This window comes from Mixophyes fleayi (genome assembly GCF_038048845.1).
Source record: "Mixophyes fleayi isolate aMixFle1 chromosome 12 unlocalized genomic scaffold, aMixFle1.hap1 SUPER_12_unloc_2, whole genome shotgun sequence".
In the NCBI taxonomy this organism is placed as follows: domain Eukaryota; kingdom Metazoa; phylum Chordata; class Amphibia; order Anura; family Limnodynastidae; genus Mixophyes; species Mixophyes fleayi.
Window position 1 is genome coordinate 325,471 of NW_027445896.1, and position 72,089 is coordinate 397,559.

Here is a 72,089-nt window from a genome sequence, read left to right on the forward strand (position 1 = left end):
CCTATTTAAGATTCAACATAACGGTGGGTGGGAGGGCCCAAGGACAATTCTATTTTGCCCCACTTATCTTTTCTGCCACTGCTGTGTGCCAATGTGTCCTAGATGTGCTAGGAACTGCCGTGTGTTTGTGTCATTGCTCTGTCGCTTACCATCCAGCCAGGTCGCTGCAGTCTTTGGCCTAAAGTGTATGAAAATAATATTGTGATCTGTGAGGTGGTCAAAATTGACTGCAAATGACTTGAAATTAGTGTTATAGAAATTAATAATAATAATGTAGGAACAAAAAAGAGCAAAATGATGTGATTTTAGCATATTTTAGGATTTTTTCTAAAAAATCCAAGATCAAAACACACGAGGGCGGTTTTGCCAAAACCAAAATCAAAACACGAAGGTAATTCAGATTCAAAATCAAAACCAGTTCACGGGGCTCAGTGAGCATCTCTAATTATAACATTTCTTCTAAGCGTTTAGAAGGGATTCTAAGGGAACATAGGGCTAGTCTACTTAGGATATATCGTGAAGAGAACTTTTCAGTCCAAAACCAAAGGAGATGGAGACTAAAGCTCCTAGCTTTAAGCCAGAAATGGTATCCTACTTTGTTTCCCCCCCAAACAAAATCGAAATAAACTTGGTTTGGGCCTCAAAACAATCCAGGTTTCTATTACTGTTATGGGTGCTCAGCTTGTAGGACTATAACCATGTTAACACTTAGCCTACAAACAAAGTTATTTCTTTTAGGAATATAGGCATAGGAAGAAATCCAATTGCCAGTCATGTGGCGCATGGACATTGCCCAGGCACATTGACGGCAATAACCTCTAAAATCTCAGGATAGGAAGCCACAAGGTTCCTTTTTGCAGAGATAATGAATAACTCCCTAAGATGCTGGCTCACTGGTTAGCACTTCTGCCTCACAGCACTGGGGTCATGAGTTCGATTCCCGACCATGGCCTTATCTGTGTGGAGTTTGTATGTTCTCCCTGTGTTTGCGTGGGTTTCCTCCGGGTGCTCCGGTTTCCTCCCACACTGCAAAAACATACTGGTAGGTTAATTGGCTGCTATTAAATTGGCCTTAGTCTCTCTCAGTCTGTGTGTGTATGTTAGGGGATTAGGATTGTAAGCTCCAATGGGGCAGGGACTGATGTGAGTGAGTTCTCTATACAGCGCTATGGAATTAGTGGTGTTATAGTTGATGATGATAATATATTCAATGTTTCTAGTCTAGTATAAAGATTAGTCATTTTTAAAATAATAAGAACAAAACATCTTGTGGTTTTACAGTGCAAAAAGCTTAAATTGTAGTTACGTACACTGTCAGGCCTGATTTATATTTTACGTCTTTACCAATTCATTTTTTAAACTAAAACTATAATAAAACTTACTATTGTTCTTCTATACACATATACTCTTTATTTTTAGAGATTTTTATGACCACACACATTTTCATGCTTCCGAACTCCTCAAAAGGCAGGGAAAGTTTTACATGCCCCCCCACCACTTTAATTTTCCATTGTTTCTACCACCACTGTATTTCACATGTTTAAGATAAATACATTTAAGTTTTTGGTCCCACGGACAAATCCTGCAGTGTGTAAGCACTCAGGACCGGCAGTGACCATAGATCTCTATGGAGTGTGCAGAGTCACCATCTTTTCGGCTAATGGTTATGGCAGATGAAGAGCACAGATCTGAAGGTAAATCTTGTAAAACGTGTACAGTGTGTACACAGGAATCGGCTGCTGATCGGGAGTTTCAGTCGTTGGTAAAATCATTAAACATATCGCATCGGGAGAAATTTTCTGTAGTGTGTACCCAGCTTAAATGTTGGGGCTAGATTTACTAAGCTGCAGGTTTGAAAAAGTGGGGATGTTGCCTATAGCAACCAATCAGATTCTAGCTTTCATTTATTCAGTACCTTCTACAAAATGACAGCTAGAATCTGATTGGTTGCTATAGGCAACATCCCCACTTTTTCAAACCCGCAGCTTAGTAAATCTAGCCCTTGGTCTTTTCATAAATCCAGGCTGAGTTTTCCCAGATCAGGCATGGCTGCAATGCAATTGGCCAGATTAACATTATTATAATTCATTTGTATAGGGCCTACATATTCCACATCACTGTGCAATTAAACTGTTTTATACCTGCACATCGGGCCCTGGCCCAATGCAGCTAACACTCTTATCTCCCCACTACAAACACACTAAAGCTAATTTAGTCAGGAGCCATTTAACCTACCAGAAACACCTGGTGGAAGCCCACGCAAACACTGGGAGGACTTACATGCACCCTGGTCAGAAACAAACCCATGTTGCCAGGGCTGAGGCAACAATGTACCAAGGCATCACCTGTGCCATGTGCTGCCATGGCCAGAATGTATTGTAATTTTGTTTTTTAGACTAACATCTCCTTTCCCAGCCTTCCCATCCTTCTTCCACATTGTCCATTGTAAAAGTCCTGTGTGGAATTCTACTTAACATTTTGTTATGCCCGGACTTCTCCAGCTCACGCTGGGATTTATTTTTAACCCGTTGCGTGGCGGCGGCTGTATTGCCGCCGCTTCCGCTGGCTACCAGCAAAAGGTTTTAGGCTGTTTTGGGAGTGGAGCAGTTGTGGCATAGTTTTAAGCTTTATTGCTGTTTGGAATTTGTTTTAATAAGTGTTTTGTGCCGGGGGGTCCGGCAGCTAAACAGCCACCGGGCCCGCCAGCATTGCTTGTTTAATACCGGCATTGTGACTGTTGACATTACTACCGTCGACAAGCACAATGCTATCCAATCACATTGAGAAATAAATCATTTCATTAAACCCACATGTGGATACATATATTACATTACACAGTTAAGATAAATTAAGAACTATTTTATATCTATTAGGCTAATCCTTTTAAAACAAACAATTGATTAAACAATCGATGGCAGGGTTAAGCTTAAACCCAACAATGTAGTTAAACAGGTTTTTAGAGATGAAAAACAGATGTCAAGAATCGAAGTTAAGAAAACTACTTATGGTATAAACCATTTACATGGGACATATCATATCCAAGATCAATGCCTTAGGGCTAGATTTACTAAGCTGCGGGTTTGAAAAAGTGGGGATGTTGCCTATAGCAACCAATCAGATTTTAGCTTTCATTTATTTAGTACCTTCTAAAAAATGACAACTAGAATCTGATTGATTGCTATAGGCAACATCCCCACTTTTTCAAACCCGCAGCTTAGTAAATCTAGCCCTTAGTGTCCCAATTAGATGTAATAACAATAACTTGCCATAAGGTGGTGCTGTCACTTTGGTTAAAAAAAGTATACATTAATGTACAGAATAGTAGATTACTGTGTTAGCCACTAATAAAAGCAGGGAAAGGTCTATATAAAAAATAATTTTAATGTCTAACTGAAGAGATTTTTGTGACTCCGTAGGTTAATGAGTCAGTGTGCTAACTGGACACACCAATGTAATCTAGAAAGCCTATCCAAAGTCATTACTTTCCAAGTTTTCGGGACGTGATGGCCTGGTGCTTGTGTTCTACCTTCCCCTATTGTGTAATTCTGCTGACGTCATCCAGAATATGTCCCAATATTTGATTCTGTTTACATTGCGAGTTTCAAATCTTGCAGTTAATCATGTGCGAAGTTACTGTGAAATTTTGTGCTGATCGATTTTCGGAAGCATTAGAATCATCGATTTTCGTCATTCTACAGAATGTTTTTTGGAAACTCCAAATACAGCTGAGACAATAATGGTGTCAACTCATTCTGCTCTTGAACCACCTCTGGGAGCTCTCTTCTTTGGCGCTGTTTGGGCAGAGGGTCTGATTTTCAGGTAGACCCCACCTGAGCCTGGGTTAGCCCCATCTCTTGTTGCATCATCACCTATGCTCTACCAAGGGCCAGTCATGGCTGCTAGTTATATGTAAACCAGCTCACAGTTTTCTCCAGATATGTCCTTTTCCACTTAAAATTATAGATTGATTCCCAGTTGAGTGATCCCTCCACCTAATCGCTACATGACGGAGAACTAATTACTTGACATGTCTGAAAGTGGCCAAAACCTTTAGCAGGAGATATAGGATTGAAGATCTTTATCACGGAGGGGATGTCAACTAATCCTTGTCAAAGTACAAATAACTTCAAAATCCCATTCCGAGTGAAATGTTTTCATCCAGCAAAGAATACACATAATCTTGCAAAAAAATTAAATAAAAACATTCTATAGTATATGTAACAAAAAAAGAACAGACCGAAGTTTTCACATATTTAATTAGTTAGTATGTAAGAATGTTTTGTGGTTGATCAATATGACACACACAGCATCATGTCCAGTAATAAAGCACTTCTTACCACTAAGCAGAGTGTTCCGTGGTTTCATGTAGCTTAGTAGTCGAAAACAGGAAAACAGTATCACTTTGAGCCATGGCAGGACCTTATACTATAATTATCTACCACGCCCAATCAGACTTTCTCACAACCTTCAAATTTTTAGACACTTTTGAAAACCCATCTCTTTTTTAGAGCTTATCATATCCCCAATAACACTATTCACACTAATGTACCCTCACAACTGTCCGAATCGCCACATTTACTCCTCTTGTTTCAGCTGTGCACTCTTCCACTTAGAATGTAAGCTCTCTAATGAGTAGGGTCCTCCATACCCTTTGTATTTATGTCTGCATTTATTTTGTCTACCTTTTATGTCCCTGTTTTATGTATGTCCTGTTTTCTCTACTGTACGGCGCTGCGGCGCCTTACAAATCTACAATAATAATAAATAATAATACTATCATTACAAGATCTCTCCTGAGCCTGGAATCGTTATTCTACGCTTCTAAGTTTTTTTTTTTTACATCTCTTTTACTGCCAAATGATGACATTACATTTCAGCAAGATGTAAGTGGAAAAAGCTAAATAATTACCTATTCCTCATTGTGGACTTGATTTTATTTTGTAGAGCAATATTATTAAAATGAGATAAAGGGGTGGATTGTGCTCATTTTTGGGGGTAAGTCTTATTTTGCAGGAAGAAACACAGCAATTTCTGAAACTGCGATTTGTGAAATTTGACTCATTGTGATCAAACTGGTGTTAAAATGCCATAGCCTCCCTTACTGGACCTCCTCATGGGGTCAATATGACATGTATGCCCCATAGTATTGAGTATACCATTGTATTGAGCCTTGAAGGTGGAACGCAGCCCCCTTCTTGCACAAGAAAATTACATAACTAATGCCTGGTGGATGGCAGTGGAAAATGCTCTTGCATGAATTTTTCCAGAATGTTCCATAAATGCTTCATTTGGTTCAGAGCTGGTGACTGAAGATAATATATGGACATATGGATATCATAAGAGTCAAGCCCAGCAATCCATTTGGTGAGCGTACATTATCTGTTGAAGGGGCATTGTCATCTTGAAAAACACCCCTTCTGTCAGTCAAGAAATGCTGCAACATGGGGTGAAGATGATCACTTTATCATTAAATAGCTATCAGCATTGGCTTTGTACCCCACATCATTATGAAATGTCCACATCGTACCTTCACTGTTATTAACGGAGTGGCTATCGACTCTCCGATCCGTTCGAACGTTCTGCTCCAGGTGCATTCAGCTAGCAGTTTGCATTGTGCATAACAGGTTTTATATTATTTCTAATGTGTGAAAATAGAAGAGATACGTTGGATTGCTACTAGAATATTTTCCATTGAATTACAAAAATGTAAGATTTGGGATTGCAAATATAAAACATTTCCTTTGGAGTTTAAAACTTGAAGACATTCCCTTGGATTACATATTTAGGGACCATTGACCATTATATTGAGGTGCACTGAGGTGCAAATTTGCAGCTACAGAGGTTCTGATCTTTTCTTAACCCTGGTCCCCGTAAGCCAAAAGGGCCAGGCTGTTAGCCTCTGGACCCTATTACCACCCAAGCTGTTTGGATGGAACTGGAGAAATAGTAGTCTTGGAAAAGTAAATGTTAAATCGAAGAAGTGCAAGGATAGATACAGGATGTGGTAAAATATTTAAGCAATTGCTAAGAAAAATAAATGTTTTCACGTTTTTCGGGAGAGACATTAGCAAATAGTTTTATTTTGTAGATCAGAAGCACAAAGATAGTTATAATGAATGAGGCAAAGCTTGTGAGATATGTAAATCCACATATAGTTTAGTAGGTCTAATGCCACTTGTTATTTTTTTTATCTTAGGTTTGTAGGCATGTGGTTAGAGCTTCTTTAATCATTAAGTTTTGTAGACTGATTGCGCTCAAAACATTTTCAGTCCCATAATTCCTTGTTCCAGTGCCAACTTTCTTTGCTCTGACTCTAATCAGACATAAGTGATGCTAAGGAGGTGTCATGCACAACAAATCCTGTCAATCTGAATACTTTCATGGGTTGCCTGTATTCAAGTGGCTGGAACTGTTAATAACCCAATTCATGCCAGGAAACCACTGTGAATTGTAGGAAGACTGCAGTCAGGAACAAAATATGGGCTATAGGAAACACTTATTTGGCTTTCGCATACAAGAAATAATATTTTGGTTCAGAGATCAGTTAAATCAGTTTTACCTTACACAAAAAATGCAACTAATCAGTAATATTTAGATTTAATATTAAAATGATTTTAAGTTAAGTTAGTTATACAGAAACCTTCTGCTTGACCAGTAAAAGCAGATATTGTACAGGAAACCTAGTATATGAAGTGTCTTCAATTTGATGGAAACAAGTATTAATATTTTAATTTTATGACTGTATTTGCTGTTTGCAGGTTAACACATTTGCTGAACACACATCTCTATCAACACACAGGATGCCGTGTTAATGTCTCACATTTCAATGGTTACCACCTATTTTTAAAATAGCTTTGAAGTATTGTCTTGTACAGTTAACACACCTAATAAAAGTGTTATCACTATCAAAAGTAGCACTTCTTAGAAAAACAATAAAGGACGGCTATGCTCGCTGATTAAAACAGGATGTTGTCAAGTGCTATGGAATTTGCTGGCGCTATATAAATAAATGATGATGATGATGCTAATGTTGATGTTCTTCGGCTGCCCTCAAAACTTCCATAGAGTAATTGTGACATGGAGATCATCATATTTTAAAAACTTTTTTAAAACTCTTCTTCAGCCTGGTCTGACAAATGAACTTTTATTTTCTGGAAACGGCATAGATTGTGTTATTTTGTAGGCACAATGTTAGCTTATTTTTTTTTCAGTTTTTAAGTTATTGTAACAAGTTCGCCTTCAGCGCCTATGAGATCTGATAGGCGATAAAAATGCTCTCAGCTTAGTTCATAGAGTATATCAACTTATGCACTGATTGAAACCCTATGGTGTTGATTTACTAAAGCTTCTAAGAACGAAAAGTGGAGGTGTTGCCCATAGCAACCAATCAGATTGCAGGTCTCATTAACCAAGTACATTCTAGAATATGATAGATAGAATCTGATTGGTTGCTATGGGCAACACCTCCACTTGTCCTCTTTAGAAACTTTAGTAAGTCTACCCCTATATATCTGTTATGTGACAAAACACAGAGTGAAAGTACAGACATTACCTGCCTAAAAGATGTGGTTTCAGTGAGCACCCATGTGACACACCCCTTGAGTATGAAATGAATACTGACACAGACACATTGTTAGGGGTCATTATTTTTTTCCTATTTTGGGGTAAACAGCGTTATAAAATGAATCATACTTCTGCCCACTTAGCACCAAGATAAATAGTCCCCACTTTTGTGAAATGGAAACTACACTTGTCGATCTCCAATCAACTGGAAAAATACCTGATAGCAGCAATTGGTTAAAACGTTTGGTTGATGGTAAATCAAGCACTAATCTTAGTTATTGTAAAACTTTTGGATGTGTAACACCATTGACTTATCTTTTTTTATTCTCTAGTAAGCAACAATAGTTGTTTAGACATCCTGCAATTTCTTTGTCTCCTTCAACACATCCACTTCAAGGGGTATATTTACTAAACTGCGGGTTTGAAAAAGTGGAGATGTTGCCTATAGCAACCAATCAGATTCTAGTTATTATTTATTTAGTACATTCTACAAAATGACAGCTAGAATCTGATTGGTTGCTATAAGCAACATCTCCACTTTTTCAAACCTGCAGTTTAGCCAATATACCCCTAAGTGTTAGTCTTACTTTCACTCCCTTTGTTTTTTTACTCTCACTAACATATCTAAAGGATATTGTATAACCCTTTTTACTAACTGTACAATCATTTTTTTCTGTCTGTGCTGTATTTTATATTGTGTGTTTGTTCTCTGTTAGCTTGCTTTATATGTTTTTATCCTCCTCTATTTGGGTATTTCTATATTTATTATATGCAATCTTCTTAGCACTGATAACAACTGACACTTCCTTGGAGAATCATATTGACATGTTATTCCTTTTACTAACTTATCTTGTACAACGTTCTGTTTCATTTAATAGTGCATCTCTGCATTTATTCCACAGTTCCTGCACTCCACCTATCAATTCCCACCCAGTCAAAGATTAAGATTAAGTTCTCACTTAACAAAAGTCAACCTTTCTGAAGTGTAAAGCCTTTGTTTATTGCTGCCTGTACCCTAAACCACACTGACCGATGGTTACTAGACCACAAGTTCTCTCCTACAGACCCGAGAAGAAAAGTAGACATAGAGCACAGAAAGAGTGAACTTGACAGTAATTACTTTCATAGCGTGAACAAAATATATTTGTCTGTTGTGCTGTGAGACTGTAAAGTATGTAAGGTTTACAACATAAGGTAGTACTATGACACTATGTATTCAAAAACATTATTAAGCTTAATGTCTCTGAGAGACATTAAGCAAGACAAAATTAAGCAGATAACACTGGAGGAATTGAAAAGAAAGTTGTTTTCGCAATCTTTCAGAAAAAAAAGTATTGCATGCCTGATTGTATGTTATTTACTGACTGTGTTGTTGTGTGCCTCCCCCTTTTTGAACCCCCCTCTCCCCCCTTGATGACTCTCCTCCCTTCTATGTTCCCTATTTTACTTTTTTGTTCTCTCTACCCATTTAACTGAAAAACCATAATAAAAACCATTGTAGGAAAAAAAGTATTACTGTTATTTAGACCTTAGCAAACAAAATTCTACATGTTCTCAGGAAGTAGTAAATGCTGGTCATCCTATCACAGAAGGTGACTTGATATAAAAATGCACATTTAATAGTTTAGGAGGAGTTATGGCCACAAAAAAAGTCTTATAAGATGTCACGTATGACAATACAAATTACTTGCATATCAGAAAATTAATCAGAACAGCTCAAAGCAAAGAGTTCTCAACTCAGTTATTATTCGATGATGACAGCTCTGATGCAAATGACACTGCTAAGTTTTATATATATATATATATCAGATACCTCTTGTCTTTCATAAAATATGAAGCAAAATAGAAGTTTTAGAAGTTACCCACTTATCCAACTGAGCTGACAATATGACAAGTAGTCATCACTTAATAACTGTATAATTGTGGAAAGACACTTATGTTATTAGCCATTAATATTATTATTATGTATAAGGACCACAAAAGGTATGTAGCACCGTACATGAAATTTAGGGTAGTATGCAATACACAGATAGTAGTGATCTATAGTATATTATTAGAAATAAACATAATTATACAAAGATCAGACATCTACTAGTTGACAGATTACACAGATAACTTGGTAATGCATATCAAGTTATTTATGTGATAGGGGGTAAGCGTGATGGTAATGCCAACGTGAAGTGGGTCTGGGCTCCAGGAAACTGGACTTGGGAAGCACTGAACCATTAAATATTTTTATCGACAGGAGTAGATTAATTATTAGATATTATTATTAGATATTTTTTTTATTAGGTCAATTATTATCATATCAAAGGTCACATGACCAGGGGATTTCTCAAACCATGGACTTGGTAGATTAGATTAACATAACGGAGGCTGCCATCACATGATCATGTGATTGTAGCCTCTGTTATCTTTATTCTATTGTCCAATTCGGTCATTTATCTAAGGGGAATTATAAAATTGTATCCTTAATTTAAGAATATTCATATATTCATATAATGTCATTTTTATTTTTTAAGTGCGATTCATCTGTTTACATTATGGAATTTTATATTAAATATGTATGGAGTCATTTATTAACTATTTGGATTTAATTACATGTAAAAGTATGAGTCTACATATTTATAGGTTTATTATGTGTAGTAATTATAATATTAGAGTCTTTAAGAGTAGATTTAATTTATGGGAGGTTATACCATTGTCTGTAATATTCACCTGAAAAAATATAATATTACATACTGTACCATACACATTTTATTTATTTGTTTACATGTCTGGGAGATTTTGATTGAATATAACTACACGGAAAAAAATACTGGATTATTCATGGATTTAATTGACACAGGATTTATAAGAATACAGTTTGTTTTGTCATATAGTGGTACTGTGGTGAATTATATTTATGTTCTTCATTGCTGGGTATAGTGATAACCTTTTATTTCACTTTGTAGGCTGCCAAATATAGGGGAGCGCTCACTTTAAAATTTATGATTGCAGTATAGAGGGAACATTCCAATGATAAATATACCAAACCAAGAACATTCTTGTGAACACTATGCCATATATTCGCCATACATTTCTGGTGGTTTGGCAGTGCAGACCTCTCAAATTTTGGTGGCTATGCAGAACCCATATAACATGGTACCTTTGCAGGTCAACAGGTCTCTCCGGCTCTCCAGTCTTCTTGTGGGCAACTGGATGCTGCTTTCTTATATTAAGATTATCTGCATCCCAAAACTTGTATTTATATCAAAACCAATAAAAACATTATGTTACATTGTATAAAAAGCAACCAACAACATAAACAAAACATAAGAGGCACTATATATCAAAATGGATATATACAATACACATAAAAAATTACAAATTGATAAACTTCACTTCGCAATAATGAGTTTCTCTTCTGGAGGAGATAATGGACATTTGAGAGGTGAACCTTCTTCCCAACAATTCCACATTTCAATGACAGTCAGAATTTAAGGAAGCTAAAAAGGGTGAGGTGTTACTGGAACGGTGCATGGCATTGGTGGGTTGGGGTGTGGTTTGGCCTAATTTGTCCTGATTTTTTCAATCGTGGAATGTTGTGGGGCCAGGATTCCACTGGAACCCAGGGATAGTTGTCAAACGGGAATTTTGTACAGTATGGCAAACAATAAAATCATCAACACATTTAGTAGGTTAAAGTATTAATTATTTATATAAATAAGATAGCAGTATCAATTTACATAAAACAATACATGAACACACAAGCTGTATTTTTATGAAACAATACTAGTCTGGAATATATCTTTTCTGATGAGATGGCTGCTATTCCTAGAATATTGTTGAGTGTCGGAGAACGGGCTACTTCCTGCCCCTGGTGAGATAATACATATCCAAATGTGAATACACGATTCCGTCCTAAAAAATAAATTCAACATCATATTCATGGCGGACTTCCTAAACATTGTGTGCAAGTATACATTAAATATGAGCTTCTGTATCTCCAACATTAATATTCATTATTATTCATAGTTGACAACTGTTAGTAAATTCAAGGGACAGTCCCAGGATTTAGAAGATTTGTCTCTGAAAAATGATGGAAATACTCACAGTGCGATTGCTCTTTTCCTCATATACTTATACTAAATGGAATTCTCATATCATGAAGTTCAGTAACCATAATATGACTGGGATTATAATGCACTGAGGTCCGTCCTAGACAGAACCATGTTAATTTGTGGACCCCTAAACCCCTAAAAAATCATTGTTGGCCACGTAGAGATTTTAAGCTGATTTGGTGATGAGGGAGCAAAATTTGGCTCCAGTGAAATATTGCACATAAAATATTATTTGAGGTGCAACCGCCACCTACACACAATGGAGGTATCCTCATAAGTAACAAAAAATTGTGTATTATGCCTCTTCTATAATATCTTCTGCTTTTATTTATGTTAATTTTTTAACTATTTCCCTTGTTTTTATCTTGGTGCTCAGTGTAACAATGTCTCATGAAATATGAGCTACAGCATATAAAATAAGATAATAATAATAATCAATATAAATCCTCACCTATACACATTATATCAGAATGTAAATAAGAATAGATAGTTTTAGAATTATTCTACCATAAGACAAATTTTAAAATTTTATCCACAATATTTTTGGATACAGGATTTTAGAATATACGTTGCAATAATTATTCAAATTTGCATGCACTCATAAATATATTTACCTCTGTCTCGGTATCCTTATGGTTGGAGCCTGGAGTTTTATTATCTGAAATATAAAAACATAAACATATATATTTAAATTGTCCTTTATGCTTTCTGTTTTTAAGTAAATTAGACAGCATCTCATTTTCCTATAGATGTGTTATTGTTCAGTATGTTACAGCAGACAACCATCTATTATTTTTTTTCTAAAAAACAATAATATAGGGCTAAAGTGTCCAGAAGTAGTGTAGGCTATAACCTCACTATGATACTTACACAGCTCTACAATAATTATTACAGAGCTCCTTTGTTCCAACCTATATCCAGTCCCATCAATATAACAAATACACTCATCCTACTAGTGATTGTGCAGACCTCCAAACATTACAGATAAAATAAAAATATTGGGTTATAATTTGGCCATGTCCCTTATCTGACCAGCCGACGTCTGTCACATTCTGCCAATTCCATTTATGGGTTTTGCTGGCAGGCATAGGTGCCCCAAAACTCCCGCTCCTCTGTAGAAGTTAGATATAAAGTAGAACATAAAAAAAAATATTAATTTAAAAACTTCCAAATGGAGTTGCTCTGCAAATCTGCCCCTCTTGGCCCATGACTGTGAGGCTACTCCTTAAATCCAGGCCTGCTATATAAATTGTTGCCCATGAGATGTGACATATTTATGTTCTACACTGTTATATAATTGAAGGAGTTATATAAGGTTCAGTGTAATACACCTTCCAACATTATTCCCGAGGTAATTGGGACAAATGTAGTTCGCAAAAATGGTCATGATCACACCACGCTAGGAGCATGCCAGGGCAACGGGGGGCTTGCCCATTGTTTCCAAAGCTCTAGAGTCTAGACCTTTACTACCCTAAAAACACCCTTCAGTTATTGTAGGCCCCAGAGACATTTGCCTCTAATGCACACTCACTCTCCATGATGATGGTCACTGACTAACATGCTGGGGTTTCAATAACTACTGGGGAAAAGCTTAGGGTGCCAAACTTGTGTGCCTACAGGTTGCAGATATTTATATTGGGCACTGCACAGGTGCGGTGATGCCATGTTTGTCGTTTCAAAAAATCCTTAAATATGTGTTTGTTACCTGAGTGCTTGTAAGTCCAGATAAGATGAACAGACAGCGCCAACAGCAACAGAAGACCACTAGTCAGGGCAGGAATCAGATATGTTTGACATATGGAGGTAAATCCACTGTGAATTTCACCTATGAAATGACCACAATACATTATTATGTAGCCCAAACACTGATGGCCATGATCATGTTGTATGATCATTCAATAGCTCCATTGTCGCACCCAAACTCACCCCTGAACCCAATAGATCATAATATTACTTTACTATCTTATTTAGAGCGTTAATATGATTGTATTACTATTAAGTTCCTAGTTGTAACCCAGTACTTTAATATTTGTTATATGACATATGCCCTTTCTGTGAAAGCAATGCACTTTCCATTCATTAAAATGTATACTAATGTTGTTTAAGTACTCTGGCATTGTTCATAATAATATCAGAACTGGATGGCAGTATGGCAGTATTGTAGTTGTGTCTTCCACAATGTTCGCACAAGCAATGATGTCAATTCCATCCATATTCTAACCCTAGGAACGCTGTGGACTAGCTGCTGAGGTCTTATAAGACCCAAATTCGATACTTCCTTCAGAAATACAATGGCGATGTTATCACCGTCATCAACGTTGTGTTAGTCAGACTTGGAAGCACCTCCAGTAGCAAAGGACAAAACATTTTTTATGATATCTAGCTATAGTATATGTATAATGTCTTCATATAACAACACCAGTGAATGCAGTGATAGAGGCGGAACACAAAATTGCTGGTTCCCATAGCAAAGTTCAAGTTCCTGCTCTTGTGAGGCACCACTGCCTTGCGATAGTTCCAACACTTTTACAAGATTGCAAGCTACAAACATGGTAAAAAGTTGATTTTTTTCAAGAAGAAATTAGTGTTCACTGCCACACAGAGCTTACAGTCTAATTATTTTTTATTCAAGTTTTTATATCATATTTAAAGTTTGAAACTACTTCCCTTTTCAGGATGCATTGTTACCTCTTTCTGATATTTCCCAGTGGACACAGACAGGAGAGGAATTAAACCAGACTTCACAGGTCACATGGACCCCATGGTCCCAGGTGTTTCTGGGAAGTGAGATGAGGTTCAGGAAAGTCCAGGTCCCACCTGATTCCTCCATGGAGATCATTCTGCCCATGTGATGTATCCCAGAGATGTTCCAGGTTACATGGACTGTGTGACGAGCCCCACGTACCATACAAGCCAGCTGGAGAGTGGTGTTAGGAAGAGGAGGCTGAGCAGGAGCCAGGAGATGGACTGAGCTTCTGGATGTAGAACTGTCTGGGAACATCGGATGGTAACAGTATTAAATAATTGATGCTGTGCTAACGAGATTTAGATGCCCTTACATGTGGGCATTTTGCTAAGTATCAGCCGTGATCTGCACCAGTGACATCTGAATGGATTGTGCACATAATTTTGTGTGATCTGGCCAAACAAGTTTATGTGGACCAAGTCCCGGCAATGCTACATGCAACCTGTTTGGCATATTGTCCTTTTTTCACATACATTCTTATCATATAGGAATAAGTTATCCCTTTTCTGTAAGTTATTACATCTGTAATGAGTTAGGAATGATTACACAGAGAGCACACCCATCCTGATAATAAGTCCTCAAACATCTGAAATTCGTAAAATTCATCTATATGCCTGTCTATCCATGGCCAAGAATAATTAAAAGGGCATATAAAGGATTCTTGGAACCAAGGCGTAAAGCTATGCATTGGGCATAAAAGCAGTCAAACATGTATGATATAACAACTGCTTTTGTTTGTTCATTTGTAAATTAACCTCATACACTTTGGGCCCGATTTATCAAGGTGCGCATTCTGAGAGCAACCCGCGTTCAGTATTATACGCACGTATTTAGGCTTTGTGTACTCCTGAATTTTAAAATCAAGGGCAGGTCTTCTGTGCTCTATTAATACCTATGTGGATCATAAATTTGCAAAAGGATGGAATTTTGAATTAACATCACCTGTTACCAATATTGGCCTTAATCATAAAACAGTTAAAAAAAATGTTTTTCTTTGTTTTTTGTTTCCATGAAATACATTTATAAGAATGTTGTTAATATCTCCAAGCGTAAAAAATGCATTTATACAGTTGCACGTGATTGCAGACACATGTTATAGCATGCATACCAGACTGTCATCACTACTGATCAGGACTTAGACTAGCCCTGTAGCTGGAGTAAGAGATGTGGCAGAAAAACACGTAACTCTGAGATGGACAGAGCTGGATTTGGACATGGCTGCATACGCTCGAGTTTGGCACGCCCCTACTGTACATTGACTATGGCAAAACGCCCCTTCCCTGTCCCATTCACTCCCCGAAAGTATGTTTCCTTTGCCTTCGCAGACGCAGCGTACAATATGCTCAAAGATCGGTAGATACGTGGCTTGATGCATCAGACCCTTCATATTTATATACCTGGAGCGGGTCAGATTCTGAACACTACAACAAACCTTGAATAACTTCTAATCCAGTGACACAGAAAATAATTTATCTTAACAATGTGTTAAATCTAACAAAATCAGATATCTGATAATAGTTAAAACATGCTTATATGATGTCCTGGAGAGTTCATTGTAATAATGCCTCAAACATTACACCTGACTAGGAGACCCTTTGCAGTTCCAGATGGTTCAAAGGGTTGAACAGGAAACAGCAGTTGAATCTAAGCCCCACGGAAGCTAGGAGGTCTGGGCTGTGATACCAGTTGTAGCCAGGTGTGGCAGCAGAAGCGCAGAGCTCAAACCCTTGTCCATTGCTTAGACAACTGACAGAGGACCAATGGATAGATGTGACTGGAGGATCCAGTGCCCAATCAGAACAGAGATACAGTGCTCTGAGCATAGGACTTACCAGAAGGTACCAGATCTGGTGGGGAAATCTGGATTATTTTGGTGTGATGGGTGTCTCAGTCTCTATATAATAGACGTTTCTTCAAATTGAGATACTCAGCAGTAGAAGTTTCTATGCTAGGGGATATATTTGTGCAAGCAGGCATTTGCTGTGTAAGGTGGGTTCACTATGCAAAAAGTGATTACTTGGGGGTCCGGCTCAGATTTTGCATCAAGATACAGGGGCCATTAGCTATGCCACTAAAATGTTTCCTTATCAGTGTACCTCTTGTGTAATATTTAATACAGGAACATTAATGTAGTCTACAATATCTTACCTGCAGCTATTAGAGTCGTCCCATTGCCATGTTTTAGTAAATTAACACCATAAAGAAATGTACAGAAATAAACTCCAGAGTCATTAGTCTGTACATTATGTATCTCCAGTGTAGCCTTGTAATTAGTATTTTTGCAGGTATATTTGTGTGCACCATTATAACAAGATTTAACACGTAGAGGAGCTTCTCCTGTTCTCCAGCTCTTTCGGTACCAGGAGACCTTTGAATTGTCTTCTAGCGATTCATTAGACTCACAGCTGATAACTGTGGTGCCATTAACATCCGCATACACAATGTCCTGAGGCTGGTACAGAACCATCTGAGCAGCAATCACTGCAAAATAAAAGTTCAACATTACATATGAAATACTTCATTAGTGGCCAATCGTGTAGATCTCTTATACATTATATGCATATTTTGTACTATGACTGTCTGAATCCATTGAGTAAAATATCACAGCCAAATTGATAGCAGGTTGGATTTTAAGAGATATTATTCCCTTTTCCAACATGTGTTTTCCAATATATCCCTATTATCCCAGAAATTATTGTAATAAAAGGCAAATTTATCAAACTGCGGGTTTGACAAAGTGGAGGTGTTGCCCATTGCACCCAATCAGATACTACCCATCATTTAACTAGTACATTCTAGAAAAAGATGAATCTAATTGGTTGCTCTGGGCAACGCCTCCACTTGGTAAATCTACTCCTAACTGTCCGCATAAAGGCACTTTCCAAAAATGGAAAATGGGCGTGCATCACTGTAGGTGAAAGGCTGACACATTATTCCACATTTGAAAGTTAACCTCTATGTGCATTTTTACCAGTAGTACAGTAAAAATATTTGCTAATTTTTCGCTCGCAGCTCTACAGGGTGTGAGCAGAAATGAGCAGATATTTCACCTAAAAACATATGCGCTAAGGTTCTGTTTTTCCTTCCTGTTACTCTCTATTGTTCACCTGTTTGGATATATTACAGATAAGTCATGCTCTTATAGCTTATAATGTGCACACGAAATACAGCAAATTCTTGTTTCCCGAGTATATTTCAGCCATTGCAAAGATATACTACAGTAGTAACCAACTGTGGATGTTCAACCTGGAAATGCTTTGATGTAAAGATGACTTGTGGGAAGTACTCAGTACAAAGAGCGCACAGGACAATCCTGAAGACTGGGATGCAAAAATATAAAAACAGGCTAAACCAGTAATCAGCCTGCTAGGGCAAGAGGATCAACTGTTTAGCCACATTAAAAGGTACAAGGTTCAAAGCATGGGTGACCAATGCCAGTCTATCACTGAAACTCATGGCTGCTCTGCCATTATTTATTTCTGGAGCTTGTCCTACCTGGTTTCACGAGACTGATAGGGCCTGAGTCATTAAGGAGAGCAAAGCATAAAAAGGAGTAACTTTGCACCTGGGCAAAACCATGTTGCATTGGAGGGGGAGATAAATTTAAAATGTGGGGACAGATTTATAGTTGGGGTAGGATATGTCCTAGATCAACTTTACATTTTAGTGTAAAAATAAAGCTATCAAGTATTTGTGTGTTACATGAAAAAACAGCCAACATTTAATTTATGTACAAAATAATAAACTAATTTGCACCCCCTGCATTGCAACATGGTTTGCCCAGGAGAAACATACTGGTTTTTTTTTGCCTTACTTTCCTTAATGACTCAGGCCCATAATGTTTAAAATTAAATAAGTAATAATACAAATGGACAGTATGCCCCCCTCCCCAAATCATCATTGCATTCCACCCCCTGTTGGCCATTCTACTCATCACCCCCCAGAGTTGGTTGAGTCTGTCAACTGAATATTTGAATTAAGGGTGGAAAACCTTTTTGTCTATGTAAGAAAAACGTACAGCCAAAGGTCTGTATAACACCTGCACTGCCTTTAAGTGTTGGTATGTGCAACATCTCTTTTAACAGCTATGTCTGAGCACTAAACATCTTTACCACTAAATATTCTGTTCTGTTCCCATATAAGTGCTGTATTCTTGTGACCTACAGATAAGATCTAACTCTCTAACCCACCTAGATATCCTGTGTTGAATCCCGTGTCCTGAGTCAGCACTCTACTCGCTTCCCAGCAGTCCTAATCTAAAGTAGGAAGTGAGGGGGTCCAGCTAGAGTAACCAGCAAAGAGGTGCTGCAGCAGTTACACACACACAGCCCACTAGTAAAGCGTTTCCAGGTGTTGGTAAAGGAGATTGATGTAAACGACGACTCTCCTACAACTGGGGGCATCACAATAGGGCAGTGACTGGTTTGACTAAACGGCAGTTGTAGGAATGGTCAGCAATGGCAAATTACTATTGGCGAGTGAATGCCCAAGCAATCTGTCAACCACTCAACAGTGTGGCAAAGCATTCCATCCTGTTATACCTAGGGCCTGGTTCAAAAGCAACTTGCATGTAGGTTGCATTTTAAACAATAGGATGGAATTTGTGCTCAGTTCTGACCGTGTACAAATCTAAGCATATGTCAAGATGCGTTTTGATTTGAATCTAGGTATAAGCACGCTCTGCCTACATACTTGCTGTACATAGACACACATACAGACCGCAGTATACGCACAACCGTATGTACAATAAAAGGTCACATCAGAACACATAATATTTTTGTATCACTGAAACAATTGTTATCCATATAATCATTTATATCAATTTTCAAATATAATTTTTTTTATTTTTTTTACACTAATTACATAAAAAAAGCTTCCCTTGCATACTGTACAATACGTTTATTTAGTCTATCTTAATTGCAGACAGTTTTTCTGTGATAGCTAATGGCATGCATATGTGTAACTTTTAAAGCAAAGACTTGGCATTTACACCTGCCCTGTAGTAGGTGCAAATATTACAGCTGAAACCAAGCATACTTGCTAGAAACTCAGGGCATGGCCTACGTTAGTCTGCTTCTTCTATGTGACCATCACAGTGGAGGCTGCCCATGGACTGTTGGGTGTCTAGATAAAACCTACCGCCAGTATCTCTTGTATCAGCCCCACTTATGCTTTCTCCAGCCTATGGTGAGACCTGGTTAATGAGCTGCCTAATTGCCCATAAAGTTCTATCTTGTTTCCTACTGAACTTTTCATCAAAGGACTGTTGCACTGACATTAGCTGCTCGATCTGTGAGAATTTGATACCATATACATTTGTCCCAGGACAGCCTGGAATCTATTTTGATTTGTGGGCATCGGAACCAGTGCCTTCTGCCCCACTTTGAAAACTTTGGTGTAGGTACACTAGCCATACCAATCTTCTATTTGGTCTGTGCCTCTAGGAAGTTTACCTGCATGATCCCCTCAAAACGGTTTATGAGCCACAGTAAGTTATACACCATAAAAGTCTCCTGTATAGCCAGTTCCACCTCCATCCCTCCATCACATCTATTGGCTGATTGTAATGAGACTATTATGGGCTAATGCACATTGCATTTTTGCACAGTGTAACTAACTGTCACTTACGGATAATTACTCAACTTATACAAATGTGCAAATCTGCACTAAATCACAGCAACCAATCAGCAATTCGATTTTACTGTATTTAATTAGACAATGGAAACGAACCTGATTGGTTCCATGACTTAGTGCAGATTTCCAATTTTGAGCAATGATATTAAACAAATCTCAGTGTCCCTAGATATGATATAAAAATGCCAACTATAATACGTTTCATCATCTGTTTGTACATGAAAAAAACAGTGTATATTGATTCGTAGATTTAAATATTTAGATAGAAACTATAATCCTGTTGTCGCCCTGAGGACATTTAATTGGGCAGAAACAACAGAGCAGGAACTGAGGATACGATGCTGGTAAACGGAACATGCAGTGTCAAATGGGGGTGCTGTATATGAAAGCCCCCAATTGTGTGAGCAAATGCTAATGGCTATTTGGATCATTGGGACCAATGAGCTTGAGGCTAGGTACACGCTGGAGAATTCTACAATGATTGTACCTACGACTAAAGGTCTGACTGGTTGGGCAATCCATACATACACATTACACACGATTTACCTTCATATCTGTGCTCTTTATCTGGTCCTATAGTCGTTTAGAGAATGACACAATATGCATTAATTCATTCATTCCTGTTACACTGATTAATCGCTTCGCTATAGCTATCCACATGTCATAACGAGTTTCGGTAGCTTCTGTTACTCTGAAACAAAATATTCAGTCTCAGAACTAACAAACAAATTAATTAATTTACAGCACTCTCTACATTTAGTCACCAGGGGTCTGATTCATTAAGGATCTTAACTTAAGAAACTTCTTATTTCAGTCTCCTGGACAAAATGTAGCACACAAATATCAACTTTAAATTTCAGTGTACAAATAAGCTATCAAGTATTTGTGTGCTACATGAAAAAACAGTCAGTATTTAACTTATGTGCAAAACAGAATACTAATTTTGCACCCCTTGCATTGTAACATGATTTTGTCCAGAAGACTGAAATAAGAAGTTTCTTAAGTTAAGATCCTTAATGAATCAGGCCCCAGGACATGTTCATTGCCGGTACTGGCTGAAAAGAACACGACTCTGTAAACTTTATAACGAGATTATTAAACAGAAGGAGCAACCAAAATAAATCACAATCAGCACTTTGGAACAACTGTCTAAGTATAAACATTAACAGGTTACGTAGCCGAGCGGTCGTATGTCGGGTGATTGGCCCGATAATTGTCTGAAAAACCTCCAGTGCGTACTTAGCCTTATTCCCATAACCGGTTACAAACTTTTACAAACGGCCTAAACAAGATTGTACAAACATTTTTCTTTTCAATGTTTTTTGTAAATATTGTAGTTTACAAACCTTGGTAGGACGACAGTGTACATTCTCCAGTGATTTGAGTATTATTTGTCAACATTTACAAGATTTAGGCCAGAAGATTTTTAACATAATTGAAACATTTTGGCACTTTAGATATTCAACCTAAAATGCTACTAAATTTCTCCTTTTCCTTTATGGAATAATAAAAAAAAAACATAAAATGAGATTTTTTTCATGTTTGGAAAGCACCAGCTAAAGTCCAGGACATGAATACTAGCTAACTAGCTTAGTTATATACCAAGATGAGCACTTGTATCTATTTTGAAATATACTGTAGGTGTTTTATCATGTTTTCTTATCCAAGAGCGTGGAGGAGACTGTTTTATTTTTCACCCCTGAGCTGGGTGTTTGGTTGTCTTTTAATGCTCATTTTATGTTTCTTAGAATTAAATTCCAGTTAATGTATAAATACATTAGAGTTTTCCTGTATAGTTACATTTTTATTGTTTTAGGCATTTTGATCTCATTGGATTATTCTCCTTTGGTACATTTTGCGCTATGAAAATTTCCATGCTACACTCCTGTACTTTTCGAGCACGTTACTGTAACCTTTTCTAAGTATGTAAAATGTAACAGGTAGAATTAATTTGCTCTCACTGGAGGTATATTTACTAAACTGCGTATTTGAAAAAATGGAAATGTTGCTTATAGCAACCAATCAGATTCTATTTATCATTTATTTAGTACATTCTACAAAATGACAGCTAGAGTCTGATTGGTTGCTATAGGCAACATCTCCACTTTTTCAAATCCGCAGTTTAGTAAATATACCCCTTGGACTTTTAATATGCATAATGCTGGATATGATGTATGTAGAGTCTTTTGTATAAGATATGTATACTTCAATAGAGAAGCCAAGATAATTTCTTTAGGCTTTAAAAAAATATAATAAAATGTATAGTACATTTAGTAAAAACACTTGATATTTTCCAATACAATCTGCATAAAATTAACAAAATTATAGCAAAAACCAGGTAAAAAAGCTGTTTCATATTAGCTGTTTCTTCTCTGTTACAGAGAATTTCTGATATGAATTGGTACTAGGTATTAATTAACAATTAAATGAGTTTCCACCTTTTCCACATTTAATTCCGAACCTTCCCAATAATATCCACTTTGGTCATTTCTGGGTCCTCCACCGTTCACTATTTAGACAGAGTCCTCACACCTACAGCCAATGGTAGGTGTTGCAAAGTAGGGACCCTCTATAATGGACTATTATTAGGAAAGGATTTAGTTAAATTGATATTGAAGTGAAAAACTCCTTTAACTATGAAACATGACTATGAAAGTTTTTCAATTATACTAGTGGAGCATCGTAAAATCTGGGTATATTTAATGGTTTGATGCATCCATTAGTTATCACATTACTGTAAATTAATAAGATGCCAATATTGTCTGAAACTTAGTGGAATATATATTTTACAGTGACAATAATCATTTGTCATCTTTCAATAATTAGATAATATTATGCTGTAATACGAGTCAAAATCCACAGCATAACTGATACAAAAGTTTTTTAAAATAGAACCAAATAACTAGTAGTTACATATATTCCGTTTATTTGGTGTATGTAGTTAATGTTCAGCTTTTTGTAGTTGTTTTTTCCAATTAAATAATTCAAACACTGAGAGAAGAGGTGTTATATTGATTAAAAGAAAAAATAATTTCCTTACCTTCAGAAAACAGGAGTAAGTTAAATAGATTCATGTCTGTTCACCAGTCCAGGTGTCCTTGAATTATTTTACAATACTTCACACTGTTTGCTTCGTTCTTATTTCCCGGAAACAACCAGATCTAAAAGACTGGAACCCCTCCCTCTTTAGTACAATGATACCACCAAAAAGGCACAGTGTTCTTTTAAGAGACTAACTGAAGTGTTTGTAATAATAAATTAGATAGAAATCTAGATTTTTGCTAAATAGCAAAAAACATTCTAATTTTCCATTTGTATCATTACATAGGGTTGACAGCATTTAAAATTGTAATTTGTTTTTTATTAATGTTTACTGGGGAAATGAAGCAAAGAATACTTTACAATAAAAAAACCTGTAACAAAATTATTTTAAAATTATACTTATAATAAAAAAGAAAGAAGGGAAGGGGAAGGACAGAGAAGAAGGGGGAAAAGGATGGGGCGGTGTAAGGTACAATTAAGTTGGCTAAATAATATACATTACCAGGTACATTACAATAAAAAAGGTTATCTTAATTCAGAAGGCAAAAAGACTAGGTTAGGAAGCGGATCCTGAAGAAGGGAAGCAGATTCTGAAATTACGGTAGGGGAATTTCTTTTCAAAACTCAATGGACAGAGACCATCCTAGAGGGGAACTTCTTTGAGTGAAGGACCAAGGGGTCCATATGTTGATACAATTGATATGATTTAGTATATAAGAAAAATGTTATTTTCTCCATGCACACAATGCGCCAGACCACAATGAAGGGGGGGTCTGGTTGCTTTCAACTCTTATCTCTCAGCACTTTAGCTGCTGCCATAGCTGCGTAGTCAAAAAGAATAGAACAATTTTTGGCTTCGTATATCAACATCCAGCGGAGGTTGAGACAGTAGAAAGCACTAGGGATATTTCGGTAAATGTTGTTCTAGAATTTCATTGATGATGGAGAGTACACTGTCCCAGAAAGGAACTATTTGGGGAGTCCACCAGATGTGAAACATGTGGCCACATTCACACCAGAAATTGGGGATAGCTGTTGGAAACATTTTAGAGAGTCTGTCAGGGGTATAATACCACCTGTAGTAGATTTTGTGGTTGATTTCTTTGATACGGGTGGAAATGGGGCATGTGGCAATACCCTCTCTTGCTTCCTCCCGTTATGATTCATCAGACAGGGGGCCCAAATATCTCTCCCACTGTCTCTCATGACAGTGGGTAATGTCAATTACAGTTTATACAGGGATAAGATCATATCAGCGATGGCTGCATAGCTAGTGTGCATAGTTCTAAGTCTATAGTTACAAGTGTAAACAATGTAAATAGCATAATTCAGAGTTATACCGGAGTTAAACAGGTGAAAACAGGAGAAGAACATTCTGCCTTTTACCACAGCAACACAAGGACAACAGTCAGTATTTACCTGAAACTCCATATTCTACTCCTGATGTTTCCATCTCTCCCTGGCTACAAGCTTCACACCACAGGAAGACTGTTTTGGAGTCTGTTCTTATTTTCTGCTCAGCTCATGAAAGTTTGTTTTATCTGTCAGTTTATTTTCCCTGCAACATCCATTCTGTTTAATCAGCCTGCTGTACTACTTGTTCAGCCACTCCCTACCCATGCTACAGCTGTTTCAGTCCTCTATCTCATCATTACACTTTCAATTCTACTTAAGGCTTTGTCTGCCATCAAAAGTAGAAAGAAATTAAACTGAGTTTGAGCCACTCTCCTCTCTCATGACTCTGCAATAACTCAGCTACTACATCACCTGTTCTTTGTTACTGTTCATTCAACACTTCCAACCACTCCTCCACATGGCTCCCCACATCAGTACTCCATGTTAACCAGACATCCAGGATTGAACTACATCTACTGCAGCCTCACTCTGCACTACTTCTCTGATTGCACAGGATATTGCAACTAGGCAATTCTTTAAATTCCCTCATTTTTTTGCTAATTTACTCATAAACACCAATACTTGCCAAATTACTTTTCGTTCTCTCATTTCATGGCATTATGTTTAGGACTATATCTTCCCTCACCCATACTGCAACACACACCTCTGTCCACATTGCCCCTTCATTACTTTACTCACCTATACTTAACTCTCATGAACTCTTTTCTTATTTAAATTCAATAACTTTACCAGCCTCACCGTATCGCCAGAAACTAAAAGAACACACATCTTACAGCCGTCTTTCCTACCTTTCTTCCTCCCTGCTTCTATTAGCTGGGGATATATCACCTAATCCAGGTCCCCCACTGTTCTCCCATACACATATATCTGAATGCTACAGAAAACCAGAAAACCTCAAATGCATCTCCTGTCTCCCCTTTCTTCCAAAGTCCTTTAAATGTGCCCATTGGAATGCACTCTCTGTTTGTAACAAACTTACCTCCGTACACGATGTCTTCCTCTCAAACAACCTAATCCTTCTAGCAATAACAGAAACATGGCTCACGCATTCAGACACTGCCTCACCTGCAGCCCTTTCACATGGTGTTCTCCATTTCACACACACCCCCAAACCTGGAGGCAGACAAGGAGGGGGGGCTTGACTACTTCTCTCCCCACAGTGCACGTTCACAGTTCTACCAAGTGTCCCATCACTCAAGTTCACATCTTTTGAAGTACATACTGTTAGGATTTTTAACCCATTCTCTATGCGTGTTGCTGTCATCTATCGCCCCCCTGGTCCACACCAACAATTTCTTGAACACTTCTCTGCATGGCTCCCTCACTTCTTATCCTCTGACATCCCCACCATCATCATGGGTGATTTCAACATCCCTATTGCTAACCCACATTCCAATGCTGCTTCAAACTACTCTCTCTAACATCCTCACTTGACCTCTCCCAGTGGATTGAATCTGCTACTCATCAGGATGGCCACTGCCTTGATCTTGTTTTCTCTAGACTATGCTCAGTTTCTCATTTCCTTAACACTCCTTCCTCCCTCTCAGATCATCACCTTTTTAGCTACTCGCTCACCCCCAGTTCTTTACCCTCCCCAGTGTCAAACTCTCCCAAGCCTCCTCACAACCACAGGAATACCAACTCTATTGATCTTTACCAGTTTTCCACCTCTCTTCAATACCTTCTCTCCCCAATTTCTACATTCTCCTCCCTTGATCAGGCAGTACCCCATTTTCATCAAACCCTAGCAAATGCCCTTGATCAAGTGGCTCCAAAGACTCTACATACTCAGCGTAGACTTTGTTGCCAAATGTGGCACACTAAAGTAACACAAACCCTACAAAAACTTTGTTGTAAAGCAGAATGTCATTGGCGTAAATCTTGTACCTCTAATGATTTCATCACATTTACTGGTATCTACCACTCCTATAGAAATACTCTGGACACTGCAAAACAAACATACTTCCAATCTTTCATCTATGTTCAGGCTTCTAACCCCAAATGTCTTTTTAACACATTTAAATCTCTTCTCAATCCTCCCACCCCAAACCCACTGACTACCATCAGTGCCCAGGATCTTGCTTCCTATTTCAAGGATAAAATAGATAAGATCAGATTTGCATTGGCATCATCTCCTTCGACAAGCAATCAGCTCAATTTCTTTGTAGTACCCCCTGACACTCTGTCTTCATTTGATCCCACAAATGAAGAGGAAGTTTATACTTTCTTTTCATCTTCCTACTCTACCTCCTGTCCTCTTGATCCCATACCCTGACTTATTGGTTGGTCCCTCTGTTCTGTGCTCATTCCACCTCTTACTAAAATCTGTAATCTCTCACTGTCTACTGGTATTTTTCCATCACTATTCAAGCATGCAGTGATTACTCCTATTTTGAAAAAACAAAATTCTGACCCAAACTCTCTCTCAAATTACCGACCCATCTCTCAGCTCCCATGCCCCTCCAAGCTTCTCGAGAGAATTGCCTACACTCTCCTCACACACTTTCTTACAGCAAACAACTACTGGATTCTCTTCAGTCAGGCTTTCACTCTCAACACTCCACAGAGCCTGCGCTGGCCAAGGTTGTCAATGATTTTGACCACAGCCAAAACTGAAGGCCATTACTCTCTTCTAATTCTCCTGAATCTCTCTGATGCATTTGACACTGTTGACCACTCTCTCCTCATACTAACGCTACAATCACTAGGTCTTGAAGGCACTGTCGATTCTGGTTCTCATCCTACCTATCTAATCGCTCTTTCAGTGTTAATTTCTCTGGATCCACCTCTTCTCCACTTCCTTTTCAGTTGGAGTACCACAAGTGTCAGTCCTAGGTCCTCTGCTTTTCTCTATCTACACCACTTCTCTTGAAAAACTAATAAGCTCCTTTGGATTTCAGTATCATCTCTATACGGATTATACACAAATCTACCTATCCTCTCCTGATTTCTCACCATCTGTGTTGTCTCGCGTTACTGACTGTCTTTCTGCCATTTCATCTTGGATGTCTTCTCGTCAACTCAAACTCAATCTTTCAAAAACTGAATTATTAATATTTCCACCCAAAAACAAAAGTTTCCTGCCTGACACTTCTATTTCTGTTGATAACATGACCATAAATCCCACCCTGCAAGCTCGCTGCCTAGGTGTAATCCTTGATTCACAACTTTCCATTGTTCCCCACATCGACTCTATATGTAAATTATGTTGCATACATCTAAAGAACATTTCCAGAATAAGCACATATCTCACACAAGACACTGCAAAAACCTTAATTCATGCACTCATTATCTCCCGCATTAACGATTGCAATTCCCTCCTTACTGGTCTTCCCAAAATCAGACTTGAACCTCTACAATCTATTTTGCTCTCAGCGACTAGATTGATTTTCTTTGCAAACCGTTTTTCCTCTGCTGAGCCACTCTGTCAGTCTCTACATTGTTTGCCTGTTTTTCAACTAATCCAATATAAAATTCTTCTTCTAACATACAAGGCGGTCAACAAAATTGCACCAACATACATCTTCTCACTTGTCTCAAAATTTCTCCCAACTTGACACCTCCCCTCTGCACAAGATCTGCGTCTCTCTTCCACTCTCATCACATCCTCCCATTCCCGGTTACAGGACTTTTCTCGGGCTGCACCAACTCTGTGGAATTCCCTCCCTCGCACAGTAAGACTTTCCTCTAGTCTTTAAACCTTCAAGCATTCTCTGAAAACCCACCTCTTCAGACAAGCTTATGGTATTGCTCAACCTATTACCACCCTCTACACAGCTAACACAAGACAACAACCCTCTGACCAACATTGCCACACACACAGCCCACTCAGTACTTTTACCTTTGCATTCCAACTGATCCAATATGATGTAGCACGTGCCCTTGTGTTTCAAACTCCCATTGTCCCATAGATTGTAAGCTTGTGAACAGGGCCCTCTTACTCTCGCTCTGTATGTATTACCCAGTATTGTTTTATTAGTGTTTGTTTCCAATTGTTAAACACTACGGAATTTGCTGGCACTATATAAATAAATGTTGATGATGATGATGATATCTTTCCCCAGTGTTGACTTCAGACAGATACCTCAATTAGAGTTTTCTCTTGTAGAACAACTACTGAGGGGAGAGACAAGAAGGAAATGTCTCATGTAAAAAATGTTAAAAAACAAATAGGTGTTAAGGAGGGGAACTTCTGATGAATATCTTGGAGAGATGCCCAATGTATCTAGACAGCTAAGACATTGATACATTTAGAGTGTGTCTGTTTCCAGAGGTTAAAATGGGGGGCTGACAGATCCAATGGGAAATCTGTAGTGTTCTAGATCGGGACCATAGGTGAGGTCCCAGAGGTGAGCTTGAATTGGGTCTTAGAGAAAATACAAATATTTAAAGATAATTTGAGAAAAGGTACAAGATCCTGTTGGGGGCCCTCCTGGTTTTAGGTAATCCACCTAGATATGCAACAAAGTTTAGATTGAGGTAATGCTTTCAATATATAGCCAAGGAATTGTGTCATGAGGGGTAACGGAAGCCAAAACTTGTTCCCTTCTATCACCACCTTTTTATATCTATGTGGGTCTCTACCAGGGCTGTAAGCAAAGCTATTGGCTAAACAGGGGGCTGAGCATAACCAACTGTCCTCTACCCATCCCACCTCAATCATACCTTCTTTTTCCACTGATATTTGGAGGGGGATTGCATATGGCAAAGGTGTCGTAGAATATTAATTATTAAAGATGCAAATGGGATTTTCAGGTATGCCATTATACTATTATATCTTGTTACATGAAACATCACATTTTTGACATATGTATAGCATACAAATAAAATATCCACACATTATATATTTATGATCCCTGACCTTGTATAGTGGGCAAGCTATATTGTATAATAAAAATAATGTTTCAAATCTGGGGGGTTCATCACTACCAGCTATAAAATGTTCTTATCTCGTTAAATGGTTTCATTCAGACATTTAGTAAAAATGTTATTTCATCACCAAGCTCTGAATCTTTATTTTCATTCGTGTTAGATACAAATTTTAGATTTTGCTTTCTGTATATTCTCCTCTACTCCGGGATGAAACATTCTTGGGCAGGTGTAGCTTTCCCAACCTTTCATTAAAGGATAACTGCAAATAATATTTGTAATAAAGTGCCCAAAACATGTTTATTTTTGTTTCATTCTTATGCCCCTTTTGAATGAACTCCACACAACAGTTTTCCGACTTTGTACCTTTTTAAAGTGCAATCCTCATAGGGATAGGGCAGCCTGCAGTGATTATACAGTGTGATTATGATATAAAACTACGTCTACCATAAAGCAAAGCAGTAGCACTAAACAGTATCTGTTCATACCCAGTGACATCATCATCCAACTGTCTGTAGCCTTGGATTAGCTAATGAGTGAATCATGCCTGCTCAGTGTTTAAGAGTTGCAGAGAAGGTAACAAGAAGGTAAATGATGTGTAAATGGGAGGGGGCATTCTACACAATCCTAAGGCTTCATAGTATTATTTACAATAAGCATAAAACTAAAGAGGACTGCACGTAGTGATGCATCTTTTACCACTTGTTTTATAGTTCTTTAAACTTTACCCATGCCCTGCAAAAAAAATATTGCAGGTCTCCCAGCAAAGCAAAAACATCAATTTGTGAACTTTAATTACTGTCATCATATTCAACCAATGTTAACCTCAACTGATTCAGGGCCTGGCTAGTATGAAATAAACAGCCTTTAGTATCCAAAATCTAGTATACCATACCTCTGTGTATTTATCACAGATGTATGTATGATGCTAATTGGTCAGATAACTAATATTTGCTGCCTATAGTAACTGTCAGTTTTATAAAATTTGACACACACTGTATCTAACAGTTCTCTCAGCAGAATTTTTAAAGCCAGCTATAGCTATGTACTAAATACAAGCATTTATAGCAAAGTCTGATTTAGAATATTTTTACACATTAAATATATAAAATGACCACGTTACAGATGTATTATTGTGCTGTAATAAATTGATGATGATGAAGATGTTTATTAATAATAATAATAATAATAATAATTATAATAATAATTTTCTATAGTATTATTTAAAGAGCACCACAATATTCTGCAGAAATATACACTGGGGATATAAAATAAAACGATTACAGTACAGGAGCATAAATTGACACAAAGTAACTGAAAAACCAATCTTGCACTAGCTGTCAATCTAATAAAAAAAGCTATTGCAATGTAATAAAGCTATTGTATGTATTTTTTTCAATTTTGGTAAAATTTTACCTTTAATCCTTCACTATTCACTGCAATACACCCGACTCCATTTGTACAGCATAGCAAAGCAAAGAGTATGATTCACTATAAGTAAATGATCAATTATTCAACAGAAATGAATATATATTTTAATCAGTTACTTTTAAACAACATTGGAAAGAACTATTAAGAGCAGAGTAGTGTGAATAGCACTCACATTGTGCAATTTAGTATTAAGTCTTTGAATTTCTAAAATGATTGTAGTAGGTATAAAAGCATAGACACATAACTAGCCTAGACCCATAAAGGCAAATACTGCAAATGAACCTGTGTATAAAAGGTATAGAAAGTGGTCATTAACTGTGATAGTTGATGGAAACATCTATGCAAGTAAATATGTCTCTATTTCCATGTCTACTGGTTTTTGGTTAACACTTACTGTACATTTATCTAATAAACAGGAAACTGTGTTAACGTCCAGTGTTTTCACCCACAGACCCTTAAAACATTTCAAAATGAGTCTGAGAAGAAACTTTAAATGCGATGGCTCACACAGCAGATGTTTATTAGTAGAATCCTATTTCCACCAGTTTGCTCTAATATGGACACAAGTTCATGAATTACACAACATTTGCAAATCGTGCATTCTACAGAAATGTGAATTGCAAGTTGCCCCACCCAGTTTTAGAAATTTCCCTATCATGTTTACTGATTAGAAATTACTGTGTGCTCTTCTGCAAATTAAGGAACACCCCCAAAATGCACTCTTCCCAAAACCCGTTGCTCTTTTGAATAATCTCGTTTTGGAAAAACCAAGTATCATTTTTGAATGGGTCTACGACACTAGGCTTTCTACACACTTGGCAAAGTACACCCCTTACTCCTCCCATCTACCGGTGCAAACGTCGACAACTTGCCCGGCAAGATACTGTGAAATCTAGGTTCTCCACAGTTTCTACTCTTGAAGAGTAGCTTGCGATTACTGACCTATGTGTCCAAGCCAATATATCTCAAGAGGGTTATGCGGAAAAATTAAACAATGAAACATTTGTATTTGCAGTTTAATATCACATTCAGTCTACTCTGTACTTGTTGAGGAATATTTCTTTTCAAAATCGATATACAATACATTTGTGACATGGCACACCAGTTCTTGTGAACCTTGTGTAGTTGGGCTCAGTTTGTATGTTTTAAATTGCTGATTTGTTTCCACATTTTAGGGGTTGCAATTCCACTGGCAACAATGAACGGATAGTCAGACAACACATTAGAAAATGTACAGGAAAGCGTTTCCATGACAAATTTGATCATTTTGAGCCACTGGTGGAAGTACGATAAGGACAATCCAGGTATGCTTGCGAAATCTTCTGTCTGTATAATGGAGCAGTGGGTGGCTTTCATCCTCTGTTTCAAACAACACATAAAGTTATCTTAAATAGAATTATTTAATGAGATGATAAAATTTATGCCAATATAGGACCTGATTTAGAGAAAAAAATACGGCCACAAATTTGTGAGTGTAAGATATATGTAACTTGTATATATACATCCATTTCACAGATGTGGCCAACATGATCAGGCAAAACGGAAAATTATACCATGAAATGCCAAGTCAAAATGGGATGCATCCTTAAGAGGCATGATTGATTTACATCTTCATACTCTTACTGTACTCAACTTACATGTGAGCAGGGCCGCAACAAGGGTGGTGGCGATGGTGTAGCTGCCCAGGGCTCAAGGATGAAGGGGGGCCGTACTTAAGAGGCCCTCCGCCAGCTAGAAAGCTAATTCAGCAGCCTGGACATTGGAAGAGTACATTAGTGGTGCCTGTTCAGCACAGCATTCTCCTCTGCACGGTCAATAGCCCGACCACCAGCTTATCCATGATTTTTGAATGACACGAGAAGAAAATAGAGAACACAGCTCATGTCTTTATCATCTTGATTTGTTCCTCCTCTACCTAGGGGACTATGTGTGAGCCTGCCTTCCACCTATTTCTCTATGTGACAGCTGTTTCACGTGGGGCACGCACTACATGACAGGTGTGCCGTCCCACATGTGTAGGCAGCAAGAGTGGCAGACAGAAGTGTCTGTTTCTCTAACACAGAGTCGCATGGAAAAGGTAAGTGTGGGGAGAGACTCTTAATGTAATGTGAGTGGTGGGAAGGCTATTAATGTAATTGTGGGGTGAGGTAGGGGCTAATCATTTAGTGGTGGGTGGGGGGTATTCATTTATTTGTGGGATGATGGTAGGGGTTATTTAATTTAATAGTGGGTTTCTTGCTCGGGCTCATTAATTTAAGGTGGAGTGATGGGACCTTTTAATTTAATGCTTGGATGGTTTGGGCTATTAATTGAATATGGGGCTGTGTTTGGGGAGAAGGAGGGCCATTTATTCAATGTGAATATAAATTACTTAATGTTGTGGGAAATTGGTCTATTTAGTAATATAAAAGCTACTTTGTAGCTATATGGGGGGAGGAAAATAAGGTTTATTTATTAAAGGTGAATACAATTAATTTAATCTCAGGTCGTGATGGAGGGAAATAAGTCTAATAATTAAATGTAATTGCTATTTTCGGTTAGAGCTGATCTCAAGGAGGGAGGCCTAATTATTAAATGTGGATGCTATTGATTTAACGCTGAGTCTAGTTGGGGCTTTTCATATTTCATGTACCTATGTTTTTTGCAAACAGGGCCCCAACATTCCAGGATCCAGCAGCAGGTAGCTTATAACATCAACAGCAGCCGGAAGTAAATGCTTCAAGATCAGGTAGGAGAGAGCAGTACAGTCTACCAACTGTCCTGGTTCTGGTAGGACAGTCCCAATTTTGGGTGACTGTCCCGCTTAGTCAAGGACAGTGGGGAGTCATGTCTGCTTTACACTGAGCTGCTCATGCTGGGAGAGCTGTGAGCACCTAACAGTAGAGTCTTGTTTAAAATTAAAGCCACATCCGTTGCATGTCGGTCATGCCCATTCTGGGGTTGTTTGGAAACCCTCTATAGAAATCCTGCATTTGCCCTGCTACTGTATGTATAAAGAAATAAAGTAAAAGGAAAAGTAATCTAAAATAAGATGTTTTTTTGTAAATAAAAATGTTTTTTTTTCTCAAGTTTACTTGAGTGTGGTTAACTGTAAGGGCTGTATGTTATTAAGTGGTAGAAAGAACTAGCATGTGCGTTGTTATAAACAGTGTGAACATTTTGCTATTTCTTAACAAAGCTATAAAGAAAGAGAATAACACATAGTGACATTATATACCACTGTAATTTAACATCATATTATATGATGATTATATAATAATATTATGTTTATAATTCATAAACATAATTGCATTCCTTTTTGAAGAAGATTTGCATTTGTCTGGTGCTATAAAGATGATGTATATATGAATAATCTGCAACCACACTTGGTACAGTCAGGCATGCACTTAAGGGGGTTTCCTGTTTCCCAGAAACCATTTACTCCAGATTAGCCTCATGTTAGTCATGACAATAGTATTTGTGTTCAAGCACACTGCAAGCCATACATAATTCTTCAATAGAGCTTTATAGACAAGCTTCCATAGAGCTCTGTTCAAGCACTGTGGTCCGTCTACTCTGAGAGCCATGGTGACGGCAGACTAATGTGGGGGGCAGGATTGGTTAACAAAGGGTTGTACAAAGTGGACAGCCTAATAAACTGCAATTTTAGAATCCCAGATTTTAATTGTCTTTAGATAAAATCAATTTTTTACTTTTTTATTCAACCCCCCTTTACTTCTGCCTCACAGTGCTGGGGTCATGAGTTCAATTCCCAACCATGGCCTTAACTGTGTGGAGTTTGCATGTTCTCCCCGTGTTTGCGTGGGTTTCCTCTGGGTGCTCCGGTTTCCTCCCACACTCCAAAATCATACTAGTAGGTTAATTGGCTGCTATCAAAATTGACCCTAGTCTCTCTTTGTCTCTGTCTGTGTGTATGTTAGGGAATTTAGACCGTAAACTCCAATGGGGCAGCGACTCTGTACAGAGTTCTCTGTACAGCGCTACGGAATCAGTGGCACTAAATGATGATGATGATGACCTGTTTTTTGAGTGCAAACCAATGAAAGATGATCAGCTTGGTGCCTAAATGGCGCTTTGTGACTTTGGTTACATTTTTTTTTTAAAAAAATAAAGTGTAAAGAAAAATTATTATTTTTTCCAATTAATCATTTGATCGTGTCAGTTATGATGGCATTAGAGCAACTGCTCATACTTATCGATATAGTTTATCCTCATCGTTACTTCCATTTACTAATTTACCTGACAGCATCTTCAATCATTTTAAATATTTTATTTTTTTTGTTTCAACTGTTTTTATTGAAAGTATATATGGAATATAGAAACAATTGTATTGATAAATATAAATATAATTTGTTTTCCAATATAACTTATGACAGATTTTTAAGGGTTAATATATACAAGGAGCAAATGGTGGGAGTGAATGGAAAAAGATTTTAATTTTAAATATGTTTAAATTGTGGCGTGAATTATATGTATTACTTCATCATGTGTACCCTTAATGAATAAATATTGATTGATGATCTCTTTGTGGTATGGTGTTGTAGGTTCTGTGGAAGAAGTTGGATAGCAGAATGTGGAACACACACAAAATCACCCTTTCTGTGAAATATTAAGATATTAGAAGTTATCAAGGAGTTCAGTGTCTATATACAATAAAAGGCCACAGACAAAGTTATTATACAGGCATAGAACTCTAAGGAGACTTCTGGAATCTTTATATTGTACAGCAGGGGGTGCGTTTGTCCTTATAATACTTGAGTAATACTTTTTAGCAAAAAATGTAATGTTATAGTATTTTAATCACCTTTGTAAAACATTTTGTTTTGTTATACTTAACTTTTGTTTAATTACGTATTTTTTCAAAAAAGTGAAAGGAAATGTCTCAGCCTGTCCCATAGCTGTGTCCTATGCCAGGATACTGTGGCCGGTTGCCACACAAAAGCTGTGGTGAGGTCTGGCGCAGGATATGTGCTGTGTCTATTTCATGCAGTGCAGTGTCGTGCAACTATACGTTTGAAAGGGTAAGAAACAAATGAGGCAAAGAAGCTGCAAGTATTGGTCTGACAGTATCTAAACAAATGTGAAGTATATGATCTTTGTCACAGTCTGGGATGGGTGAGGTATATCTAGAAATGTCCATAACCGTGAACAATATTTCTATAATCAATAGTAATGTAGATGATGACGAAGATAAGGATGTTTTTCAATTATTATTAAAATTATATTCACACCACTCACATCATGGAATTTTTTTTATTTTTATTTGTTGTATCAAACTTTTATTAAACAGTACAAAGTAAAGAAAATGAAATAATCTCCAATGGATTGTATAATAGATTTCAGGTTCAGAAGTACTTCATGGTGACTCCGGCAAAAATTGAAAATTCATATACTGAAATAATGCTTTAGTAATTCACCCAGTTAACAGAATTAATATTAATACATGTAATCCATCAGGAAAGATGTTAGACTACTAACATCTCTCTAAACCTTAACCTTACTGCATACATAGAATTTGACAGCAGATAAGAACCCCTTGGCCCATCTAGTCTGCCCATTTTTTAACCTATGGTAACCTCAAACTTTACTTGATCCTTAGTTCTTTGTAAAGATATTCTTATATCTATCCCAAGCATGTTTAATTTTCTCTTCTGTATTAGCCTCTACCACCTCTGATGGGAGACTATTCCACTTACCCACTACTCTTTCTGTGAAGTAATTTGTCCTCAGATTTCCTCTGAATCTACTTCCCCCCCAGTGTCAGTGCATGTCCTCGTGTTCTAATACTTCTCTTCCCCCCCAGTGTCAGTACATGTCCTCGTGTTCTAATACTTCTCTTCCCCCCAGTGTCAGTACATGTCCTCGTGTTCTAATACTTCTCTTCCCCCCAGTGTCAGTACATGTCCTCGTGTTCTAATACTTCTCTTCCTCCCAGTGTCAGTACATGTCCTCGTGTTCTAATACTTCTCTTCCTATGTAGAATGTTTCCCTCCTGTACCTTGTTATAACTCTTGATATATTTGAAAGTTTCTATTATGTCCTCCTGTTTCCTTATCTGCTCCAAACTATACATAAGTTTTTGTCTTTCTGGGTAAGTTTTGTGCTGTAGGCCATGCACAATTTTAGTTGCCCTTCTTTGTACAGTCTCTAATGTATTTATATCCTTCTGGAACTATGGCCTCCAGAACTAAACACAGTTTTCTAAATGAGGCCGTACCAATGATCTATACAGTGGTATTAATACTTCTTTCTTTCTGCTATTGATTCCTCTCCCTATACAACCAAGCATCTGACTTCTCCTTGCTTTATGACATTGCTTGATTTGTATTTTTTAGCATTAAACTATAGTTGCCACTCTCTTGACCATTCCTGTAGTCTACCTAGATCATCAATCATTTGTTTTACCCTTCTTGGTGTGTCTACCCTGCTGCATATCTTTGTGTCATCTGCAAAAAGGCATATTTTCCCTTCAATACCATTTTCAATGTTACCAATAAAGATATTAAAAAGCACTGGTCCAAGTCCAGATTCTTGGGGTACTCCACTGGTAACCTTTCCCTCCTGTGAATGCTCTTAATTTACTATAACTCTCTGTTTTCTATCCTGCAACCAAGATCTTATCCATTTAACCATTTTATAATCCAATCCCAATCCACACCTTTCGAGATTATTTATCAATCTGCAAAGTGGAACAGTGTCCAACAGTGTCAAAAGCCTTATTAAAGTCTATATAAACTACATCACAGCCCCCCTCCATCCCTTTAATCTAATTACTTTAGTCACCCATTCAAAAAAGTCATAAGATTTGTTTGACATGATCTCCCCCAGTAAATCCATGCTGTTCGGGATCCTGTAAATTACTGGATTTCAGATATTCTACAACTCTTTATTTTAAGAGTGTTTCCACAAATTTCCCCACTACTGATGTAGGACTCACTGGTCTGTAGTTGCTGCATCTTCTTGCTTCCACTTTTGTGCAGTGGGACTACATCTACTCTTCTCCAGTCCTCTGGATTTACTCCTGTGCTAGTGACTAGAGATGTGCACCGGCGACTTTTGGTGTCTCGTGTTTTGTGTTTTGGATTCGGATTTCCGCGATGTTTTGGGTTCGGATTTGTTTTGCAAAACACCTGCCGAAAGGTTTTGGTTCGGATTTAAGGTTTTGGATTCAGATTTTTTTTGAAAAAAGCATAAAAAGTTCAAAAATCAAGTTTTTGGGCTTATTTTCACTCCTACGCTATTATTAACCTCAATAACATTCAATAACAGGCATTTCCACTAATTTACCGTGTATTCTGAACACCTCACAATATAGTTATTAGTCCAAAACGTTGCAACAAGGTATCTTTCTGGACTGCGTAGTGGAGTGGTCCCCACAATATAATAAGAAAACCATCAACTGGTATGAATCGCACCAAAAAATGTACCTGGACTGCGTAGAGGAGTGGGTCACCACAATATAAATTAAAAACCCTGAACTAGTATGATTCACACCAATAATGTACCTGGACTGCGTAGAGGAGTGGGTCACCACAATATAAATTAAAAACCCTGAACTTGTATGATTCGCACCAATAATGTACCTGGACTGCGTAGAGGAGTGGGTCACCACAATATATATAATAAGAAAACCATCAACTGGTATGAATCGCACCGAATAATGTACCTGGACTGCGTAGAGGAGTGGGTCACCACAATATAAATTAAAAACCCTGAACTTGTGTGATTCGCACCAATAATGTACCTGGACTGCGTAGAGGAGTGGGTCACCACAATATATATAATAAGAAAACCATCAAATGGTATGAATCGCACCGAATAATGTACCTGGACTGCGTAGAGGAGTGGGTCACCACAATATAAATTAAAAACACTAAACTTGTATGATTCGCACCAATAATATACCTGGACTGCAAGGAGGAGTGGGTCACCACAATATAAATAATAAGAAAACCATCAACTGGTATGAATCACACCGAATAATGTACCTGGACTGCGTAGAGGAGTGGGTCACCACAATATAAATTTAAAACCCTGAACTTGTATGATTCACACCAATAATGTACCTGGACTGCATAGAGAAGTGGGTCACCACAATATAAATTAAAAACCTTGAACTTGTATGATTCACACCAATAATGTACCTGGACTGCGTAGAGGAGTGGGTCACCACAATTTATATAATAAGAAAACCATCAACTGGTATGAATCGCACCGAATAATGTACCTGGACTGCGTAGAGGAGTGGGTCACCACAATATATATAATAAGAAAACCATCAACTGGTATGAATCGCACCGAATAATGTACCTGGACTGCGTAGAGGAGTGGGTCACCACAATATAATTAAAAAACCCTCCACGGGTCTGAATTCCCAAAAAAAAGGTTCTGGACTGCGTAGTGGGGTGGCCCCGGTACACAATTTTTTACCGGGGCCACAATATTATTAAAAAACCCTACACGGGTCTGAATTCCACCCAAAAAGTTTATGGACTGCGTAGTGTAGTGTTCCCCACAATATTATTTAAATATTATTTTAAAAAAAAGTCAACGTTGTTTAATATCTGATACACCTCTATCTGGACTGCATAGTGGAGTGGCCCCGGTACCCAATTTGGTACCGGGGCCACAATACCTCCTCCAACCATGGTACAGACCATTCTTCATTGAGATCCCATAAAGTATGTTAGAGACAGACAGGGTCGAAGTGTTATTGGTTGACTTTGTAAACCAAAAAACTGTCCCTGTTGCACATAGTCGTGCAATGAAGACTGACTTTTTCATTTAAAGGCACCATCTTTCAAGTGTAGTGTTTGTAAGTCATATTATACTTTTGGTAAAATTTGTTTAATTTGTTCCTCTTTATGGTAACTACTAATAGAAATAAAGTATTAAATAGAAGCGGCAGTTCCTCTTTATGGGAATTAGTAATAGAATTAAAGTATTAAATAGAATTAAAGTATTAAATAGAGTGGTATAGAGTGGTAGTGTGGAATAGAGTGGTCCGCACAATATAATAATAAAACCCTCAACTGGTCAGAATTCCACCAAACAAGTATCTGGACTGCGTAGTGGGGTGGCCCCGGTACCCAATTTGATACCGGGGCCACAATAAAATAAATACACCCTCAACTGATCAGAATTCCACCAAACAAGTATCTGGACTGTGTAGTGGGGTGGCCCCGGTACCCAATTTGATACCGGGGCCACAATACCTCCTCCAAGTTCCAAGTGTAGTGTTTATAACATCTTAACACTACACTAATTCTAGCACGTCAAAACCTCTTGTTTTAAATAATGACAGGGCATTTAACTTTTGATTTAATTTATTGAATTTGTTGGCATTTTCTTTTACTTTTTGAACATGGCAAACAACTATTGAATGGTCACATAATGCCAAAAAAATAGTTGCAAGATGGAATTGTCTTTGGGTCCTCCCACCCACCCTTATGTTGTTGAAATAGGACATGCACACTTTAACAAACCAATCATTTCAGCGACAGGGCCTACCAAACAACTGTGGCTGAAATGATTGGTTTGTTTGGGCCCCCACACCAATAAAACAATTCATCTCTCCCTGTACAAACTAAACAGGCTCTACTGAGGAAAGATGTCGTCCTCATCCTCAACCTCTGATTCCTCTCCCCCTACAGTGTGTACTTCCTCCTCCTCACACATTATCAATTCGTCCCCGCTGGACTCCACAACCACAGGTCCCTCTGTACTGTCTGGAGGGCAGTGCTGTACTTCATTGAGGAATTGATTATTCATTTTTATAAACATCATTTTTTCAACGTTGTGAGGAAGCAACCTCCTTTGCCGCTCACTGACCAGGTTCCCCGCTGCACTAAAAACTCTTTCCGAGTACACACTGGAGGGGAGACAACTGAGTTAAAAAATAGAGCCAGTTTGTACAGGGGCTTCCAAACTGCCTTTTGGAGTTCTACCACGTCACTACCTCTAGTTAATTTAGATTGCAAGGCTTGTAAACATAAATACTTTGAAGATAAAAAAAAGCAGGCTGCACAGACTGTGGAGCTAGAAAGTGAAATTAAATGGACCACGTTACTTTGGTGGCTATCCATGCCCCCCCCTCCTCCCCGCCCTACACTTGTAGTTGAATATAAATAAAGCAGCCTGCATAGACTGTAGAACTAGAAATTCAAATATACAAAGAAATGGACAAAGGCAGTTTGGTATCTATCTGCATCAGATCCCCTCTCCACTAGGAGTAAAACAGAAAACTATTCAGCCGTTATATAATCTAGAATATAAATATAAATTGAGAAAGGCAATTTGGTATCTGTCTGCATCATAATCATCAACATCCTCCTCAGCGCCAGCTACATAAATATCCTCCTCCCGGTGTACAACATTCACACCTTCATTAGCCAAATCTGTAACTGGACTGTGGGTGATCCTTCCAGCATATGCAGAGGGCGTGCTGCAAATGCTGGATGGAGTCACCTCTTCCCGTACAGTGATGGGAAGGTCAGGTTTCACAACCAACAACACCCTTGGACTCGCCTTGGGGATTTGTGATGTCATCTGTTTAGAAGGCAGAGTTCTTTGCTGTTTTGTTGTTGTTGCTGACAGCATAACTCTCTTAATTTTTTTGTAGGGGGGGAGGAGGAGGGCTTAGATCCTTGGGTGAAGCTGGACCACTAGTCATGAACACGGGCCAGGGCCTAAGCCGTTCCTTGCCACTACGTGTCGTGATTGGCATATTGCCAACTTTACGTTTCTCCTCAGATGATTTTAAGTTTCTCTTTTTGCTATTTTTTGAGAACTTGGGCTTTTTGGATTTTACATGCCCTGTTGTAGGAGATTGGGCATCGGGCTTGCCAGACGACGTTGATGGCATTTCATCGTCTATGTCATGACTAGTGGCAGCAGCTTCAGCATTAGGAGGAAGTGGGTCTTGATCTTTCCCTACTTTATCCTCCAAATTTTTGTTTTCTATTATATGTAGCACAAGAGAGCGTACCCCTAAGCCACACACACTCGGCAAAGCCTTTAAAAATTATATGTGGCACAGGAGAGTAGCACTGGACTTATACTGCTGAATCAGTGGACTTTGTAATAGCAGTACCACTGGACTTATACTGCTGAATCAGTGAACTTGTAATAGCAGTACCACTGGACTTATACACTGCTGAATCAGTGAACTTTGTAATAGCAGTACCACTGGACTTACACTGCTGAATCAGTAAACTTTGTAATAGCAGTACCACTGGACATATACACTGCTGAATCAGTGAACTTTGTAATAGCAGTACCACTGGACTTATACTGCTGAATCAGTGAACTTTGTAATAGCAGTACCACTGGACTTATACTCCTGAATCAGTGAACTTTGTAATAGCAGTACCACTGGACTTATACTGCTGAATCAGTGAACTTTGTAATAGCAGTACCACCAGACTTATACTGCTGAATCAGTGAACTTTGTAATAGCAGTACCACTAGACTTATACTGCTGAATCAGTGAACTTTGTAATAGCAGTACCACTGGACTTATACAGTGCTGAATCAGTGAACTTTGTAATAGCAGTACCACTGGACTTATACTCCTGAATCAGTGAACTTTGTAATAGCAGTACCACTGGACTTACACTGCTGAATCAGTGAACTTTGTAATAGCAGTACCACTGGACTTATACACTGCTGAATCAGTGAACTTTGTAATAGCAGTACCACTGGACTTATACACTGCTGAATCAGTGAACTTTGTAATAGCAGTACCACTGGACTTATACACTGCTGAATCAGTGAACTTTGTAATAGCAGTACCACTGGACTTATACTGCTGAATCAGTGAACTTTGTAATATATCAGTACCACTGGACTTATACTGCTGAATCAGTGAATTTTGTAATATCAGTACCACTGGACTTATACTGCTGAATCAGTGAACTTTGTAATAGCAGTACTACTGGACTTATACTGCTGAATCAGTGAACTTGGTAATATAATATTGCAGTACCAATGGGCTTATACTGCAGGATTGGTTTTACAAATTTTGTTGTAATTAATATTTTTTGTAATTATTTTTTTTTATTTTTTTTTATAACTTTTTTTTATATTTTTAAAATACTTGGGAATAATGGGGAAATAACTATGCCCTTAGAAGCACAGAGCACAGGACACAGCACCACTGGACTGAACAGGACACAGCACAGGACCCAGCAGCACCACTGAACTCAAAATTGACAGAGCACAGCACACAGCACCACTGGACTTTTACTGTTGAATGTGTGAACTTGGTAATATTGCAGTACCAATGGGCTTATACTGCAGGATTGGTTTTGCAAATTTTGTTGTGATTAATTTTTTTGTAATTATTTTTTTGTATTTTTTTTTATAACTTTTTTTTATTTTTTAAAACACTTGGGAATAATGGGGAAATAACTATGCCCTTAGAAGCACAGAGCACAGGACACAGCACCACTGGACTGAACAGGACACAGCACAGGACCCAGCAGCACCACTGAACTCAAAATTGACAGAGCACAGCATACAGCACCACTGGACTGATACTGCAGAACACAGCACAGCACAGAACTAAACAGCACAGCACAGAACTAAACAGCACAGCACGAGATCTACCAGGACAGAGGACCACCTAACACACCCTCCCTTTACCCTGTTCAATGCCCGAGTGAAGATGGCGGCGACTAGCGGGGAATTTATAGGATCCGAGTATCGCGAGATCCGACAGCGAAATTATGACTCAGAGCCTTGGTTTCAAGTTTTCATTTGGCACCAATACCCGGATCTGTCTCGGATCCGACTCGGATCGGAAAGGTTCGGGTGGGCTCGGATTCACAAAATCCGAGTGCGCTCATCTCTACTAGTGACTGATTGAATAATTCTGTTAATGGTGTCACCAGCACCCCCTTATGCTCTTTTAGTAACCTTGGCTGTACCCCTCCTGTTCCCATTGATTTATCCACTTTCAGTTTTGAGAGCTCTTCTAAGACCTTCTCCTTTGTAAATGTACTTGTATCTACCTCATTCTGTCTTTAGTCTTATTATTCCTCCTTTTGTTTTTCTCCTTCCATTTATATATCTAAAAAAAAGTTTTGCCCCCTTTACCTACTGACTGGGCCACTTTCTCTTCAGCTTGTGCCATGGGATTACCTTCTTAGTCTCCTTCTGTATAACAAAGGTTTGTGTTTGTCATACTGACTTAAGGGAGAGGGAACTGTGAAAGCCTGACTACTGTCCTCTCATACTCACTTGAAAAATGTCAGCTAAATCCTCCTTTTCTACAATCATGACCCCCATAAATTAAATTTTTGACCATGGCCTTATCTGTGTGGAGTTTGTCTGTTCTCCCCATGTTGGCGTGGGTTTCCTTCGGGTGCTCTGGTTTCCTCCGGGTTCTCTGGTTTCCTCCCACACTCCAAAAACATACTGACAGGTTAATTGGCTGTTGTGTCTTTGTGTATGAGTTGTGTTAGGGAATTTTGAATGGAAGCTTGGGAACAATGTGAATATCATCATCAACAGCAGCAGCAAATATTCCTTGTACAGCGTTGTCTCTTTGTTGGTGCTACATAAACAAATAAGTTATAATAGTACTTTCAATATTCTCATTAAAACCCTCCATTTGTAAGATTCTTAATTGTAAGATCCATCATCTATGGACAATTCTTCTCCTTGGTGATCACCAACAAGCCATAAAATAAGATAAAAAGTAAAGTCATCTAAATCTATCACCATCTCCAGTGGTCAGAAAGGTATATTATAATCCGACTGATTGGGCTCACCATTATGATGTGAGTTGACATGTTTCAGAATACTATGTGTAGGAAGGATATTTATTCCAAAAGTTTCCACTATGTTCCAAAAACCGACATTTCAAAGTTCTAATTCTCCCACCCACTCATATTGGAGGCAGCGTGGATATTCAATCAAATATATAAAATGTAGTTTCACGTTTAATGAAAATCTTTACATAAAACACTTCTCCTTTGAACTTTGATTTGAATTTCATTGTAAATCAAGCCCATATCTAATATCTGTCTATTGGACTTCAACCAAATTTCAATAGATTTCATAACATGGTTAGTGGAATTTCTCAAATACAGATTTGGTGCTAGCTTATTCTTTAGGCTTTAATACTACTACTACTACTACTACTACTACTACTACTACTACTACTACTACTATTACTAATAATAATAATAATAATAATTTTTATGAGTAAAGATATATTTTTATGCTTTCATTTTCTTATACACATTGGGGTTTATGAATTAAGGTAAATATTTCCACTCTTTCCTCCATATTTGCTTCCAGGCTGCCACTTTGTGTGGCTCCCAGTGGTGGGTTGGGGGTGCCTGGTGGAGGAGCCGGGGTGGAGCGTAGATGTAACAGGAGAGAAAAAAATCAACAGTGATTCTGTCAATGATGTTCACTGATGACCGCAAACATGTCTTTTACACAGAAGGGGAGGGATTGGGCGGATGCCATACATTGGGATTTAAACTGGGAGGGCAAATGGTTATAAGTAAAGATCCTATATTAAATTAGACATTTTAATCATTAATTTGAAGACAATATTTGTGGAATGGTTATTATTAGGGGACAGAATATTAAAGCTGATCAATGTACATTTGCCTTTAGTATTAAAACATGTTTTGTTTCTGCAGTGAAGCCTTTGGTGATAGGAAATTAGGAAATTCCAAGCAGTATCCAGTGTACACTCCCGCGCCCACTACACCAGTCAGACTCAAGAATTTCTGCATTCCGGCAGGGCCAAAAAGATCTTAGAGACTGTTCATGAATTTGTTAAAGTGGGAGTGTTTTGACCAAAGATTATCCCATGCATTGCTCCATACTTTGTTGTAAAGAAATCAGACGGTTCATGGCCGGTGATTGTCAACTCTCAAAAGGGTGGTTTGTCCTTTGCCGGATGTAGTCACTTTAGTGTTGAATTCAACACAAAAAGCTGGAGAGTGGCGTACAGTAGTGAATGTGGCACATGTATTTTTCTCCATAACTATTGCCCCTGAATCTCAGGTCTAGTTTGCATTCACCTGTGATGGACCCAATAAAATCTCCACTCTCCATATGTCGTGGAGCGGGATTCTCTCTCGCTGTCTCAACAATAGAAACTCTTCTATTGTCCAATTTTATCAATAAAGTTTCACCAAGACAGCTGAGCGATGCAAAGAGGAGTCTACCGCTCGCCAGACCAGTGCTGGGTCTCTCCGTGCATCCTCAATCCGTTGGAAACTGTAATTGTAGCTGGATTTAGGGTTCTTCACCCATTGACAAATAAATCAGTAAACTCAGCTGGATTTGACATCAGCAGTGTTTCACTATATCTATGACATTATTATGTTGGCTGATTCTAAAGAACAAATTGAGACTTGACCTGGCCTCATTTCATACATGGAAGGATATGTTTGGGTCATAAGTAGGTACTAGGTGCAGGTCTTTGATGCTGTTGGCTACTATACCTATATGCTGATTTCATAGCCAAAATTACATAAAACATTTATTATAACCGCTGGTGTGTGGTCATATTTTGCACACACGATAATGAGATCAATCATTCCCTGCACCAAAACCATCCGTCACGTCCGAGTTGTCTTAGGTCAGCTCTGCTCCTTTTTTTCAGTAGAGTTGTGTTTTGTATGTAACAACTATGGTATCACTTTACTCCAAAAATGGTGCAGCAGAGTTCTCTGTACATTATTACATAGAACCCATTGCTATTATTATCTTTGCAGCCTACAGTGTTGCAAGTAAGGCTGGGTACACACTACAGATAATTTCTCCCAATGCAATATCGTTAACGATTTTACCAATGACTGAAATAAAAAAAAAGAAGTCCCGATCAGCAGCCGATTCCTGTGCACACACTATACACGTTTTACCAGATTTACCTTCAGATCTGTGCTCTTCATCTGTCATAACCATCGGCTGCAAGGATGGTGACTCTGCACACTCCATAGAGATCTATGGACACTGACGGTCCTGAGTGCTTACACACTGCAGGATTGAACCGACATTGTTCCATCGTTGAACAAAATTTTTAGTCCAGTTTAAAAATCAAACTAAACAATACAACGTCCTTTGGAACGATAACCATTCATCGTTGGAGCATACGCACTAATGCGATTACGGGCCAAGCAGTTGTTTATCGTGTGATTGGCCCGATCTTCGGCTGATAAACATGTAGTGTGTACCCAGCCTAACAGAATAGAATTGTATCCAATCAAATTCATATCCAACTGATAATTTGCCAATCATTTTAATTGCTGCTGTTGATGGCAGAAATATAGTATTTAAACGTATCCGCATACTATTAATTGTGTCCCAGAATGTACCAGTGGTTCAACAGCTGTCTGAGTTAGAAGGAGTTGGGTCTGTCACACTGTAGAGGGACTATTGTCTTCTCAGAGCCATTTAAAAAATCTTTCTCCTCTCCTGCAGACAATCAGATGTACAATTACTTCTGAAAGACAATCATAGGTACAATTACTTTAATAAATGAATAAACAAATTGTATAAACTAAGAACATCTCACTTACATGTGATCCTATGATCGTCCAATCCAGAGGGTCCTGTAATGTATCTAACGGTCCAAGCAGGAGATCTCTTGGCCAGACGATATTCAATCTGCTCCCAGTATTCTGAAGGCTCCTCCCACTGCGAACTTCCCATTCATCCTAATGGGAGCTCATGAGAAAGAGGTCACGACTTTTTAGAAGTTTGAGAAAACCTTCTCCAAACAGTGGATCTCCTGCTTGGGATCATTAGAAACATCATGGAACCTGCCACATTGGAGGATAAGTGCAGGTAAAAGAGTTTTTTTTTTTCTTATTTTAATTATCTCACATCTCACATTTTGATTCAAATCAAAATCACTGTTTTCATTTTGTATGGTGCGATCATTTACAGGGGTTGGGCCACCTCTTAGTGAGTCAGGTGTAATTGATAATTGATAGAACCACCACAAAAGGTAGACAATAGATTGGAAGTGAGTTAGATGTGGCATCACATGATTGGAGATCTGCAGCTTATGATTGGGTGGTCTTCTGTCCAAAATCCCTGGCTCTTTTCAAGTTACACCCAGGCCGTTTGCTGCAAAAACAATGATTATCTTGCATGCTGGGAGTTGGCTCAGCACCCTAAAGCAAGAAGTGATTGTCATTAATTAACTAGTGGTTTTTAGGCAATTTTAGTTAACTATTAATGTTTACGCAAGGGGGAATGGTCATAAAACCATTGCTATTCTGCATTTTAAGTGCCATTATGCCAGAAAATTGTGACTGACATGTACACATATATACTTGGTGTTGGAAGGTACATTGGTAATAGATATCTTAAGACAATTGTATTTTAATACAAATTCAGAAACATTTTTCCAAATATTCTAGGATACAGGATTTTAATATGTTCTTTAATATAATAATATATGTTTGTCAACTTTTTATGCACTCATAAATATATTTACCTCAGTCACAGAATCCTTCTATTTTGAGTCTTCATTATCTGAAATATAAAAACATAAACATAGAGGACCTGATTCATTAAGAATTCATTAAGGAAAGTAAAGAAAAAAAAATTAGCAACTTTGAACCTTGGCAAAACCATGTTACAATGCAAAGGGTGCAAATTAGTTTATTATTTTGCACATAAGGAAAATACTGGCTGTTTTTTCATGTAGCACACTTGATAACTTTATTTTTGCACTGACATTAAAAGTTGATCTAGGACATGCCCTACCCCAACTATAAATCTGTCCTCACATTTTAAATGTACCTCCCCCTCCAATGCAACATGGTTTTGCCCAGGTGCAAAGTTACTCTTTTTTTTTTGCTTTACTTTCCTTAATGACTCAGGCCCAAACATTTTTGACCCCTTTGTTGTTAATTTTTTCACCCCTGTCCGAAGCCTATTTTGGCACTTTTTCTTTATAACCCAAGACTAACATGCCCAGCTGTTTTTAGAAAATGGTACAATAGTGGAAATACATACCTTTCTGAATTACTGCAGGTCTACCTATTTGTATGGGTTGAATTAGTAATTAACAATAAGTGGCGGCATTAGTGCAAGTCTCTAACGACCACATTTTGTGGGATTTTTTTTTTTCAAATCTGAGATGGGAGCATATTAAAGGTCGAGGGGGAACAAAAAAATGTAAATAAAAAAGGAATACAGTTTAGAAATAGACAGTCTACTGCATCATGTGAGGGGGCAGTTACATTTTTAGCCTAATCCTGGAAAGCAGAATAGGTAGGTAGTTATATTATTTTGACATGATCATTTATTCACAAGTTGGGCTAATAAAGAGGCACTGTTAGACCCTTCTGAATAGCTGCTGGTCTTCGGCCAAAAACGGTGGCCAATTTGTGTTGGTTGATTTAGTGACAGGAGTACAAATATGCACCCCCCACTTTTTAATTGACGTTTTGCATGATTTACCGTCAGATCTGTGCTCTTCATCTGTCATAACCATCGGCTTTGGAACAATAATTGTTCTTCGCTGCAGTGTACACACTAATGTGTTATCAGGCCAATCGGTCGTTTATCATGTGATTGGCCCGATAATCATCTGAAAACACTATAGTATGTACCCAACCTTATGAACAGGAGTGATCAACAGGAAATAGATAAAAAGGGGCTCCTTTGTTTGAAAGCGTACTCTGTCAAATGTGGGCGCCCCCATGTATTTTGCAAATGGGGGAGAAAATGGGGGAGCAATTTTGCTTTTTAAGAGCCCCCCTCCACTTGGATATTTTTTCAGAAGGCAAAAAACAAAAAAAGGGCATCCAGGTTTGAAAGAGGAGACTCCAGCCTTCTAGTTAAAGATATTTTTTCAATTAAAAAATTATCCTGTCCAAAATTAGGCCAGGTTTGCATTAATTATTTGTTTGTTACCTGTTTGCTTGTAAGTACAGATTAGGTGAACAGTCAGAGCCAGCAGCAGTAGAACAACTCCGGTCCGGACAAGTATCAGGTAGCTTTGACATTTGGAAGTCAAAGATGTCATTTGGTGGGGTCCATCTATAAAATGATTAGAATATATTACTGTACAGACCAAACTCTGATTGTCATAAACATAATTTAAGGTTATCCAAAAGCCCAGTGCTCAAACCAAAGTCATCCCAGAAATAAAATAGATCATATTATTACTTTAGAGCTTACTTTATAGTTTGTTATTACTTTAGTAACTTATTTAGGGTGTTAATAAGATTGCATTACTCTATGTTAAGTCACTAGTTTTGTACTTAAAGAGGTGTCATATGAAAACTAGCTTTCCTTTAAAGGCAATGGATTTTGAAGTGAGTAAAAAATCATTGATTGGTAATGCTATGTAAGTATTCAGCCGTTGTTCATGATAAATTTTGCCACTGGATGGCGCTGTTTTATATGTGTCTTCTGTAATTTTTATACTAGCATTGTAGCAGTTTCTATTTATATTTTAACACTAGAGACACTGTTGCATATAGTTTTATCATATGCAGAGACCTGCAGGATTTCAATTTACACACAAGGAAGTAAATAATATAAAGTAGATACTATATGGGAATATGTTTGTCAGTAACAAGAGGAAATTGGAGTTCCCTGACAATGAGTCTCAATCTTTGAATGGTGTTTATTTAAGTTTTTGTACCACACTTAAACATTTTGAAAAAACATTTCGCTCCCAGGATGCATTGTTACCTCTTTCTGATATTTCCCAGTGGACACGGACAGGAGAGGAATTAAACCACACCTCACAGGTCACATGCTCCACATGGCCCCAGGTGGTTCTGGGAAGTGAGATGAGGTTCAGGAAAGTCCAGGTCCCACCTGGTTCCTCCATAGAGGTCATCCTGCCCTTGTGATGTGTCCCAGAGATGCTCCAAGTTATATGGATTGTGTGACGAACAACACGTACCACACAAGCCAGCTGGACACCGGTGCTAGGAAGCGGAAGCTGAGCAGGAGCCAGAAGATGGACTGAGCTTCTGGATGTGGAACTGTCTGGGAACATCAGATGGGAGCAGCGTTGAATAATTATACTGTGCTAATGAAGTTTATACAGGATTAATAACAATATGCCCTTTCATGCGGGCATTTTGCTAAATATCAGCTGTGTTCTGCCCAGTAACATCTGAATGAATTGCACACATCATATTTCAAGTAACTACATGAACATTAAGTTATAATGGACCATGTTCCGGCAATACCATTTGAAATTTGGTTCACTATGCAAGAAGGATAACTAAGGGGGCTCGGCTCATAGTTTGCATCAGGATCCAGGGGCCTATAGATAACTCACTAAAATGTTTCTTTATCAGTGTACCTATTGTGTAATATTTAATACAGGAACATTAATGTAGTCTACAATATCTTACCTGCAGCTATTAGTGTTGTCCCATTGCCATATTTTAGTAAATTAACACCATAAAGAAATGTACAGAAATAAACTCCAGAGTCATTAGTCTGTACATTATGTATCTCCAGTGTAGCCTTGTACTTATTATTTTTGCAGGTATATTTGTGTGCACCATTATAACAAGATTTAACACGTAGAGGAGCTTCTCCTGTTCTCCAGCTCTTTCGGTACCAGGAGACCTTTGATTTGTCTTCTAGCGATTCATTAGACTCACAGCTGATAACTGTGGTGCCATTAACATCCGCATACACAATGTCCTGAGGCTGGTACAGAACCATCTGAGCAACAATCACTGCAAAATATAAGCTCAAAATTACATGTGAAATACTTTATTAGTGGCCAATCGTGTAGATCCCTAATACATTGTACACATATTGTTGCTACTTTTACAATCGGAATGCTGAGAGTAAAAGCTAATACAAAAGTATGACATAATAAGAAGGATGTCTGATAAGGACTGTGTAGCCTGCACAGCCATATGCTTATTCAAACAAATTATCATAATTTATTTATATAGCGTCACTAATTTCGCAGCGCTGTACAGAGAGCTCACTCACAAGTTAGGAAGGATTTCAGGGTTTCTTTCACCAGTAAATCGATTTGCGTCATAGCTTACAAACGGTTTATGCTATGCTATCTTTTGACACTTTAGATTAGAGATGCTCAGGCTCGGTTCCTCGAGAACCGAATACACCCGAACTTAGGGGATCCTGTGAGGTGGTCTAAATTGACTGAAAATGACTTGAAATTAGTGTTATTGAGGTTAATAATAATGTAGGAACAAAAAAGAGCAATAGTATGTGATTTTAGCATATTTTAGGATGTTTTCTAAAAAATCAAAAACCAAAACACACAAGGGCGGTTTTGCCAAAACCAAAACACAAAGCTAATCTAGATCCAAAACCAAAACCAGTACACGGGAGTCAGTGAGCATCTCTACTTTAGATATGTGTCTAAAATGCTCAAAAAAATGCCAACTTATTCACTTCAAAAGAATAAGAAAAATACATTTGGGAATGGGGTTTGTTTGTTAACAAATGAGAAATTGCCAACTAGCATATTTATACAATAAAACTATGTCCAGATTGGCACTTGGCCTACTTAAAAAAAAATCTATAGGTGTTTTATCAAATTACCTTGCCTAGGAGAGTGACGGAGGAGGTTCTAATTTTTCACCCATGAACCTGGTGCTTTCTTAAAACAAAAATGATTTGAAAATACACAGGTGCTCATGAATCATGTGAGCTTTTTGGAATTCCATTAATTAGTCTATAAATGTGTTAAACATCTGTCTTTAAAAAAAGGACATAACTATGGCACATCGTAGCGGCACAGTGATTAGCCATGGTTTCAACTGTGTGTGGAGTTTGTATGTTCTCCCTGTGTTTGCATGGGTCCCCTCCAATTGCTCCAGTTTCCTCCCAGGGTCCAGAAACATATATTCTACCCTCCTAAGAATAATACTTTGGTCCATCCATCGAGACCTCCATCATTTGTTGTGTTTAGTAGAGTCCTAGCACTTAAATACAGCCAGGATCTCTGACATTTACCCTTGGAGCTACGTAGATCCTCTCTCCATAGTAAGAAGATATAACATAGTGGCTCTAGGGCTTTCAATTGACAATGTTGCGTCGGATCTCTCCTGCTGGGGGGACAACCAAACACTGAAACAGATCTAAAGAGGTTCTGACTGATGTGAATGAGTTCTCTGTACAGCGCTGCGGAATCAGTGGCGCTATATAAATAAATGGTGATGATGATGGTGATGTAAGTCCTGCTAAACACAGCTAATTGTTTGAGTAGGGACCTTCATCAAAGTATTAGAGATTTTGTAAAATTCATATTTAAAGGGGAAACCCCTACTATGAAACCGGGGGGTAAATGTATCCAACTGAGAGTGTTGTGGCGGGTTTGAAAAAACCCATCAGATTCTAGCTATCATTTATTTAGTACATTATACAAAATGACAGCTAGAATCTGATTGGTTGCTATAGGCAACATCTCCACTTTTCAAACCCGCCGGAAAACTCTCAGCTTGATACATTTACCCCCTGGTTTCAATGGTCTTTTGTCACATTGTCAAACAGGAATAACTACTACTGTATATATCTATTGCTTTTATACAGATTACTATAATTGCATTAAATGTCAATATTTTCTGAAATTTACTGACACACACCACACAAATATTTGAATATAGATATACTGTATATGTGTGTAATTTTATACTGTCATATGGGTCTAAATACTTAGCAAAAGTAATACAAAAACATTGTAAATTAGATCCAAAAAACAAGAGGTACAAATGCTCAGCGAGATCCTTGTTGTATACTTAGTTAATGTTCAACTTTTTATAACTTGGTCAATCACTGTGTGACATTGATTAAAATAAAAAAATAAGTTTCTTACCTTCAGAAAACAGGAGTAAGTGAAGTAGATCCATATCTGCTCACCAATACAGATGTCCCTAATATACTGTATAATACACTTTACACTGTTAAGTTCTTCTTTGCCAGAAACGGCCAAATCCACAGGGGCTGGAATCCCTCCCTCTTTAGTGTTATGATGAAACCAATAAGCCACACTGCTCTTTTTAGACACTCACTGAAATTTAGTAATACAAATTTGTGATGAAGTTTTTTTTCCAAAATAATAATTTATCAGTGTTGACAGCATTTAAATTTGGGATTGTTACATGCTGCAGCGTTAAAGTTTAGAAATAATTGTTCTACGTCGTCTGCTCTCTATGTTCTTAAATATTTGTCTTTTGGTATAAAATATTCAGAATATGTAGTCGGTGACAATAGATATAACGTAATAAGTGCTGCACTGGTCCTTTACATTATTTGCAGCGGAGTGAACATTATTTTGTCAGATATACTGTCACAATCAGTGGTTGAAGTAGAAATTTAGAGGTGGGGGTATGGAAAATGTAATGGGAATGTAAGTGGCGGTGAGAGATACCCCTGTATACACACCACTTCCATCACTGTGTATATATATATATATATATATATATATATATATATATATATATATATATATATATATATATATATATACTCTATAATATAAAAGCCTAGTGGCGTGTTTCTGTGTGTGAAAAAAACAAAACAAGCTGCAGCGCCACCTGCTGGGTGAAGTTATACACTGACCTACTAAATTCTTAGTGTGTGTGAAAGAAAAAAAACTCAGAAAGGGCTGAAATTTGCTGCAGCGCCACCTGCTGGGCGGAGTTATACACTGACCTACTAAATTCTTAGTGTGTGTGGAAAAAAAAAACTCAGAAAGGGCTGAAATTTGGTATACTAAGATGTTTTTAATTTGTTAATTTAATTTGTTAATTGTTAAAAGTGTTTATAAAGATTTAAAAAAATATATATATATATTTCTTGAAGGAGAAGTGACAGTTGGGAGTGGTTGGTGGTTGCCGGGGGTGACAGTGGGGAGTGGTTGGTGGTTGCCGGGGGTGACAGAGCGAGAGGAGTGTGATACTCAGGACCACGGAGAGAGATCCCTGTGTCTGGATAGACATCTGGATAGATGTGGCGATAAAGATGAAGGATGAGGTGATGGAGAAAAATGATGAGGTGGTGACATGTGGACAAAACCACGTTAAAAAGGGCGCTTGCATCGGGAAGTAACGCTCTTCCCCTGAGGAGGCCTGGGCTAGGCCCAAATGCATGACAAGAACCTTTTTAACACCTTAAGTAGCTTGATTTGACTAGAATGCATGAGTATCATGCACGGGTTAACTTGTATGTATATATATATATATATATATATATATAATGTGAGTGACTGGAATGTGATAGTGTTACAATGACGGCAGTCGGAGAAGTGGCGGTATATCATACCACTGTATACACCTCCCACTTCCACCACTGGTCACAAAACCTTTTGTTTTAAAACATTACAAACACATGATATAATTGTGCACCCACTCCACGGCAGTTTCATTTTACAATAGAATTCTAATGTCCAAGTAGTGAGTGACGGGATCCTTTTCCAGATGGACCACATACGGGCTAAGATCTGGAGCCTACCAGTGAGATTGGTGGATGACCATAGACATAGGCTCATAACTGACCAGGTTTAGTATCTTCCTTGAAAATGAATTAATCCTTCTCAGACATCGCACTCGATTTGCTGACAGGAACATGAGAATATCAGGCCAATTTGCTGATGTCATCCCCAGGTTTATTGTATGTGTGACCATCATTATAAAGTAGTGTGAGGCAGAAGTGCTAACCACTGAGCCACCTTGCTGCCCAGCAAAATGCTTCGTATATGCAAGGTCCTAGCCACCCACCCTGCTACGAAGTGTAATTTCTGTAGGTCAACTCTTCACCAGCACGATGAAATGTCCACGCTAATCTCTCTGTTTCCGAACTGCTTTCTATAAACCTACAGAGGCTCTTGTTAAGTTAGACGCAAATTGTTTTTGAAGTATAATACAATTTTTTTTTTACATCTGATCAAGCGCACAAACCGCTGGCTTTGAAACTAGTGCTCTGGTTGCTTGCACAGAATGAAAAAAAGTATTATACGCAGAAAATGCAATTTGCGCTCAACTTGAGCCACACAGTACGTAACAGTACATCTACCTACCCTATGAAAAGGTGGGAGCTTAGATCTACTAGTAGTAGCAGAGAGACATTCGTCATTTATATTGTTTCAATGTGTCCTCTATGGAGCACAACATTGAGAATACATGTTACATAAACTGGTGGATCCAGGATGGGTCTTGTACACAGCTTAGACTCAGGAATACTCGTTTGCACCTGTTGCACCAATGGTAGTTCCGCCACTGGCTTCACAGAAGGAAGGCCAAATATCAAACCTTTCTCTAAAGATTGGGTCAAATTAGGCACTAAAATTCATTATGTCTGTAGGACACTGGAAGTACAACCATCCTTCCGTATGGATAGATACCCAAATAGCTCTCACTCCTATAGCTAAATGGAAGAAGCTGGGTAATCTTTGCTACAGTTTTCGTATTCACAACTCCACACCCCAGACCTGGATCACACTGCATTATTATTTTTTTTTATTATTATTATTGTTATTATTACTATTAGTATTAGTATTATTATTATTAGTAGTAGTATTATTATTATAAGTAGTAGTAGTATTATTATTATTAATAATGATAATAGTAGTTATAATAATAATAATAAAATTGATTTGTGAGGCATCACATTGCTCCTCAGTGCCGGACTATGGAGAAAATAGGACATATATAAAAACAGGGATATACATGGTAAACATAATAAATTGAGACATGAAAACAAAGGTGTACTGAGGGTCCTACTCATAGGAGAGCGTACATTCTAATTGGAAGAGGGTCCAGCTTAAACAAGAGGAACAAGTGTGGCTCAGACTAGTCATTGGGGCAGCTGTAAGGGTGCATTAGTGTGAGCAGTAGAGGTGGGAGTGTGATAAGCTCTAATAAAGAGTTGGAGTATTACAGAATTGGAGAGCTGGCACTGTGCTGGTGTTGCATTAAAACTGTATGCACAATAAGGGCAGATTTTAATGTGATGGTAAACTTTGTAAAGGCCCAGTCTTAAAAATAATGGTGCTGTCTTACTAAAGTTCAGAGTGCCTTGTACAAACCAGTAACAAGTCTATCTAATTCTAAAATGACTGTAGTAGTTTAAACAAGCATAACTGGCTTAGACACACAAAGGGTAAAATTGTAAATGAGCCTGTGTATAAGAAGTAGACAAAGTGGTCACCCGGAAGGAGTTTGGCTGTGATAGTTGATCGGTAGTGTCATGCATGCATTACCATTTCTATTTTAAGACTATACCCACTGTTTTAGGTTAACACCTCTGTTGATCTCTTACATGTATTTAAAAACAGGAAGCATTGTCAATGTCCAGTGTCTCCATCCTTCAACCACAGGCAGGTACCTGGTTCTAACATTTCAACAGCAGTTTTGAACGTGACGCTTTGTTAAGCAAAGTTGCATTACTAAACATTTATGAAACTCCAGAAATTAAGCAAATTGTGGGTCACAATTTGTCTTCTCAGCCAGTTTTCAAAATTCAAGTTTTATGGAGTGGATATATCTGTGCACCCTTCTGCAAAACAATGAACACTCCTAATAATGTACACTATCCACCCCTCTTCTCCTCTTTGCAAAACAAAATCTAATTTTGGCATGGGTCTCCAAAACTAGCAATGAACACGTTCACTCCACCCAACTCCTCCCATCATGCAGACACCACTAATGTGCCCTGCATTCCAATGCACTTTGCCGAACAAGTAGACATACTAGAGGACCATTTCTTTACTAAAGAAGATTTTGTACTGTTAATCTACAGTTTTCCCATTTTAGCTGACCTAGAAGTTCAAGCCAACATATCGCAAGAGGGTTGTGCAGAAAAATCTAATGATTACATTGAAACAGTGCATTTGCAGTGAAATGTCTTAAGCAATATGCTTTTACACTTATTGTGGAATTAATCATAAATCATCTTAGTGGGTAAAAATAGCTAAATCTACAGTTCATTAACTGCTGTGACATCACTGGCCTGTCCCTTTGTATGAATCAAGCAAGTGTGCAATGCATTTCTGCATGGCAAGACTGAAAGCCTGACACTTACACACAGCCTGCTGAAACAGGGCATAACTTACCCCTAAAACTGCAACCTACTATAGAGGGGTGAATGTCAATGCTGTATATTGAGTGAAGTATAAAAACTATGGGGGTGATACTGAGTTGGACTCCAATGTAATAAAAAGTCACACTTAAAAAAAAAATTCATGTAAATAACAATGTATTTATGCCCATATACTGGGGTGTACACTTAGCAAGATATATTCAGCTTGACACAAACAGCTTACGTCAGGCGTACATCAGATACACTTATATCTAAAGCAACCCTGGACACACAAGTGTGTCTAGTATAGTGTATGCTCAGTTGTGACTATAGAGTGCAGCATGCGTCAAATTTCTGAATTAACACTGCTCGCAATTAGTAAAGAACCCCATACATCCCCATTAGAAGCAATTTGGGTTTATTTGGAAGATGTTTATTTCTACCTATTATGTATGTATTGACCACAGTGTTTTCTGCCTGCTCTATTTAAAACCAATAAATACGTCTGCACCTTCACTATTAACTCCTTATTAGGTATATATTGCACTGTCACTACAAAATTAATAGATCATATTAATCATTGTTTCATTACTAATACATTCACTTAATTTAAATAAAAGCATCCAAACGATGTTCAATGAAACAACGAGATTTGAATAAAAATAAAATCTTTATTTAGAATTTTTTTTTACATTTCTATGGTTGTAATAATGCAAATGTTTTTTTTTCAAGCAAATCTAAATATTCAAGAATATGTCCTAGGCAATTCTACATGATTCCTATTTGATGAAATAGACCATCTCGATGTGCCAGGGTCATTTCCAGGATTTCCCCGCCAGCAGCATCTGTGGATGATAAAAAGGGAACATATTAGTGTTGCAATATTCATTTTAAATATTCCCTAAATACACAGTACATACGTTTTTTAATAATTATTGTCAAAGCAGAATGGCCTGTAAGATATATGTTATTATCGGTCCTAGATAGTCTTGTTAATCACCCACACACTATTCAAACTTTTCCCTTTAAGCCATGCCTACTCCAGTCTTTCCACCTCGTCAAATAATCTAAAACCGTCACAGATGTCTCTATGCAATAATTACTGTAGTTACTGCCACCACCAGGGTCCTGCAGTGACACCTAGAACTACTTACCTCTGGGTGTTGTACATAGCTGCTGCAGCTCATATTTGGTGGTGACTGTGGTTGGTGCTTCCTGAATGCTTACTCTAGATCAGGACTACAGAGTACCCGCTGGAATGTAGAACCCTGGGTTCAACACAGGACAGCTGGAGAACAGATTAGACGTTTCTTATGTGTAAATCACAGGATTACAGCAGGTAGTAGGTGTTATGCAGAATCTTGTAAGCACAATGGTGTTTATTGCTCATAAGTAGTCCTTACAAGGACTGTTACACAGCAGTATGTGGTACTGATGATTCATTCAGAAGTATAATAATGTGCCCGTGTTACATAGGGCTCCACTGCAATTTATATACAGTGTTTACACAAATGATGGTAAGGGTAATGTAACCCCTGCTCTTTTAACCAATCCAAGCTGATTCACTTGGCTACATAGCAGCATCGTTCTTAGTGACAGGGGGGGTGGGTTTTTCACTCCTGCCCATGCAATGATAGGGTGAGGCAAGGCGATGCTAGAGGGTTTCGGGCTTCAGTGTGGTGCTTGTGTTTCCTGGTTCAACATATATGATATAATATCTGTATGTAGGTCCATTAACTACTATTAATGTCATCATAAATGTGTATAAGTACCTTCCTCGCATATGTGTGTATATCCCAGATTCCATTATAATTCCCACATTAGCAACATTTACTCAGCAATCAGCGATATTCTAGTATATACAGCTTGACACCACCACTGCTTCCAGTGTAGTTACATACACCACCAATACCACTTCTCAACTATGCATCGCACAACCTCTCAGCTATGAACTGCACAACATTTCTGCTAAGTACAGCAATCCATGTCATCGCGTTAACACACAACACAAACTGTCTTCTATGCATAGTACAACCTCCCTGCTAAGTTCAACTTCCATTGTTTTCAGCATAAACTATGCACACTACAACTTTACTCTGTTCCAAAAATCATCCATATTACACTGCTGTCCCAATTATCCATACCTCACATCACTTCAATATGAATATAAGCCACTAATTCAATAGCGATGGTACTACATGCCGGCACTTCACTTTGACTTCAGAAAACAGAGCGACGTTGAGATTTCTACGTATAAAGCGGACCAGGCAAGAATTTTGAGGCACAATATTTTCGAGGGTGCAAAATTGTAACAGGGAGAGGGATAAACTGAAACTCATTTTAAAATGTAAAAGAATAGTTGTTCAACAAGGTCAAAAATAAACATGAAAGTAAAATGTAGTAAGGTTTTAAGCTTCACATATTACAATGGTAGAGGCGGAAGACATTAAGTCATCCTCAGGTGTGTATAGGATAGACTTCATCCATTCACACCTCTATCCATTCTTTGCATCACAAATTAATAATTTAATCTTGAAATAAAGTAAATATTGGTGGGGGTTGAAGGATTTTAAATTAAGGATGAGTTCCTTTATGCCTTTCTCCTATCTCCTAGCGTGTAAGGGGGCACTATGAGCGTTTTAGCCTGGGGTGACCTGAAGCTTTAACTAGGCCCTAATTTCTATCACCTTACACAGACTACTGGGAGAGAAAGATTAAAAACGTATAAGAATGGCAGCTTATCTCCTAGGTGTCTCTATTATTATGGGACTTTCTTGAATGCATCCAGCGACATTTTGGCTCCTAGTTGATAAAATGATTTGTGACTTTCCTCCTTTTTTTCTGGCCTCTGTGTTTTTTTAAATCCCCTTTTTTAGGACACCCTTGAATGTAACAGTTAACCTATCATTTGCTATTTCACCTCACTCTGCGTTAAAACAAATCTCAGAACAGAAAAAGCAACAGTAAAATACACATCATTGTTGAAGCTAATGTCTCAATGGTTATAATCCGTAAAACTAATACATTGTAAAGTAAGAAAACAAATAAAGTATTACTGTATCAAAATGTGCTTACTTTTAACACCTTTATGTTACAATAAAATATAACCAGCCAAGTGCACTGTGCATATATTGTCTTTTTTAACATCATTTTTTTAAATCTTGCTTCAAGTATGTCAATAGTACTTCTTGTCTTTAATATACTTGATATTTCTACGCATGGTAATCGAGTTATCGGTGCTGTAAACTCCGACACTGTTTACGACTACATAATTATTCCGATAGTGAACAGAGCGACATAGAAAAAATAACTACTTACCAGTAAAGAGACACAGAGGAAATACGATGAGAGGACATCGCGACACTTCCAAATGACGTCAGTTGCGTGCGCGACTTGGAAATTTCGACTTTTAAAGTGGCAACGCAAAGACCTAGATAAGTATTACCGTTGGGTTAGGCGCTAGGGTTAAGGGTTAGGGTTTGGGGTTAGGATTATGGCATGGGGTTAGGGTTAGGAATAAAATTAATATTACTATAGTCCGTGCATTGCTGCTTTAAAAAAACAAAAAAAACAAAGTCGTGTGTGACATATCCTATGTAATCCAAGTGAGTGAACTTCATCCCTCAATAATATTTTTAACCTAGCATGCCAAGCCATAAGGTCAACAATTGACTCTATTATTAGACAGACAGCTATTTGCTGCATTGTTCAAAGAAGGGCACTTATCTAGTTACCCGAGAAGTTAATTATCGGCATTTGCAGACTAGCAAGGGAGCCAATAACTGCTGTGTTAAAGGAGGGCATATCAATCTATTTTAGATTGTTGAGCAGGAATATCGGCATTCGCAGATTATTATAAGTGTATATCAGAGCCGTAAGGAGGCAGGTGCGGGCGGTGCCGTCGCCCAGGGCGCAAGCCAAAGGGGGCTCAGCAGCCGTCCGCTACCTGGCTCTTTCTGCAGGCTTTTACTTACCCGCAGTGGAACGCATTAGGTTGGCCACACCCACTTGTCAAATGCCACTCCCACTTAGATGGGGTGCACCAGTGCCCTGTCTTGCCCAGGGCACTAAAATGTCTAGTTATGGCCCTGGTGTATATATCTTACATTACTCAGCTGCCTAACAGTTAGCAAATCCTCCGTCCATCTTCTATGTCGTAGCAGCACCAAAGGGATTATCTCTAATCATTTATAGCTATCTTGAAAAGCTGGCAGCTATAAACAGTTACAAATCTATCCAGTTGAACCTTTTGTAACTAATATAGTTACAATTGTAATAACATTATTCAGGGATTTATAAAAGACATATTATATTGACAGTCTTTCCCTCATTTATTATTTATATATACCAACCTATTTATTAATCAGGGAATTAGTCACACACAGCATTTTTACATTTTATTCTTACAAATATCACTTATATTTCACTGTTTTTATACAATATATTAGTACATTATTATTTTACTCAATTCTAATAAAAGTTAAGTTTTAACAATTACATTTTAATCTCTCAAACTTATCTGTTAGAATGTTGGGACTTTAAGAGTGCACCAGATAAAATCATAGTGAGCCTGATTCATTAAGGATCTTAACTTAAGAAACTTCTTATTTAAGTCTCCTGGACAAAACCATGTTACAATGCAAGGGGTGCAAATTAGTATTCTGTTTTGCACATAAGTTAAGTACTGACTGTTTTTTTATGTAGCACACAAATACTTGATAGCTTATTTGTAAACTGAAATTTAAAGTTGATATTTAAAGCTGATGGTGGCACCCTCCTATTTATTCAATAATATTAAAATCTTGGATATAGAATAAATGAATTAATATTGGGAGTATTTAAAGTTTCTTTATATATAAAAAATGACAATAATACACAATTTTTTTTTTACTAGTGCGACATAATCTTTTTTTTTGTATCCTTTATGAATACTTGCCAGCTTTATGACTGTGACTTTTTGTCTATGTGCATGATTATTATTGAATTTTATTGCTTGATAGAGATCAAAAGAGTTTTCAATCTCCACACTTTACACTGCTCTATAAGTATACTGTTGTGAGAAAATATTTCTGTTATTTATGAGTATGCCATTATGAATGTCGCACTGAGCTTGATACTCACTGTATAATAAACATATTGTGCCTGATTCTTCAAGATACGTATTCTGAGCGTATTATACACACGTATTTAGACTTTGCATCTGGCCTGAATTCCTCAATGCACGGATCTCCTGATACGTGCACTTTTGAAATTGGGGACAGGTCTACATGGGACGCAGCAGGATGCGTCCAATACCTATGTGAATTATAAATTCGCAAAAGAACACAAAGTAAAAAAATGAAATGACTTAATTAATGTCACCTCTTATTGAAATAGGCGTTAATGATAATAGCGATAAAACAGTGAAGAAAAAAATGTCTATGAAATACATTTATTAGGATGTTGTTAATGTCTACTGAGCATAAAATACATTTTTACAGTTGCTCCTGATTACAAACACATGTTATAGCATGCATACCAGAATGTCATCACTACTGATCAGGACTTGCACTAGCCCTGTAGCTGGAGCAAGAGATACGTCAGAAAGACAAGTACCTTTGAGACACTCAGAGCTGGATTTGGACGAGGCTGCGTGCACTTGAGTTTGGCACGCCTTTACTGTACATTGACTACAGATGAGCGCCCCTTCCCGCCCTGTTCACTCCCCAAAATTTTAGGCTGTAGTAAGTGTCCTTTGAATTCTAAGACAGCGCGTTCAGAGCTGCATTCACATTGGTGTTCACTGCCGTATCTCCAGTTCTGGGCTTGTGCAGAGTGATTTTGCTTACGATACACTCAATATTGGCAGATACGTACCTGGATGAATCAGGCCTATTATACACGCCATATGCACAAATCTTCCAATCAGACATTTAGGGGTATATTTACTAAACGGCGGGTTTAATGAAGTGGAGATGTTGCCTATAGCAACCAATCAGATTCTAGCTGTCATTTATTTAGTGCATTCTACAAAGTGACAGCTAGAATCTGATTGGTTGCTATAGGCAACAACTCCACTTCTTCAAACCCGCAGTTTAGTAAATATAGCCCTTAGTGAGGTGTGGATCAGTTGTCCACTGGAAGTTAGGGATAGTTGTCAATCAGGGGTTTTGTACATCATATCAATCATTAAAAAGCAGCAACACATTTTGTAGGTTAACATATAACTTGCATATGACAAAAAAACACAAATATTTACAGAAAAACACATTTACATATTAACTGTATTTTTCTTATTAAGTAAGAACAGTTTTCAGGAATATCTCTTTCTTCATGATAGGGCTTTAATCCATATACTGTTGCTCAGTGTCCCAGAAAGAGTTATTTTCTGTCTCGTGTGAGATAATACATATCCAGTTGTGAGTACACAATCCCATCCTAAAAGAAATAATACAAAACATATTCATTTACGGGCTTCCCAAAAAATTGTGACTTTAAATTGAATGTGGGTTTTTATATCTCTACTAGTATATACCAATTGGGACCTGTAGTGCCATTTGGGAAATAGCAGAATCTCCTGCTTGGGATTGGTAGAGACATAATGGGGCTCACTAGATTGGAGGATTGTGGGAGCACAGGTGATAGTTTTTTTATTATTTAAATTTCCTCACATTAGTTCACCCAAAGTTACATATTTTTGGATGAATTTATCAATTTTAAAACGGCTGTGTCGATGTTTTGCTAGAAAGCTGTGTTTGAGAAATACTGGTAGTGGTTGAAAAATGGAAATGCCAATATAAAGTTGTTTACTCGGGTGTTGGGCATGCTCATGCGGCTAAAAGCAGGAGAGATGCAGCTCCATTCGTCAGTCAGTCACATGACCCCTTTTTGATGCTAGCAGAAAACACTGTTTCAGTCGTCATTCCAGAACCTCCCAATTGGGTTTAGATTTGGTTCAGAACTGGCGACTGGCTGAGAAGGCCACAACAAATGGATAATATTAGTGTCATGCTCATTAAACCATTGTGTGAACATATTACTTCCACAGTATTATGGAACCATCAGAACCCTTCACTATTAGATACAAGCACTAAGGGCTGTAGAATTCTTCTTATGTTGGTGTCACATGTGAATTTTGATGATTTATCTGAGTAAAACACTTTCCTCCATTGCTCGGTAGTACATTGTCTGCGCTCGTTGCATCACAGAACTTGCTAATGTACATTGGCAGGTGTAATGAGCGATTAATGCACTACAAAATGACTACAATATCCCTTTCTCCTTAGAACACTTTTGATGTACTGCACGCTCACACCAAAGGTTGACATTGGCAATTGATCTGCGCTTAATCACCTGTTTTGCTTTACCCTGTGAACTTACGTACAGGTATCACAATCTTGGATTATGTCTTGGTCCCACTGTTGCCCTTTGATGGTGATATTTTGCCCTCAGAGCAATTGATCTTGTGTTGGTCACTGAAGCACCTGTCAAATACCCTCTAACAATGACCCAACTTTCAAAGTTGCCTCTTACAACTGTAATAGTCATAGCTATAGGCATGGCTGCCAAGAGGAATTCAGGGCTCCGGTACAGCAACTTCATGGGGCCCCCCTTATAGTTGAGAATGTAAAAAGTTTTGTTCCTCGCTGAATGCCGGGCGTGACGTGATGACGTCACGCCCGACATTCAGTGTGAACGGAGCAGAAAAGACGTAAGAGGGACACTGGCGTCGCGATCATGTTATGTGAGTATTATTTTTTTTCAAATAGCCGGCACCCCCCACCAACAAAGGGGGCGGAGCCACTCCCCTGGATAAAAAATATTAAAAAAAAATAAAAATTTAAGTTTAAAAAAAAAAGAAAGAAAAAAAAGGGGAAAAAAAAAGTCGTCAGTGAGGGTCCAGACCAGGTAATTAGTAGCCGCCCCCCCTCTCGGGGGCCCTGGTTATAGGCAACAGGGGCAGTCCAATATATTTATACATGACGCAGACCATTCTAGGATGTTAGGAAGCTTGCTTACAATATGCTTATTCTCCGTCATTTACCCAGGTGGTTGCATATTTTTTGTCCAGATCTGTATTTGAAACAAATGTTGTTCTGGCAACAGAGAGATATACCTGGTGGTAAATGTATCAAGCTGAGAGTTTTCCGGCCGGTTTGAAAAGCCAATCAGATTCTAGCTATCATTTATTTAGTACATTCTACAAAATGACAGCTAGAATCCGATTGGTTGCTATAAGCAACATCTCCACTTTTAAAGCCTGCTGTAAAACTCTCAGCTTGATACAGTTACATGGAAGTTGAGTCAGCGTTGGTGGGGCATGATTGGCAGCTCACATCTAATCCTGGGCCACCCTTATTATCCCAAAAATGACTCATTCTTTTCAAATTTCACCCTGGCCCATTGAAAAATAATGACAGTCTTTAACGCTGGTAGGTTGTCCCAACACCTTTAAGAAACAAGCAATTAATATTTTCTTTTCTTATTAATAATCTGTGCTTCTGCAAGGGGATTGGGGACACAAATATTGCTAAACTGCATTTTAAGTATCATTAAATCCAAAATGATGGCCTTAAGCAGATAACTTTGATGGAAATACTCACACATACACATTGCATTGGAATATAAATAAAAATTGATATTTCTGGGACAATTGTAAAAAATTTAGAAACATTCTTCCAATGTCATGTATAAATATATCTACCTCAGTGACAGAATCCTTGTACTTGGAGCCTCGAGTTTTATTACCTGAAATACACAAACATAAAGGTATTTAAATAATCCTAAGTTTTCTTACAGTTTTTGCTTTAAATTATCTAATAAGAAACTGGGAGTATAGATCACTTTGCTAATTAATTCTAGTGAGAGAGAGAGAGAGGAGGGAGAGAGAGAGGGGGAGAGAGAGGGGGGGAGAGGGGGGAGGGAGAGAGAGGGGGAGGAGATAGAGAGAGAGAGAGAGGAGGGGGAGAGAGAGAGAGAGGAGGGGGAGAGAGAGAGAGAGGAGGGGGAGAGAGAGAGAGAGGAGGGAGAGAGAGAGAGAGGAGGGGGAGAGAGAGAGAGGAGGGGGAGAGGGGGGAGGGGGAGGAGAGAGAGAGAGAGGAGGGGGAGAGAGGAGGGAGAGAGAGAGGGGGAGAGAGAGGGGGGAGAGGGGGGAGGGAGAGAGAGGGGGAGGAGATAGAGAGAGAGAGAGGAGGGGGAGAGAGAGGGGGGGAGAGGGGGGAGGAGATAGAGAGAGAGAGAGGAGGGGGAGAGAAAGAAGGGGGATGTGAGAGAGAGAGAAGGGGGATGTGAGAGAGAGAGGAGGGGGAGAGAGGAGGGAGAGAGAGTGGGGGAGAGAGAGGGGGGGAGAGGGGGGAGGGAGAGAGAGGGGGAGGAGATAGAGAGAGAGAGAGGAGGGGGAGAGAGAGGGGGGGGAGAGGGGGGAGGGAAAGAGAGGGGGAGGAGATAGAGAGAGAGAGGAGGGGGAGAGAAAGAAGGGGGATGTGAGAGAGAGAGAAGGGGGATGTGAGAGAGAGAGGAGGGGGAGAGAGAGAGACAGAGAGGAGGGGGAGCGGGAGAGAGAGAAAGGAGGGGGAGAGAGAGAGGAGGGGGAGAGAGAGAGGAGGGTGAGAGAGAGAGAGAGAGAGAGGAGGGTAGGAGGGAGAGAGAGAGGAGGGAGAGAGAGGAGGGGGGGTGAGAGAGAGAGAGAGGAGGGGGAGAGAGAGAGAGAGAGAGAGAGAGAGAGAGAGAGGTCTCTCCCATATTCTGCCGAAGCAAAAGTCACTTAGTTGCTCCTTTTTTTGGGAAGTGAGACTTGGGGCTTTACCACAAAACTCCTGACTATTGAGTGGTATGTTTGTAGACTATGCCGGCTGGCACGTGTGCCCCGACACACCCACTTACCTACCCTCAGTAATAGTACAGTTATTAAACAGAATATTAAAATATATTGAACTGCAAACCATAAGGGCCACTTTTAGCCGAGGCCTGTGTGACCTTTCCATAAATCCAGCCCCAATGTATAAACTTTTGCTCATAATGATGTCCTGCTCTCTAATACAACTGGACAAGTTACATTTTTACAAGGTTCAGCATAAAAGGTTCAAACAATTTATGGGGTGCCAAGGTTTGTGTGCCTACAGGTTTTATATATGTAAATGTGCCCCTTTATATGTGTAGTGCTGTTTGGCTGTCCAGGTTTTGCTGTTTCAAAAATGTGTTTGTTACCTGTTTGAGTGTAAGTCCAGATGAGGTGAATAAACAGCGTCAATAGCAGTAGAAAAACCGCAGTCACGGCAGGTATCAGATATCGCTGACATTTTTGGATAAATTCACGGAGGGGCTCATCTATAAAATGATCACAATACATTATTATGCTGAAAAACCTTGGTGGTCACAAGCATACTGTATGACCATCCAATAGCTCGATTATTCAATCCAGAGCCCCAAAGGTCATATTATTAAGCTAATTTTTAAGGAATTAATTTTATTACACTATTGTATGTAAAGTTCCTAGTTTTGACTCAGTACTTTAATAGGTGTCATATGAGACCTGTCCTACCTTTAGAAGCAATGCATCTTCAAGTGATTAAAACATTAGCAAGTTATAACGTCAAGTACGTATTCTGGCATTTTTCACGATAGTATTGCCACTAGATGTCAGTGTTGTACTTGTGTCTTCTGAAATGTGCACAAAGGATGTGGCTATTTGCATCAATATTCTAACACTAGGGGGTGCTGTGGAATAGCTGCTGTGATCTTATAAAACCCATATTCTCTACTTCCATCAGGGAAACACCACTGAAGACATCACTGGTAATGTAAGTATAGTTAGTACATGTACAGTTTCTTCACATAGCACCCATGTTGTATGCAGCACCTTACAACATTACAAGTATCAATTTGACCTACAGTGACAAGAGGAAATTGGTACTCCCTCGTCCAGCTTACAGTATGCACAGTGTTTATTCAAATGTTTGCACTAAACATTTTTAAAATAATCCCCTTCTATATAATGCAGACTTCACAGTTCACATGCTCCAAATGGTCCCAGGTGTCTCTGGGAAGTGAGATGAGGTTCAGGGAAGTCCTGGTACCATCTGGTTCCTCCAAAAACATACTGGTAGGTTAATTGGCTGCTAACAAATTGACGTGTGTGTGTGTGTGTGTGTGTGTGTGTGTGTGTTAGGGAATTTAGACTGTAAGCCCCAATGGGGCTGATGTGAGTGAGTTCTCTGTACAGCGCTACGAAATTAGTGGCGCTATATAAATAAATGATGATGATAGAGATCATTATGCCCTTGTGGTGTGTCCTCAAGGAGCTTACAGTCTTAATCACTATTATTCAATTTATTACATCATACTTAAGCATTTTGAAATCAGATTCCCATTTCAGGATTGTTACCTCTTTCTGGTATTTCCCAGTGGACATGGACAGGAGAGGAATTAAACCAGACTTCACAGGTCACATGTTCCCCATGGCCCCAGGTGCTTCTGGGAAGTGAGATGAGGTTCAGGAATGTCCAGGTCCCACCTGATTCCTCCATGGAGATCATTCTGCCCTTGTGATGTGTCCCAGAGATGTTCCAAGTTACATGGACTGTGTGACGAGCCCCACGTACCACACAAGCCAGCTGGAGAATGGTCTGAAGAAGAGGAGGCTGAGTAGGAGCCAGAAGATGGACTGAGCTTCTGGATGTGGAACTGTCTGGGAACATCAGATGGGATCAGTTTTGAATGAACTATGCCATGCTATTTAAGTTTATACAGTCTTAATAACCTAATGCTTACTTTTGCAATGTATCCATATTGTTGTACACCAAAGAAAGATGAATTTGTTGTACATATGATTAGGTGTGATTTAACAACATTGGCACACGTGGCACTGGACCATGTAAGAACATTGCTACATACAGCTTCTTTGATATATCATCCTTTTTTGAAAACATTCTTGTCGCAAACAGCACTAAACTGAGCCCGCGTGATATGTATGTGACAAGGGGTTAATCACTACCTGGTCTGTCAAACAATGATTACAAACACCTGAAAACTATACTTCACACTCTGTATTAATCCAAAACTGCCACCACCAAGATCTATTTTCAAAGATCCCACTTTGAGTTTGTCTTAGGTTACTCCCCTGAACTGAAAATACCATCACAACTTATATACTACAATACAATTTAAAAGAAACAGTGTTTAATGTTTAATATAGAAATAAAGCACCAATGTTTAATGTATGAAAAATAAGATAACAAAATAGCACACAGTAATATAACATTATGCAAGCTAGTTTCTTTAAAAATGAAAAGTAGAGATAGAAAATTCACATGATTTATTGATTTCTGTGCTTGGAAAAGCAGATAGTTGCATAGAACTTCACTAATCAAGTGATCCCATTAGTCTAACCAGGTATAATAGTTTTGAAGTCCTTTCTCCCTCAGTTCCCTACCTTATGAAGTCATAAAGGCAGTGTATATGCTATAGGGGGGCGGGGGGCATAATCCACGGTTGTGTCTAAATCCCAGTATATCAAAAATAGCCAGAAATTCTTATACAGGCCATAAGTTTCCTCTTGAACATTACAGAATCATAGTGATACATTCAATCAGCAGTGTATTATTTATACCTATGTATAGACATGAAACATCACTATAAAACATTGATTATTTGGGACAATACTCTGTTCTGTTATTTCCCTGCAGGTAAAACTTTCTAGTTGACGTATTTGATGTAGTTAACTTTCCTAAGTATTAATATGCACATGGGATTGCTCATGTAAAAATGTTGTTAAAAATTACTTTGATGTAAACATTTATTATGGTGTAGGTCAAATGTCTCATATATATGGGACATTTGCACTACACCGTTATCTTTTAAGTTAACCTCATAGACTTCCTATTTGTGAACCTGATAGAGTGTCAATTTCTGAGCATTGTGTAGCAATCCCACATAGCTTATTTTATTTAAATAGCAGGTTAAGTACCTTTTAAGCATGCATCTGATTTTCCTTAACTGTCTTCCTATAAATCATTATCTCTTTTTCAAAAGCTCTCTTGTTGGCAAATTAAATTGGCTGCCAAACACAGCCAGTCTGCCACAAAGACACAGAGGTCTCAACATGTCATGTCATGGCAGAGGGGTTAGAAGGAGACTATCACAGTGCAGACAAAGCTCAGAAGAGCCTTCCACAGCATCTTTGGTCAGTACATCAGATGACTAGTTGCCATGATAGACTAGAATCATAAATCATTAGTAGCAGCCTGAAAAACAAAACAAGCAGAATGGTAAATGCCAACATTCCTCATAAAGCCTGCCACAGTGATTTATGTTAAACAACAGACCTGATCTGTTTAATGCAATTGCTGTTATAAACCTTCTATTCCAGTTACACAAACTGTGCAATGTACCTTTTGCATTTTTAAATAAATTATTTTAACTTTGTGTTAATGTAATTCAAACATAGATATGTAACAATTTAATACATGTTCACAAAATGTCCTGGGCAGATCACTGTAAAAGTGTCTGTGTCTGCACTCACACTCCACTCTTTTTGCACCTGACTAGAAGGTCTTTTGTAATGAGGCTGGTTCAAACACGGGGACATGAAGGCAATCCTAAATGCAGCCATTATTCAATGTATAGTAATGTAGGTGCTGAGCATGCTTACCAACAACTGCACCATCACAGCTCATTACTTGTAACCGAATCCTTCTTCACTACCTAGTCCACTGTCAGGGTGCCAGCGGTGGGATATCCTCTGTGCCTGGGACTTCCATGTAACTGGAGGTTCCAGGGCCCATTCTGAACAGAGAACCTGATGATGCTACAAGCATCTTCCTGATCATTGAGCTGCTTACAGCACTTCTGTATGTCTGCAATCAGAGTGACTCTTTGATCATAGAGACACATATAGGATGAGCCAAAAAGACACAGCACTAGTATGGGCGATCTGTGCAATAAAGGTTTTTTTTTTTTTTTAAAAAAAAGGTGGAGCAGAGATTGTGCATTGTGTCTCCTTTTGCAAATTGTGGTGGTTTTTGTGGGGATGGTATTATGCAGTGGGGTCTCTGTCACTATGCAATCGGTTGTGTCTCAGGGAATCTGGGTCAGAGTTTGCATCAGGGCCCAGGGGCCTGTAGCTATGTCACTGAAGGATTCCCTGGTCAGGTATACCTCTTATGGAATAGGTAATACATAAACATCAATGTCTTGTCCAATATCTTACCTGCAGCAATTAGTGTCGTTCCATTGCCAAATTTTAGGGACCAAAGATTAAAATAAGTACAGTAATACATTCCAGAATCAGT

General features: G+C 38.3%; 1 protein-coding gene across 2 annotated transcripts; it reads right to left on the reverse strand.

Moving 5' to 3' along the window:
- Positions 1-10,970: 10,970 nt before the first annotated feature.
- LOC142112089 (uncharacterized) lies at positions 10,971-51,499 on the reverse strand. Of its 2 annotated transcripts, XM_075193935.1 has the most exons (6): positions 23,087-23,155; positions 16,561-16,893; positions 14,355-14,657; positions 13,372-13,491; positions 12,281-12,324; positions 10,971-11,466 (listed from the first exon to the last, which is right to left on the reverse strand). In XM_075193935.1, the coding sequence occupies exons 1-6, from the start codon at positions 23,118-23,120 to the stop codon at positions 11,410-11,412; spliced, it is 891 nt and encodes a 296-aa protein (XP_075050036.1). In that variant the 5' UTR covers positions 23,121-23,155; the 3' UTR covers positions 10,971-11,409. The 2 variants fall into 2 exon arrangements, with proteins under 2 accessions (XP_075050036.1, XP_075050037.1); XM_075193936.1 differs by lacking the exons at positions 16,561-16,893; positions 23,087-23,155 and adding an exon at positions 51,171-51,499.
- Positions 51,500-72,089: the final 20,590 nt, after the last annotated feature.

Excerpts from the sequence above, each read along its gene's own strand:
- LOC142112089 (XM_075193935.1), bottom strand. The coding sequence starts at position 23,120 with ATGAATCTATTTAACTTACTCCTGTTTTCTGAAG. Across the intron at positions 16,894-23,086 it reads CTTACTCCTGTTTTCTGAAG|TGATTGCTGCTCAGATGGTT; the intron begins GTAAGGAAATTA and ends TTTATTTTGCAG. Across the intron at positions 13,492-14,354 it reads CTGGGAAATATCAGAAAGAG|GTGAAATTCACAGTGGATTT; the intron begins GTAACAATGCAT and ends GTCATTTCATAG.